This window comes from Apteryx mantelli, chromosome 15, assembly GCF_036417845.1.
Source record: "Apteryx mantelli isolate bAptMan1 chromosome 15, bAptMan1.hap1, whole genome shotgun sequence".
Taxonomy (NCBI): domain Eukaryota; kingdom Metazoa; phylum Chordata; class Aves; order Apterygiformes; family Apterygidae; genus Apteryx; species Apteryx mantelli.
This window is the reverse complement of record NC_089992.1, coordinates 2,920,838-2,982,612: the sequence shown is the minus strand read 5'-3', so window position 1 is coordinate 2,982,612 and position 61,775 is coordinate 2,920,838. Positions and strand designations below refer to the sequence as shown.

The 61,775-nt window shown below is 39.5% G+C and overlaps 3 protein-coding genes and 5 non-coding genes across 8 annotated transcripts; 1 reads left to right on the top strand and 7 right to left on the bottom strand.

Moving 5' to 3' along the window:
- Nucleotides 1-1,733: 1,733 nt before the first annotated feature.
- RPL4 (ribosomal protein L4) lies at nucleotides 1,734-7,500 on the bottom strand. The gene is made up of 10 exons (XM_067305717.1): nucleotides 7,403-7,500; nucleotides 5,973-6,144; nucleotides 5,058-5,164; nucleotides 4,500-4,638; nucleotides 3,804-3,928; nucleotides 3,324-3,453; nucleotides 2,732-2,888; nucleotides 2,442-2,525; nucleotides 1,942-2,062; nucleotides 1,734-1,855 (listed from the first exon to the last, which is right to left on the bottom strand). Exons 1-10 carry the CDS (start codon nucleotides 7,403-7,405, stop codon nucleotides 1,802-1,804), a joined length of 1,092 nt encoding a protein of 363 aa, XP_067161818.1. The 5' UTR covers nucleotides 7,406-7,500; the 3' UTR covers nucleotides 1,734-1,801.
- Nucleotides 3,204-3,274, bottom strand: LOC136993452 (small nucleolar RNA SNORD18). The gene has a single exon (XR_010885777.1). It is a non-coding gene; the product is annotated as a small nucleolar RNA SNORD18 (small nucleolar RNA).
- LOC136993453 (small nucleolar RNA SNORD18) lies at nucleotides 3,524-3,590 on the bottom strand. The gene has a single exon (XR_010885778.1). It is a non-coding gene; the product is annotated as a small nucleolar RNA SNORD18 (small nucleolar RNA).
- LOC136993446 (small nucleolar RNA SNORD16) lies at nucleotides 4,702-4,801 on the bottom strand. The gene has a single exon (XR_010885771.1). It is a non-coding gene; the product is annotated as a small nucleolar RNA SNORD16 (small nucleolar RNA).
- LOC136993451 (small nucleolar RNA SNORD18) lies at nucleotides 5,243-5,314 on the bottom strand. The gene has a single exon (XR_010885776.1). It is a non-coding gene; the product is annotated as a small nucleolar RNA SNORD18 (small nucleolar RNA).
- On the bottom strand, nucleotides 6,217-6,317 carry LOC136993447 (small nucleolar RNA SNORD16). Its single transcript, XR_010885772.1, has one exon. It is a non-coding gene; the product is annotated as a small nucleolar RNA SNORD16 (small nucleolar RNA).
- A 380-nt stretch (nucleotides 7,501-7,880) lies between the features above and the next one.
- ZWILCH (zwilch kinetochore protein) lies at nucleotides 7,881-21,137 on the top strand. Its single transcript, XM_067305708.1, has 18 exons — nucleotides 7,881-7,940; nucleotides 9,846-9,897; nucleotides 10,775-10,870; nucleotides 10,998-11,116; nucleotides 12,243-12,439; nucleotides 12,917-12,996; nucleotides 13,381-13,536; nucleotides 13,778-13,849; nucleotides 14,189-14,282; nucleotides 15,214-15,269; nucleotides 16,030-16,132; nucleotides 17,161-17,240; nucleotides 17,449-17,605; nucleotides 18,626-18,654; nucleotides 19,030-19,166; nucleotides 19,446-19,541; nucleotides 19,632-19,750; nucleotides 20,488-21,137. The coding sequence occupies exons 1-18, from the start codon at nucleotides 7,888-7,890 to the stop codon at nucleotides 20,577-20,579; spliced, it is 1,788 nt and encodes a 595-aa protein (XP_067161809.1). The 5' UTR covers nucleotides 7,881-7,887; the 3' UTR covers nucleotides 20,580-21,137.
- A 77-nt stretch (nucleotides 21,138-21,214) lies between these two features.
- LCTL (lactase like) lies at nucleotides 21,215-33,453 on the bottom strand. Its single transcript, XM_067305785.1, has 13 exons — nucleotides 33,330-33,453; nucleotides 32,029-32,189; nucleotides 29,118-29,205; nucleotides 28,776-28,885; nucleotides 28,359-28,487; nucleotides 27,706-27,801; nucleotides 26,840-26,894; nucleotides 26,585-26,746; nucleotides 25,554-25,828; nucleotides 25,057-25,183; nucleotides 24,392-24,591; nucleotides 23,833-23,896; nucleotides 21,215-22,589 (listed from the first exon to the last, which is right to left on the bottom strand). Exons 1-13 carry the CDS (start codon nucleotides 33,451-33,453, stop codon nucleotides 22,474-22,476), a joined length of 1,707 nt encoding a protein of 568 aa, XP_067161886.1. The 3' UTR covers nucleotides 21,215-22,473.
- Between the last annotated feature and the right edge of the window lie 28,322 nt (nucleotides 33,454-61,775).

The window sequence follows — 61,775 nt, the reverse complement described above, 5'->3', positions numbered from 1 at the left end:
TACTTGTTCTAAAACAAATAAAATGCAAGCTATATTCAAGCTCTCTTTCATACAAGTGACTGATACAGAGCATTTGCCATCTTTAAATACTTTGCAGTCTTCACTGTAACTCGAGTTCTTGAACAAAATGGCTTAGTAGAAACTGGAAAATGCAGTCTATATCATACCTTTCCTCCATTAAAAGTTTAGTTTTATTTCAAAATGGTGAAGGACGGAAAAAAGATAATTTGTAAAAAGCACTCATAGAATTACTGTCAGTCTTGTGTTCTGATGGCTACCAATACATTTGGAAATTTAATAAAAAAACCACAGACCATCCTGCTTCAGTCTTTAGGCATTTTAGTCATTTTCTAATTCTTAGAAGTCAACTTTATACCCGTTCACATGATTATTACCGATAACCCAATTCCCTTTGTTCCTAATTAGCACAACTTCTGAGCAGGAGGATTGTCTTTTCTTGCATTTATGCAGCAAGCTAGCAAAATGGGTGCCCAATTCCTACTGGAGCTGGCTGCGTTATAAGGAGTAACACTGTAATGAAAGCAACTTACAGAAAACAGTAGTTTCATACCTCACTATCTTTCTTCCTGTTCTGATAGTCATAAAAAGAAACTATTAGAGCAGAATCACTGTGAAACCATGAAGATGAAAGGGTTGATTAGGAACACATATCTAGTTAGCAGCTACCACCTTGTGGCTGATTATAGTTTACTGATAATAATCAGTGCTTCCTGCATTATGCAGTTCTTAAACAAAAGTTTCCCTATAAATTTAGAGACAGTGCCTGACCTTTCAAAGTTTAACATAACTCAGAACTCACATATTGTTCATTTAAAGAAAAATCTTATTTCTACCCCCAGGCACACTTGGGTAACTATCTGTCTAGATTTATATTTGCATAAGTGGGCTTCAGAGTCAAAATACTTACATTTAAGAATCACTAATATGACACACATTCAGGCATAAGGTAAATCTGAGATCCAGGCAGTACTTTTTGAAGCAGTTCAACTCTTCTCTGTTAGGACTATTCTGTTGCTCTTAATTTTCCATTTTAAAACCTGCTCAAGATGGAGCAAAATCAGGAAGCTAGTTTTGTATTTTAAGTCACAGAAAAGTTTATGATAACTGGATTAATAAGCGTAAAAAAAAAATCCTCAAGACATTGTTTGCAGGGTACTTCCATCCTATCTTTACAGAGGAGCCTTCTCATTCAAAAATTTAAATATGCCAAGAGACCATGAAAGAAGCAAATGGTTCATATCTACAAAATAACATACTTCTAGCTTTTCCTAAAAGCAAGGTTTTGCATTACTGTTGTTTTAAGGTAGTTAAAAAAACAAGAAAACCCATAAAATGCAAGTTATCATTGTTTCACAGTAAACCAGCACATCATTATTGATCAAAGTGAAAGATGAGAAGCTTTTCCTCTTGCACTGCTTGTGGGAAATAATGTATTGGTATTTTAAGTGAATGGGATTTGGGTGACAGATGTTTTAAAAAATAAAGCAGCCTATATTAAATAATCAGAATACTTTGTTGTGATGGCTACTTTCAAGTACCATTTTCTACATTCCAGTTTTACATTAATGTGAATGTGCTACTTGTGTTTTTCCACATGTGCTCTTATAGTGCTTTTAAGATCCTATTTTATTAGCATCATTAACAACTTCCTAAGGCTGCTGAATTTCATTTTTCTCCCACCAAAATGCATGAGCGTCCAAAATATGAAAACATTTAATTGTTTCAATAGAATTTATTAGCTGTAAATCCACAGTACAGTTTTCTGAAGTTAAGTGGATGTTTATGCTGCCACCTTTGCCTGTGCCTTGGCTTTCTTCTCTTCCTTGAGTTTGCGCTGCAAAAGAAAAAAAAAAAAAGGTTAGTGGCATATACAGAATTGATTTTAATGCTTTAGATTATACTACCTGCTTCCATTCTCACGTTTTGAGCATGGCGCAGAATGGTGTTGCGTCGCATTGTTTTGGCATATGGGTTCAACTTGATCATGATTCTCAGATTCTTCAGTGGATTCTTCTTCAGGACTCTACGGTGAATCTTTTTCCTGTGAAGAGAGACATTTTTAGCATACTACGAATGCAGTTAACTATATTCCCAAACTCTTCACTAAACTTTAGAAGTTTTTAAACAGGCTTATGTTGTTGTCAGAAGGGCAGAGAAAAAGCACAGCCAACTCATAAGGATCTAGTTATGTGAGGCAATTTCCCAAATCTTCAAGGGCTGTAAAACCTTCTCTGAAATTTGATTTAGGGAAAGTAACTCCTGATATTTACACCCAGAAATTGAGAAGTCAGAAGTGCTGCTGATATAAGGGTTTTGTGTTTTTTTTTTTTAAATACTGAGACTTCTGCACTCACTCAAATCTTGCACTTGACAATTAATAAAGAGATTGCACTCAGCATTTGTTAGATAAAAATTATTACTTTGGAGCACGCAGTGCCTTCTGGATTTCCTGGCTTCTCAGGATTCTTCCAAGGTCTGTATTGGTCATCTTATGCATTGGCAGGCTGTGAAACAAACATTCATAGTGTAAGTTGGATAATAAAAAGAAAACATAGCTAATTATATGAAAATAGGAATTTAGAAAAAACTATTCCCTGGTCGGTATTAATTTTCCATACTTAAATTGAACTGAAGAATCTGTGACACTAATAGGTTATTTTCCAAATCTGTTTTTACCCACTTAGTTGCGTGAAATGCTTGCTATGCTTACTTATAGTCACTCTTCAGAGTAGCAGCTTTGCGCCAGGTGCCATATAAATCGTCCAGCTTGCGGAAGGCACTTTCAGTCCAAATGCAGAAACGCCCAACATGACCACCTGGAGCAAGTCTCAGCAGATTCAGCTTGTTTACATCAAGAAGAGTAATTCCTGTAGGAAAAACAAACAAGCAAAACCCCCCCTTAGATTTGTAATTAAATTTACAGACAGTAAGAGATAAACTGAACAGAAAGTACACAGAAACAGATACAAGTTTGTTAGCTTTATAACAACAAAGTTACATACACATTAAAGACAAAAAAAATTACTAAACAACAACAAAAAAATCAGTCTTTTTCCAGGATAAAATTAACAACCTCATTTTTACTGCTCCAAATATAGTTTAATCATTTGTCATTTTGACATAAATATCCTCAACATCACCAAAGCAGATTCCTGAAGACAATGTATCAATTACTTCAATGAGAAGTCAGAACTTCCACAAAATCATGTGTTTCAGAAACACGGACCAATGAAGTGGAATCTCATCATCCTAGGCATATTCTTCCAACAGTAAGAGTAAATATAACCCAAATTTAAAGTTACCTGGAATATTTCTGAAAGCTCTTATGATACCATTGTCTTCATTGTAGATGATGCAGGGTCCCCTGCGCTGGATGCGACGACGATTCCTCATTTTACCCTTTCCAGCCCGCATACGCTGGGAAGCATAAACCTATACAGAAATGAAACCTGTAAGTATCCAAAATAGTCAAAATCCCTATAGTAAGACACAACAAAACCACCTAGTCAGAACTTCACAGTCATCACTGCTTATCTGAAACACGGACCAGTGAAAGTTCATCATTCTGAAGAGATGAAAATTAACCTACTATTGTCAAGCAACAGTGAATTGAAGAGAAGTACAGAGAAAGTAAAGCAGCATAGTAAGGAATTTACTTTGATGGCTTAAACTCCAATTTATAGAGTTTCTTGTAGTTTTGTTATCAAGGAATTTTAGAATTCATAAAATAATAATGGCAAAGTCTAATGACCTGGGTTGAGAATATACTTGTAGCAGCTCACCTTTTTGATGTCATTCCAAGCTTTAAGCTTCTTAAGAAGAAGAACAGCTTCCTTGGTTTTCTTGTAACTCTCAACTTTGTCTTCAACAACCAGAGGAAGTTCTGGAATCTCCTCAATGCGGTGGCCTAATGAGAATTTTACAATACACTAAGTTACCCACTGATCTTGGCCATACAGATTTCAAGGTATTGTCTTGTGTGTTCAGAAATTATACAAAATCAAGAACAGTGGAAATGAAATTCAGTATCTAACATGCAGGCATAGTAATTAAAGTAGCTGAAGTTTCAAAGCAGTTTTATTGGACTGCCTCAAACAATACTTTCTATACCCAGGTAAAGATTAATTCTAATTTACGGCTTGCATGAACAGAAACTGAACTGCATTGTGATTCAAAATTCGATTTCAGTTACCACAAACTGCAAGGCGAGATTCATGTCAGTAATGGACACAAAAGCACTGCAGGATCACCTGACATCCAACTCTACGTAACCTCAAAGTACTTTCCTCAAGCGGTACACAACAAAAATACGCATCTACTAAAGAATGGGACTGCATCCTAAACTCTTTAAATGAGAATTTAGTTATATTTTATGTATTTAGTTATATTTCAAGTAATCCCACAGTTACCGATACTGCTCAGGCAATGCAAAACTGTAAGCAAACATTTCCAGAGAATGAGCACACCGGAATTCCCACCTTTAGACATGACCAGCGCTGGAAGAGCTGATGCTGCCAAAGCAGAACAGATGGCATAACGTTTTTGAGTTGTATTCACTCTACGGTGCCAGCGTCGCCAAGTCTTGGTTGGGGCAAACATGCGGCCTCCACGACACATCTATGAATCTACAGTTAAGAATAACCTTTTCCAAACTTTTTTCCAGTCTGAATCTTTAATACTTGCTCAGCATTAACTGATCGTCAATCATCTGTACCAGTATGCTGACAGCAGGCAACTGTCACTGAGCACAGAGTAAGACGCAAATTACAACATCATGGCAAGACGGTACGCATTTTAAGATCTGAAACATCCATCACTTCTCCAGTGAAAATCAATTAACTCTTCTCCAGTGCTTGCATACTGGAGCTACCGATCACATTACAGTCATCTTAAACTCTGTGTCATCCAAATCACTGTAATGGCAGTCATCTCAAGAAGTAGAAAATTACATTGTGCATTTAGATACTTTAAAATCATTTTTCCTCTTGAAGAACTCAGCTTTACACCTGACTGAAGTGGCAGCTATGAAAGGATACGTTTCCAAAGGCACCTTGGCCAGAGCGATGAGTTCCACCACCTCGTACTCGAGGAATACGAGCAACAGCTCTCCCAGTACCCCAAGATTCAGCACTGGTCTGATGACCTGAAACGCAAGATTTTAATTCAGAGTGTGTAAACAGCGCAATTTTTGCGAATCACAGAAATGCAGAATTGAAGGCCAACAATCAGAACTTCCACTGTTATCATGCAGTTCAAAAACACGGACCAATGAAGTGGAATCTCATCATTTCAGCACAACAAATCCCGATCAGCTAAATGAACTCTTACCATATTAAAGATATGTTTAGGTCAGAATCTCATATCTTAACACACCGATGCCTAAGCTTGATTCCCAATTTGGAGGCCTGAACTGGTACTGCTATTACTAGTGGATTAAAACGGTTATGTGAATTACCATCAGAAGTAAGCTTCAATATCCATGTTGCCAGCACAAGTTTCTCTGAAAGTAGTTACTTCAAAAACTAGCAGCTGCAGATACCTAACAAATGCTCAATTATATATGTTTATTCTTGACAAGCGGCTCAGATAAAAGCCTCATGCAGTCAGAACAGAGCAGTGACCGTAACATGCAGCTTTGCACCATGATTTTCTGCCTGATGTGCTATTTTCACGCATTTTGTGGTTCTTCTTGCAAAGAAAGTAAATTCCATTTGAGAATCTAGGTGCCATAATACCTTCATTAATACACATTTCAGATAAGAGCCCAGAACCCTCCAAAGCTTTTACAGCACTTCGCTGTTTCATAATCAGAATAGTTTTCTTGTTTTCTATACAGAATTCCACTGAATAGAGCTTCTTTTATTTCAGTTCTTTGTTTCTATTTTAGCCCACCTATATTAAAACCAACCACTAATATGACTATTCCCTTATGTTTTACACACAAACCATACCTGCAAGTTCACTGACAGCATAAGGCTGCCTGTTGTTCTTGCGCAAATTAGTGTGAACGAAGTTCACAACATCAGGGCGAATGGGAGCCTTGAATACAGCCGGCAAGGTGACATTTTTGCCCGATGCTTCTCCCTTTTCAGAGTAGATGGATATTAACGGTCGAGCACAAGCCTAAAAAAAGAAAAAGGAAAAAGTCTTAAACACTAATAAAGTAAATTGTTAGTATCCAAAGGAATCAAATATTGCTCAGAATGAAGGTGTCTTCAGTTCAACAGTGCCAGCGTGCTGACAGCAGGCAACTGTCACTGAACACTGGATAAGACGCAAATTACATCATCATAGCAATAATTTTCACTTGAAATAATTTTCATTTAAAAAGTGTTTATTCACCAAAGGCTTGTTATTTAGATTATGCTAAATATCAGAAACACTGCAATCAACTAGTCTATAATACAATATACAGACTCACAATGACTACAAGCAAGCTAAGTTAGTATCAGTGAAGTTTCTGTGAAGTCTGGGCCCTCTGAACAATATCTAGTGCCTCAAAATTTCTAAAGTGAAAAGTTAACTGCCAATATCAGCCTCCTTTCAAAAAAAGCTGATAAAATGTCCCAAAATGCCTTGTTGGGCTCAGTAACAACCTTCTAAAAAGGGCCTCCTAGCATTATAAGGTGTTTGCCTTTAGTAGCTCATGGCATTACCAAAGTATCTTCCCTCCCTTTCCCACTAAAAGGACATAATTCATTTCAAAGATTTTAAGCATACTACAGAATTAACCAGCTAATAGTAATGAAGGTACTATCTATGTAGCTATTACTGGGTACTAGCAAAACACTGACTCCCGGAGTTAGGGTAGAAGCTGCAACACAAGCACGCAACAAGCTCAGTTTTGGCAAAGAAAGTGGATCACAAGCTGAATCACATTAACAAGAAGAGTTGTTCATTTGCCATCCGGTTCCAGACCAAGGCCTTTTAAAGCCTGTTTCAGATTAAAAGAAATAGTAAAGAAAAAAAAAGGCGCCGTAAAAATAGCTTTTCTAACCCAACGTTGCCTCAAAAGCTTGCATACCGTCTCGTGTATTTTCCTTTAAGGAAAACTGAGAGGAAAACACGACAGAGCCCAGGCAGAAGGCTATGCGGGCCCGATCCCCCACCCTGCGCGAGGAGAAGGGCGAGTTCCAGCGGGCGGCGGAGCGAGGCCCCCGGCCGCAGCCGCCCGGCCCGGCCTCCCCGCGCCGGCTCCACGCGGCAGCCACGGCGCTGCCGACTCCAAAATGGCGGCCGGCGCCCCACGCCTCGAGCCCGGGGGCCGCCGGCGGCACAGCTCTGCCCGCCGGGCCCGGCCGCCAGCAGCCCCGCACACCGCCCGCCCGCCCGCCCCGCCCCGGCCCCGCTCGCCCCTCGCGCCCCCGCGGCCGCGCCTCACCATGGTGGCGGCGGCGGAGCCTCTCGCGCTCCCTCCCGTCTCCGCCGCAGCCCCGACCGGAAAAGGAAGGACCGAGCCCTGCCGCGCGGCTTTAAGCAGTGTCCGTCCGCACCCGTCCCGCCGCCTCCCGCCGCGCCGGCCAGGACCGGCCCCAGCCTCGGCCCTCGCCTCCTCCGTGTGCGCCGTGAGCCGCGGGGCGAAACTCTCTCACTTCGGGCGCCTCTTTCGCGCCCCGTCGCCTCCCAAACCGGGGGACTCTTTTCTGGCGGAGGGATTCGGCGCGACGGGTCATTGAGTGTCACAGAAATTATAAAAATTTTTGCGGCGATTTTTTTTTTTTCACGGGCACCCTTCCCTCGAGACTAAAACCGAATAAAATGGGCGCCTGGGCGGGGGCGAGCGGTTTTTTGGCCGCCGCTCACCGCGCGGCGCTGGATGTAGCGCCGGGCGGGCGGGCGAGGCGCGCGGTTCGGTTGCGGCGGGCGATGGCGGAGCGGCGGCGGGCGGCGGCCGCCGAGCTCTACGGCCGCCTGCTCCAGTGAGTCTCGGCCCCGCGGGTGCGGGCCGGGGCTGCCCCGAGGGGCTGGGGGCTTGGCGGGGAGGGCGCTGAGGGGGCGGCGGCGGCGCCCTCGCGGCCGTTGGCGCCGTGTCAGCGCCGGCGCGGGGCAAAACCGGCCTCGTCCCGAGCCGTTTTCATGGCGTTACAGCGCCTGTGAGGGACGCGGGGTCCCGCAACCACTGACCGGCTTTCAGGCCGCGAGCTCCTGAAAAGGAAGGGTTTGCTCTCTTTGGTAGCTTATCCAGGCAGTTGTATTAAGGGAATAGAGGAGGGCACTGAAGACGTTAACATCCATAGCGGGCAGTGCTGAGGCTGGCTTAAAACGCATTTTGAAGGGAAAAAAGAGAGTACTGACAACTGGAGTCACTTGGAAACGGCGTAGGAGTTACAGGGCGAGCTGTGAACGTCGGTCGGACCGACGCGGGTGTAGTTTTGCAGCGCAGCGGGCCGTTAGCTCTGAGGAGGATGGGTGCGAGTGGACCCTGGGTTTGCCTGGAGCCCTGGTGAGGTCGCCGGGCCTTCGGGTGCCTCCGGTTCTGCCCGGGTTTGGCACTGAAGGCTGCAATCTCGCTTGATGTCAAAAACGGTGCCTTTCAGCTGTACCTCTGCCCTGTATCATTGGCGAGGCACTTTTCCCTTAAAATGTGACACAGGATGTCATACCTGAGACTTTTTGCTGCTATCCAGGAAAAAAAACAACAGAAACCTTTTTAAATTCTGTGGTAGAAAATCTTAAACAAGAAGTAATATATGGATGAAATAAAACTTAGTTTAAATTAACGTGTTTTCAGCTTGCAATGAGAATGGGTTAATGGACAATTAAGACACTTCAGCCGATGGGTGACATGTTAAAGGTGCTGTGTCCACCGTTCCAGGGCTTGTCTGCATTCAGAAAGTCTGCTGTTTTAATGGTGCTATGCAAGATTTGCCTTGCTGTGAGCTTTATGTGGATTTTATACTGGTGTGCACCTGTACACTTGTCTAAAAATTATTTCAGAATTTCTGTTAATAAAACAATGTCATGAATCCCAACCCTAATATCTTCTTTTTAAAGAGGAGTTTACTTAAAAGTGCCAGGACACTAACAGTAGTACAAGAAGGCATATGTACGACATAGACTACCGGAAAAATATTGAGATATTGTTGAGGCTGGGGATTTTGGTAGTTGCTTAGTTTAGATGGTTGTTAGTGCAGATATGTAACTACACATATTTGATATACTGATGTCAGTATATGAAATTATGTTGGTCACAGTTAATTGTTTAACTGAAGTTACGTAGGTTCAAAGTCTCAAATCTAGCTGAGGTGGAGAATGTTGCATGCAGGCTTCTGTCAAATTGGAGATTTGTATCCTGTGCCTTTCTCCAGGATGTCAGGGACTGGAGAGCAATGAGCTTCTCTATGTTTGTAACTTACCTGACACCACTTTGTACAAATTCTTTTAACTGTTTTTGCGGCATAACCAGCGAGTCACTTTTCCTGCGTGATTCTCTGGTGTAACAAGGGTACACTAAAGGAAGGGTGTAGTCTTGAGCTTGCAAATTGGAAAGAATTGATCTGAAGCTCCATTCGTTTTGTCTGGAACAAGGGAGAGGGGCTTTGTCCTGTATCAGTCAGCTTGCCTGATCAGCACCCATGAATCTTTAAAAAAATATATATATATTGAAGTGTCAGATGCGAAGTTTTACCAGGAACTAGTTTACTAATTGTTTTGAAATTAACTGGATATAAAAATATGTTCCATCTACTATAAATGCAAATTTATTTAAATATATAGAACTGTGATTTGAGACTGATGTTTTAGTTTTTACAGATAAATTTATTGTTTAATGAGGAATAGAGAAAATCACCTTATATAAGCTCTTTTTTTTTTTCCTCCCCCAGAATTTATGATGAAGGAAAGAAAAGTATCCCTGAACATCCGTATCTCTTTGAGGTAAAGGCATATGTGAAAATACAGCCATGTAATCTAAGTCTACACGTTTGAAAAACAAGCAAACTGTCACTGATGAACAGCTGGGATATGTACCCTTACCACATAAAAAAAGTTTACTTCAGCAATACCTTCTGAGAGCTGTGTCTACCTCAGGACAGAGAAGTACCTGGGGGACAGCTCTCCGGAGGCCGTCGCCTGCCTTCACCTCCTTGGTCGTTCCTGAATTGTCTCCGAAGTTTTGCAGCTGTTAACTGTTAACCTGTTTAAAATAGTTGTAAGGAACAAGTACATGCAAGAGTGTTATGGTGGGGGTGAGGCTAATTGTAGAAGGTGGTGCGACAGTGAGGGAGTGTGTGTGGAGGGGAAAGACCTGCTACAGCAGCTGCCCTTCTGCTCAGGCAGCAGCTGGGTGGCCGCACTGAGCTGATATCTTCATGCTTCTAATCCATACCTTCAAACCTGCACCTTCTGATGGCACGTTTGTTGTCTAAGTGCTTTTATGGGTATATACATGAAAACGGCAATTGCTTCTAATAGTCGCTGGAAAACAGAAATGGTTGGAAAAATCTTTAATGCTATTTATTTGTGTGAATGTCTTCAGAATCTACTTCAGTTTCTTGTAGAATCAGCACGTTAAAGATGAACGGTTCCGTGTTAAAGATGAACAGTTGCAAGCTGTTGCATTTTCACAGTTGATTTAAGATTCAGTTCCTCTTACAGTAGGCAGTAACTGTATTGCCATGAGTAGATTAATGAATGGTTGCAATGGGATTGGAAAGTAGTTTAGGGAAATAGTTAATTTTGAAATCTTCAGGGGAAAATGTTGCTAAAATATAGCATTTATATGTAATGTATTATTTTTTTTTCTTTTTTTCAGACGGATGTCGAGATCCGTTTGATTGGTGGTAATAGCAAAAGTCCTGCTGAAAGATTTTGGAATGGAAACAATATGATATATATTTTGCAGAAAGCAGTAAGTGTGTGCATGTGTATGTTAGTTGTGAAATTTTCAAATATAATCCATGCTTTTGAATTTATTTCCATCAAATATTTTCATACACCCTGAATTTTTTAGACTTATCTGGGCATTTCTCTTAAAGGGACACAATGAAGAAAGTGACCTGATGGAAGAATCAAAAGCAGATGATGCTGTTTATGAATCTGAGCTGTTACAGAAGGAGAGTTCTGGACCAGTTCCTCTTTCTGTTAGAAGAGCAAAGTAAGTTTCCAAGGTCCCATTCATGCTTTAATAACTTCATACCCTCTCAACAAATAGATGTATTATGGTAGAGTGTATTGTTTTCTGCTGATAAGTAAACGAATTGTAAAATTTGAAAAGGAGCTTGAATTTTATACATGGATATTTCCTTCAGACTGCAAGGTCTGGTTTTCTTATTCTTTCTTTCACTTTCACAGTAGCTAGGAGACAGCAAGATTAATAAAATAAATGGAAGGACTCCTAATAAATGTTATCTTTCCAATAATAATAATAATAAAAAAAAGCGTGCTCTTAATTTTGTGCCACAAAACCTGAAGTAAAATTCTCATTAAAAAGCAATTTGTGGTTAGTCTTCGCATTACTAAGAAATTTTGGATGGCTTCCTACAGACCTCTGTATAGGCGTGATATTTGCCTCATACAGACTCAGTGTAATTTTCTTTTGTAAGTTTTGTCTCTCTTCCTAATATTCAGAAACTCTGTTATTTTGATCCCATAAAATTAAATTACTCGTTAGTTTAGTGATGACATGACCATTTTTCATCATGGAAAAGGCCTCCTCTGGTTAGAAGTATTCCTGAGAAAGTGTAGCTAAAGTCCTGGTATCACAAGAGCACTTACGAGCAGTCCCATTAGCGTAATGAAACTGCCTGTGTGTAGGTGTGCAAAGAAATTTTAGTGAGTCTTGAATGCTTGCTTTTGGATGGCTTCAGTTTAAAAAAAAAAAATCTGGTTGGGATTTGATCTTTAGTTGTTATTAGAATACTAAGGCATGGTACCAAAACATGATTACTAGTTTGCTTAAGCATGTTAAAAGGATAAGTTAGTTAAAATGTGAAAATCAATTATAATGTTAGTATTTTAGTCTAAATGAAAATATTGTGTTAAATATATTCTGTTATGATATCTTACTTTCTCCTTTGTGACTTCATTTTTCTGCCTGTAAAATGAGGATTATAATACAGAATTCTTTTTTGGAAAATGTTTTGATGTTTTGATTTATGAAACAGGCCAGATAGGATTTAAGTGTTACTGTCATCTCATTTGAAGTTCTAGTAGGAGACACATTTAGCTGTTCCTAATACTTGCTGGCATCTGACTTTTTTTCCCCCCATTCTTGTCTTTAGGCAGTTGATTTCACTATATACAATGGTACAAAATCCAAACATGACCCATTTGAAGATAAGCAAACCAGTTGCGCTTCCTCCCCTCTGGATAAGGTGTGACAGCTCTGATCCTGAACATACTTGTTGGCTTGGGGCTGAGCCTCTCAAAACTGGAAACAAAATCACAGGGATCTATTTGCATATGGTTACATGTGATGGTAAGGTTCTCTGGTTATAATGTTACACATAAAATTGAATAAAAAAGAAGTAAAAGTGGGAAAATTACTGATGCTACCTTTGTGTGATATCAGCTTGGTACTGCTCCGTATTCCCTCTTTAAAAAAACAAGAGAAAGAAAAGAGATGTTTTTGACCTGTGCAATGTACAAAATAACTTTTTAATATATGCAACATATATAATATCATGTGATAGTATCTGTTCAGGACTGCCTTCAATCAGGCACAACAGAGAATTGAAATTGCTCCCATTCAACTTATGCAAGTAACTGACTCTTACTAAACATTTAAACATTAACACCGTCTTTTATTGTCAATAGGATAAATGCAAGAAGAATGACTGTTTTCTAAAGCACATTAATGGTACTTGATTGAATGGAATATATGAGAATTAATTTTGAGTGCCAAATTCAGGCTGCGTCAAAATTTTTTTGATTCTTACTTTTTTTTCTTTCTCAGGTCCTACAGCTGATAAAACCCGTTTTGCTGATCTAGGAGAGCTCAAAATGGCACACAAAATCAAACATCATTCATCTGTGGTAGGTCTTTACAGTCTGTCATGCCTCAAATCCAAGTTTTAAAGCTCTGTGTTTTTGAATTTGATTCTGGTTTTGGGAAGCTTTATAGATAATATTTAGAAACTAATTTTAGCATGATTCTCTAGTATAAAGTTCTCTTTTGAAGAAACATTTGGGCTTCCCATGTTGTAATGTGTTTGTCTGACATTAGTCATTCTTTGTGTGAACTACTTTTAAAAATATTTTGCATGGGTAGAAAACATCCTTGGTACTATTCTGTTTTGTATTGAGATCTCTTTGGCTGACATCATGAATTAACTAGCAACAATTCTTGCAGAGCTAGATTTTGGAGCCTTAATCCTGTGTTGTTGTTTTTTTAATTGGTTTTAAATATATTGATTCTAGATGATGACAAAAGGCTTTGCTCAGTATGAACTTATTAGAGCTGCTGCAATAGAGGACACGCTTGTAGAGTCTGAAAGCAATATATATATTGATATTACATGGAATACTGTAGATAAGATTCTGCAGACTCCCCCACTCACTTCAGCTGCCACACTGGTAAGTAAAGAAGGAGAAAGCAAACAAACCTAAACTCTTTCCACTGCTTACATCGTGGGTAGTGTAAAGCATAGAAAATGTGTTTGATTTTCTCCAGTTGTGTTTATTATTCCTGATTTAAGCAATACAATATATTCGTAATCTAAATTATAAATTGTGTTAATCTGAATTTCCCTAATGAAAATTTTAGGATACTTGATTTCTAAAGTTTGAATCTGATGTAAACTTCTGGAACTTTCAGAATATTACGCTGGAATCGGGGGACCCCAGAAGTCCTGTATATCAACTGTATAGAGAACTCCAGTTTCTCCTTGTGAGTATAAACAAAATCCAATTGCAGATTTACTTGGAATAGTGATTATATGTCTTAATTTACTCTATTTAAAATTCCATTGGATGTTTCAAAGATAATCTTAAGCATTTAGCTTATTTTGGACTTTGAATTCAGTTTTAAGAATCTTGAATACAAAGAGGATGAATCATGAACACAAAAGTGAGGAAATCCCAGAAGTTTCTGAATTCATGGTTAGCTACGCAGGCAGAGATGTGTCAGTTTTGGAGAAGTTACTACATTTTGAAGTATGATATATGCAGAACCTCAAACAAGAGCTGACCTGTTTTGTTTTTTTTTTGTGTTTGATGCTGTTTTTAGGCTTTGGCAGAAGGTTTGAAGACAGGTGTGACTGAGTGGCCTGAGCCCTTAGAGTCTGAATCAGCTGTTGAAATTGTCCAGGAATTTCTGACTGGTATTTGTTGCCTGTTATGTGGGAAGGGGGGAGAGAGGGATGTCAAATTTCATAAAAGTAGAAGGAAATTCCACATACAATTCTTAAATTATTAGAATTGGAGATGCTAGTTTCTAAGCTATAATAACCTGCACTATGTAGTTAAATTAATTAGACGATACATCTCTGACCCTTTTCTGTGTCCCAGTACTTTGCACAAAAAGAAATAAAAGTAATGTTTTTTCTTTATAAATTGACAGAGTTAGGAAGAAACACAATATAAAGCTGGCTATGCTAAAAGGTGATTTAGCAGGTTCTCGGTGCATCTTTCAAGTTGTCTGAAATGCACATGAACTTGTAAAAGTGCTAAATGTCCCTTTAGTTGGTGATGAAAAACAGTGCCTTGTTGGTATCTTGAAATGAAGCACCCAAAATAACTGATTGCTTCAGAAAACCGCTGTGAAAAAGTGACTTGTCAGAAGTTTAAGATCTTAGAAAATGAGTTTATAAAGAAAATTAGATATAGGAATGAACTAAAAAAGTTTAGAATGCAACTGTAAATTTTTCATAAATTAGTATGTAGATAAAATTTGGAGAAATTGATAAAGATTTTCTTTGACAAATACATTTGAAAGAAAAACAGGGACATTTCTTAGGCCATCTGTTCAGTTGCAGTGATTAGGCAATAAGGGGTGACAAGTTAATGCTTAGATAATAGAATATAATAAAGGTATATGGGGAAAATTTGTCTTAATAATAAAAGTTGATCGGAAATTATCACAGGCTGTATGCCTAACCAATAAGAAAAAGTTAAGTTTTAAAATAGGTATGTTCGTCTGTTAGCCATCCAGGCAATGTATCTGTTGTTAATTATTATGTGCCCAGGGATTAATACAATTGGTTTGACTATGTGTTTCTTCATAGTGCTGAAATCTATTTTCTCCTCTACTAGATTTAAAGACAAAACTGGATGGATTCTGTACATCAGGAAACAAGAATGAAACAGAGGTATGTGCAATTTCCAAACAATTTCCTTGTCATTGTTGTTCCCCTAATAACTCTACTAGTTTGAAATTTTGACTAAGCTTCTTGTATATATTTGTTCATGTAAATATATACACATAAAGATGTAAAGAAAGATGGATCTCCTGCTTTCTGTATCTGCTGAGTAAAAATAGTGGAAGAAGTCTTCAAAGGCAAAAATAGCAGTTTTGTAGCTAGCCTGTAATAGAAAGTCCACTGTAATTTTTACCTTCAGAAAGTCTTCCTGTTTTCTGAATTCTAAATGTTCTAGCAGTGTTTATTATACATATTTTTAACGTAACTTGGTGTTGTTCATAGATCAGATTCTATGTTAGTGCTTTCTGGACTGTTTTTGTGTTTACTGATGCTATATTCATATGGCTGTTGTAAGACAAAGAAGGACCATCTTGAAGAAAGCAGTTGTTTTTACTGGACAGTCTGACAAAAAACAAAAAATACTAGACAAGTTTTACTTAACTATGATCAAAAGTCTTTCCAATAACAGGCTTCTCTTCTTGGACCAAAACTAACAATTATCCAAGGTGCTAAATCTGAAAAGAACTAGTTTCACGTTTAAATAAAAATATGCTTCCTAATTACTGTGCAGTATGCTTGCATGCAGAACTACTGACTGGAAGAAGGAAGAAATTAATGTTGCATCCAATTTTGATCTTTAGAAAGTGATTTTGTAAGGTCTTTGAATGTTAGGCATTCTTTTTACTTAAGACAAACTCATCTCTTTCAGAAAATTAAATGTGACACTGCAGCAGTGGACAGTTCAATAAAATCAATCTTCAGTGAGAGAGGAGACCTGGATTTTGCTGAACAATTGTGGTGCAAAATGAGAAGTGAGTGTCTTGGTTTTTCATCTGTTGTCCTATAATTCTTCTGTTTTCTGAACCTACTATACTGTACTGCTTTTTTGATGGACTGGTGGCTTTTAATGGCTTTAAGGACTGATCAGCCCTTTCACAGTTATGTTGCCAGCAGGCTTTTTCTAAAAGAGCTAATTTTAGGTATGTAAGATGACATACTTTTTTAGAATATAGGAACCTACACCACCATCTAGCAGGATATATTATGTTTCATTTTATTAGTTTGATTGTTAAAGGGTGTTAATCAGTTGTACTTATCTGCTCTAAAATTTGAAAACTGTTTATCTATAAAATTGCTTCTTACTAGATCAGAAGGAAATATTTTAAAAGATGATAAAGCTGCACACAAACTTTGTCACTCTTGTAATCCTACTTGCAGGCAAATACACTTGGTCAAATACTTTTTAAATTTTTTTTTTGCATTACTAATCAACTGTTCCAGAGATCCTGACAACTCTTTTCTGCTTGAGGCAGGGAGTATGTAACCTTTAAATCCCTTTCGTTCCTATTATTGTAATCACTGTCTTGGCAGAATCGAAACAGGATGGCTAAAATGCACTGTGATGACTGCGCTGTGTTCTGCTTTAAGGGCATTATCAGCTGCACAGTGTGGAAGCTTGTTTCTTACTTGAGAAGCAGTTAGGAGGATAAATAGATACCAATAGTTCACTTTAAATTTATGAAATATGTTGTACTGCAATGTATAGAGAGATAATGTGGTCAAAATGCTTTAACTGACAAGCTGCCTCTTGTTATGTACTGTTTTCTAATAGTCGTACGCAGTTCAGCAGTCTCTCTTGATCGTTGCATCTTTAGAGTAACCTTTGTTGAAGTCATGATAGGACAAATGTAACAAAAAGCAGTGCAAGCTGTTATTTCAGCTATCATTCTTTAAATGAGGGGGGTTGTTTTTGCAAGTACCTGTTGTCCTGTATTTATTGACTTAACAGCTAAAGATGTAGTTTAGACTGATAAATAAAATATTGCATCTTTTTCTTAAGGTGTCAGTTCTTATCAAGAGTTGGTAGAATGTTTCACATTGATCCTAAGATCCCTGGAACATGGTGAGATACAGCCATGGGTATGTATTTGCATTTACAATAAATTTTATCCTTTTGAGTTGTGTAAAGTAGGATATAGTTCTTATTATTTAACTGCCCCTTATTTCTGTCTTGCTTTTAAATTACATTTGCATGTCACAGCCTCTGTTTCCATAGTGTCTTACTTCTAAACAATGTTTATGATATTTCATACACCATCACATCACAAGAAAACCTCTTTAATTTTAGATTCATCAAGGGAGTAGCAGTTTGCTAAGTAAATTGATTCAACAGTCTTATCATGGAAAGATAGATGGCATTTCACTCAGTGGTATCACTCCAATTCAAATGCTCTTGGAGATTGGTTTGGATAAGATGAAGAAGGATTATGTCAGTTTTTTTATAGGTAAGCCTGGTATCTATTGATATGATTAAAAACTCAGAGAAAGTTACTTCATCCAGGAAATAACTCATTTTTTTGTTAACCTTGATCTCACTTCTGGTCTCATCTGCTCAAGGGCTGGTCAGTAGCTTCCTTAATATTTGTACTTTTGAGCTGTATATGTTTTCATAATTTAAAAAGTGAATTTGTTTAAAAATAATTATAGTTCACATAGCTGTGTATTTATTTATTTTTTTGTCAATCTGAAAAAATCTTTAGCTTGAACTTGGAGTAAAATAATAGCAGACTTACATAACTGTAGAATGTTTTGTTTTTTCATCTGTTTGCTCTAGGTGAAAAAACAAGACACTCAAGCTCGCTCTTTCTTTTCTGCTATGGTTTACATAGGTTAAAAGGAAATCAGGCAAGGATATTTATATGTAATAGCTGTGTTTGTACAGTGTGTAGTATTTAGAGAGAGATTTTTGATTATTTTATATTTTATACTGGAAACAAAAGCTAGGATGGAAACACTTTTGTAATGTTAATTTGTTTCTTTAAAATGTTGTGGCTTCATTTTCAGTGTTACAGCTTTATGTTTTTCTATTTCTGGGAGGGGAGTTGCCTTTACCAATGTTATTTTCCACTTCCTTTTGCTCCATTTCTTCACTCCTGATTTCTTTCTTGTCAGCCTGCCTTCATTCTTTTCCTTTCATTTGCTTTTTAATTTTTGCTACTTGTAAGCCTCTATGTCCCAAGGGTTTTTTTTGTCTCAAGATATGTGGCACTTACTTAAGTTTCTTCGTTCTGTTTCCATGGATGTGCAGCATTTGCAGTAAATATGCTGATGCTTCTGCCCTGACACTTTACAGAGTTTTTCTTGTTTTGAACAGAGAATCATGTCAGTAAATACAAAAAGAAGTAATCAATGCTAGTGATTTGCACTTTTTTGGTAGAATTCCCTATTTGATTACCTGAATGTAGTTTATATTTCAGCTGTCATTATGTAGTAAATTTTAATTATTTTTCCTGTTCATTTTACAGGCCAGGAACTTGCAACATTAACCTACTTGGTGAGATGCTTGTTTTGTTTTTTTTTTACTCTGAAAGCAGCACAGGGTAGAGCACACTTAGCTGATGGTGGGGTACAAGTCATCTCTTTCCCATAAGCTAAGAAACTGAATTGCAAGTCATGAAGATGGGACAATATTCCATAGAAATGTCATTATATTGCTTCCCTATTTTTACATTATTTCTTTGGTATCTGGTATGGGTCAGTGTCAGGCAGGATACTGAACTTTGTGGGCCTTTGTTCTGACTCTGTTGGGCAATCCTTAATGTTTTGGCTTCTGAAAAGAAGCAGGGAGATGGTTTTGGTATAGAGGGCATGTTCTGTGTCAGTATAAACTGAGTATCCAGTTAATAGCAGAAGCTGTTTGCTGTTTCAGGATTACTTCATTTCCACATCAGTAGATCTACAAGAGCAAGTGCATCGCGTTCAAAAACTTCACCATATGCTGGAAATAATGGTCAGCTGTACAGTCTTACTTCAGTTTAAACATGAGAACCTCTTCCCTTTGACACAGTAATTATTTAATTCTTACTTTTTGCTTGACTAGAATAAATAGATTTGCTTAGATGTAAACTCTCAAAAGAAAAAAGAATAAAAGCCCTCCCTAACGTCAATTATTACATGACTGCAAAAGCGGTAGTGGATCTTCCTGTTCAATTTTGCTTTGTGATTGGAAAAACAAAGGAAATTATAAAACATGAAGATATAGTTCATTTTTGACAAGGTTTATGCAGTACTGCACAAGCATTTCTCCAAAGAACGTTACTAACTAGTTGATTCCTATTATGGTAGAACATGCATTAAGTATTATAAGGAAAACCCTCTAAATGAGAAGCATGCGTTTCAGCTGCCGATCAGACCAGCTCTCGTCAAGAAGTTCTATCAAAAGTAAGATAAACTTCAATGTTTGTAGCAGTAAAATTCAGATTATGACTGAATACATGACCAAATTCTGACATCATTTGATTATTCTATCAGTGACCATCCAGAAATATGGAAGGTGGACATCAGTAGTGGGCACGGACAGAAGGAGGTTAAAACAACGTGGCAAGTTAGTACTAATCCCCCAGCCGAACATATGACATCCAACAATATAGGTAAGGAGTTTTCATATAGAATGGAATAATCAATGTTGACGTTTGTTGCTTTCAAAACAAACTCAGTTTTCATATGGGATTCGGTGAGTCTTAACCTTTTCTTTCTTACAAATATCTTCAGCAAAACCAAAACAATGTTTTGCTTATAAAAAGTAAAAATGTGAGAGGGTATCTATAGCGTGTATAAGACTTTCAGAAAGCAGTGACTTTCCCTGCCTTCTTACTTTCGCTGAACTCTTTTTAGAGTTAAAATTAATCACAGAATAGTTGTAATAATAACATGATTATAACATGATTAATATTGTCAGCAGTATCTTACAATTATTTGAAAAATGTCAGTATAAAAATGCCAGTATACCTCAGAATAGGTTTGAGGAAGAATGTACCTCTTCTTGAGTGTTGGCCTCTACAGAGTCTGAGAAACAAGTGCTAAGAAGAGACGACGTGCCTTGCTTCATAAAATGAGATGTAGGACAAGTGAAAATGCATGAGAATAGGGAAGAATGCAGAATATAGGCTGGTAAAGAAATGATTTGTCTTTTTGTTTGTGGGGCAAGGTTTGATACAGGGTAATGCTTTTAGTAAAGCTTTCCTGTCTTTCTCAATTTTTGTCATAAAGTGTTCCTTTCAGAAAACTTTGATTGTGAACCAGTTCTTAAGCTGTTACATGAACTAATCCCTGCAATTTCTCTTTCTAAGAATACTGCCTAGTCATATCTTTTCTTTTGTCTGTGCAGGTCTTCTATGCGATTCCACAGTTAATGGAGACAGTGAAGAAAGAATGTATTTTATTACAATGGCTAAATGCAGTCAGGTGCAGTTCACATAAATGCATATTGCTCTACAGGCAGGCACTTGCAAGGTACAGTAAAGGGGAAAGCTCAGTATTGTTTGTATCCCAGCAGTATATTTAGAAATGTTCTGTGATTTGAAGAACAGTACATTTTATTATTTGCTTTGGTGTGCTTAGTGTGACATCTGCAGCTATAATTCAACTGTACACATATAGCTTGTTTATAAGGATTGTGCAATTATGAATATACCATATAATTGCTTTGAAAATATATTAGATTTTTGGTTCATAAATTTACGTACATTCAATAAAGTTCTACACTTTGGGATTTTAAATTTCATTGATTAAGAGTGCAGTCAGACACTGTTCAAAGTATGAATTATTTTAACCTGACAAAACAAGCAATGTTGTCATTTTTTTTCTGCTGTTGTGTGACATTTCATCACCCAGATATATTTGGAAAGCTCTTCATCTAGTGCGTTGTGAACTTCTGACATACAGTTTGTTTTTCTCTGTCCTGTATTTATCAAATTTATCAAATTATTTTTCAAATTCAGTTTCTCCTTCCATGGAAAGTAAATTATTTTAACTATGGTTTTGTATATACTTTTGCATTATTTTCTGAAGCAATGTTCAGTGTAATTGGTTGGGCATTATCATTTAAAAATTTTGGGATTAATTAGATGCTGTGTGTAATCTTTTGGTAGTATAACTTTAAACAGTTACACAGTGTAGTATATGCTTATTAATTAATTTGATAAGGAAACTTTTTGCATATAAGAAACAATAACTATTGACATATAAGAAAAATATCAATATCCCTGCTTTTTAAAAGTGTTAAAATCCTACCATTTGTAGTTTCTCCTCAGTAAATCTTAGTTCTTGCCCCTTTCCTATTATTAAATACTAAAAGAACAACTACCAGTTTGTCAAAGCTTTTAAATAGGAGCTAAGAAATAGGTCTTTTTGCATTTGTATATTGTTGCTTTGCATTCGGTATATGCACTTGTGTTGAAACTGTAGTGCAAGCTAAACAAGAAACTTGTTTGTTAGTTTGCTTTAGAGGAATAATTTCAAGCCCAACAAAAAGAGGAAGCTGGCCATATTCTGGAACAAATTTTTTTGTAATCATGTGTTTGACTTGTTTCTGCCTGCAGTAGGACTGAATTTGAGGTGGAATATTGAATTCTGAAGTGCTTGGATTACTTATTGCATCTAGGAATGTGTAAAATATATTATAATAAAGAAAAAGTTGATTGATGTAGACCTAGTCCCCTATAAGCAGAACTAGATACAAGAATTCCTTGCTTTACATCTGACACTGCAGTAGCCATCTTTGATAAACCACTTCAACTATTTCTTCTTCAGACCTCAGTAGTAAGGCATATATTATCCTAACTTTTACACATGAAATAAGGAGTTAATATATAATCAATGCCCGTGGAATTTTTAAACCGTATTTCTTTTGAAAGTTATTTGTTCATGTCTTTTTAAATAATAGTTACATGATAATGAAAGTATATTAATGAACAGACTGAAAACAATTTGCAAAAAACAGCCTTTAATCACTTGAAACTTATCTTGGCAAGATTTGAATCACTTCAGTCTTAGCTAACTGTTGTTCTGGGGAACAAAATGTAAAATAGTTTCCAAAATAATATGCATAAAGTCTGCTACTTAAAATTAATAGAAAATAATACAGAAACCAAATGTACTTTGGGTGTTGATTAAAATCCTCTTAATTATATTTTGGGAAATGAATAGAAAAAGCTATAGTAGTAGCAGTATGTAGACGTAGGTAAAGCAGTATTTCTTTATCATTGTTACAGTGCTACAAAAATAGGCATCTGTGGTAAACTTTAAACATTATAATAAAACTAACATTTTGTTTATTATACAAAATGAAGATACTGTGTGTAAGCATGTAATCTTAGCTATGATTTCGAAGGACAAACATTAGTAGGACAGCACTGATAAGTATGCAGAGTGTGAAAACTGTAGCAACAACAATCTCTGTCACCATTTCCATGCGAGTAATCAAGGGATCTAAAATTTGAGAAATGAGTAATGTAAGAAATTAAATTCTCTGGAATATATTCATTGTTAACTTAAGGCTTTTTGAACATTTAAGAGAAAAAATATTTTGTTAAATATTGATATTAGCATAAACAGCAATCAAAAAAAAACCAAACCATTTTCACAAGTCTGTAAAAGCTGGAGCAAGTCTGTGACAGGTTTTCCTCATTTTCTTTGAGGTACTTTTTTGTGCTTATTACGAATTAGCCTCAGTGCATTAGCAATATTCTGCTGCTCTTTTAGTTTTCAAGGGAAGGGTAGAAAAGAAAATTGTCAAAGGAAAACCCTTGGGAAGCAGTCTAACCCTTTGAGGATTGTACTGAAGCTCTTTGAAAAATAAAATGGGTTTTATTTTGTAGAATTTTGCTCTGCGTATAAGCCTCAAAAAGTTTAGTAAGCCCAGCTCGTTCATATAGAACATCATGTTACTCCTAACTGAGGCTATGTAGGGCAAATGCGGTAGAAAAACTCTAAGCAGTCGTCCTAGGAGGTATTTATCTCATCCTTCTTATGAGATTTTATACCGTTTATCTCATCTTTCTTAAAAGTTTCAGAAATCCACTGCTCTAGACTGTTCTCACGGTTCAGGAATTATGAAAGGTCCTGACCTACATTGGAAGGGTCTTCAGCGAGGCCGAGGAGCCTGGCACTGCGGAAATCCAGGCGAGGTCTGCTGGATTTACGTATCCCGAAGCAGCTGCTGAAGCTGTGCTGTTGTCAGTTTTGTTACCAGGAGTTTGCAAGAGCAGAAAGGTGGCTTAATGCTACGGGGGGCTGGTATTTAACCCCCCTTGGTTATAGTTTTGTTTTATGTGAAGGTCAAACATTTGAGAGCTTTTCTGTCTGAACGGTTGCCTTGAATTGTCTGGTTTTGTTATTTTCATAAGAGCATTTAGCCCTTTTATTATTTTAAGGAAAATACTGTCATCCCTACCCTTACCTAGGGTAACTGTTAGAGTTATAATAGTAACTCTTAGAGTTTGTGAATTCTATTAAAATTCAAATTTGAGCCATTTAGTTGCAGTGATTTTAGCTGGTGAGAATAAGTTAAGACATTTTTCTTTGGAACCTGTTGTATTTGAAAACTGTTGTGCTTTCAAGAGGAAAATTTCTTTTAGGATCCACTAGTAGTAGTATTCACAGATATGGTTAATATCTGGTAGTTACATAATATGCTTTTATAAAGCAGATAAAAAAGAATAACCATAATTACCTGCAGCAAGAAGTTGGTTTGTGATAGAGCAAGTGTCCATTGCCTTCTGATACCAACTTTCCACCTGAGAAGATTGACATGCTATCAGTAGTTGTATTAAATTGTAAAATATTCTGTCTCATTCACAGCACCTTCTTCTCCGTGCCTGAACTCTTGTCTACAACAATTCACTTGAAACTATTTTATTCTATCAATATATGATTTTCTGAAACTTTGTTTATATCTTGGTGATTTTTATTGCAATATATATCTTAGTTGTTTAATAAAATAAAAATAATGAAAAAAGCATGTAATATATTCCATATATGTTGCAATTAAGTAGCATATATGTGTAATTTTCTAATCTGACAGAGTACTGATAACTTACAATTCAAATTTTTTTGATCACATCAGTAAATCCAATTAATGTTTGTACAAAGAGTAATTGAGGTTGTTTCCACTCTCCATCTCTGGAGACATGTATAAAACACATCCCTAAGTTACAGAAATTAAGTTCTTGAAATTCACTGTGATTTTTGCCCATACACTAGAAATAGGAAGATTTAGTGATTGCCATCACCTCTCTTGGATTTGGGAATCCGTTTGCACTGATGATCTTTTTATAATACTCAACAGATGCCTTTGGGTATCGTGGTTTGTTCTTGTTTTTAAAATCAATGTGGTAAAATCCAAACCTTTCAGAGAAACCTTTGTTCCATTCAAATTTATCCAGCAGAGACCAGGCTGTATAACCTTTGACATTAACACCATCATTTATAGCTGTAAATAGAATACAAATTATTCTGTTAAACTTGTTGCTTATGTTTGTCTTCCTTGAAATAGGGTGCTATTTGTGTTTTATTCCATACAAGAAATAGAGGAGGAGAAGGGGGAGGAGGAGGAGTAAAGAAGTAAAGAGTCATTTAGATCCTTTGAAAATGTTATCTTTAGCTTAGAGGTACTAGAGCTCCATAGAAACAGTAATTAGATGCAATTGTCCTTTCTAAGAGTGGAAATTGATGATTACTACAATATTAAATCTCCTGTAGTTATTGTATTTAATAGCATGAATACATTTGGTGAGGCTGTTATTCTTGTGATAGAACTTAGTATTGTAGTTTGCTGTCTAATCTGATACGTGAATATTTCACTATGATGTAAATAGTTAAAAAAAAAGGGGGGGTGAAAAAGTGAAAGTAATAGCACTAGACATTTTATGCACTAAAAAGATGTTTTTAAAGTTACCTTTCAGTATTTCATTAATATATCCTTTCAGATATTCTATCCGCCATTCATCACACAGTTGAGTACACTGTACCTTTTCAGAAACTCCATTCTCTGTCACATAAATGAGAGGGTTCCCATACTGTGTCTGCAAACAAAGGTGTGTTTAGACTGGAATATTCCATATTATAAACAGCAATGATTTGATTTTGACAGAACATGAAATTCCTAGTAAAATGGATTAAAACCAGTTCCCTAGGTCTACTTACAGTACTTAAAAAAAAAAAAAAAAAAAGGCAACTGAATTTAACAGTTAACTAGGATTTTTATTTTAAAATTACAGAAGTCTATAGCTTTTCCAATTAAAATTAAGATTCTTGGCAAAAAGAGGACTTCCAGCATAATGAGAAGAATATATTGGCAAAGCTGTTACAAATCTGTCCCGCTAATGAAGGTGCATTTCCTGTGTGCAACCAGACTTCTGGTTCAATTCTTTGAAAGATTTACTCCATAATCACCTTAATGAAGTTGAGTAATCTTCTGAATCCCCAAGGCGCAGAATATAACCATTCAGATCCTGGAGCTGGCCATTTTGGGTCCACCAGTTCTGCCAAATCACTGTCTGTGTCGTAGCTGGACACATGGAGAGAGGGAAGGCTCTTCTGTATAACATAACGAGTAGTAAAATGACCTATTCCCAGGAAATCCGATGTGCCTTTAATGTAGCTTTTCTCTTGCACTGAGAAAGTTGGTAATCTTGATGTGCCCTGGCCCTGCTGGGCACTCTTCCTACCTATCATAATAAGCACAGGAAACAAAATTTTGTGCTGCTCAGAAATACGTTTTCTTTACCTCACAAATAATAAATACAGTTTTTCTAAACTTAACGTTAATGAACAGGACAGTTTAGTTTGATTGCTTTCTCCTTAAAATGAAAGAAACTTTCATCCTTTAGTTTGGAGAAATATTAGTCAGGTACAATACATGGAGAAGTGAGTTAGAGAAGGATTTCCCCCCAGAGCATGATAAATGTCAACAGAATGCTTGGAAACATAACACGACAAGCCAGAAAGTGCTTTGCTGCTAGGTACATCACTTATTCAATGAAATAGGGATAGTGGAACCCTCTCAAAATGCAAACTTTCAGTGAAGAGAGGTTGTTTATTTTTTAAATAAACCTTTATTATTAAAGGTTATGTTGGTTGTTTGTCCTTAGGCGGAAAATCTAGAAAAATGCTTCGTGACTCCCTGTCTTGAGTAGGCTGCTAAAAACAGACTATTGCTGAAGAGTCAGGTAGTCACCTCCTTTCCGGAGGGTGGCACTCGGGCGTACAGTGCTTGGGTTCAACACCAGTTGAACTTGGTTAGCCCTAGTATGTCCCCTGAAACAGCTCTGAGGGCTGGCTCCAGCCCCTGGAACACTTGTTGCTTTAGCCTTGTCTCTACTCTGCCTTCCCCTTCGGCTAAACTACAGGTTGATCAGGGCTATTCCATTGTGATATGATGGAACTACAGTCTATTCATGTTACAGTCAGTTGCTGTGGCTTACCTACGTAATTCTTCATAACTTCCGGATAGTCTCCTTTGTAAATTGGATTTGCAAACCATCCCAAGTGAAACTGTACATATCTTTCAGCAGCTTCTATATCTGTTTGGCTGTGTACATCAATAGGTTGACCCCAGCCGCTAGTTAAGGAAATTCCAACCATACCTTGAAATACAAAATGACAGTTCTGCAGTTTATGCATAATCTTTAAGTGCTCAATATAAAGAGAAGCATAATTACAGAATGAATACTTATTACCTTGCTGTTCACTACGCCATGTGTGATTATAAGAGTGCCACACCTTTGTGTGAGTCTGTAAGTAAAAAAGCTTATGTACATTTTAATCTCTTACGCTTTAGTCAGTATAGGATGTTGGTGAAGATGGAGGGGAAAGTTATTGCACTGCCTGAAAATATCACATCAATGTGTGTGTGTTTGTATATATGTGTGTATATATATATGTGTGTGTGTATATATATATATATATAAAAAGGAAGCTTTCATTTTATATGAGATGTCAAAAAAGCATTTATGCAAGATTCCTTTCCTAAATTCCATGAGGTCCTAATTAAGGTACTATGGAGCATTCAGTATAGTGTTCTGTCCAGTCTCTTAGTCTTTACCTACTTTATACCTATACTGTATATCTTTACCTACTTTATTCTTTTTAGGCAAGTGAAAGTTTATTTCTATGAGAGCTAGCCTCATTGAAGTCACCTGCAAAATCTGAGTTCATTCCACTAGGTCAGGGTTTTACTCCTTGCTTTTAGAGTCACCTGGACATTTTTTATCTAACCAGTTTTACAGTATGTTTCAAAGAGACATTTACATTTAAGAAAAAAAAACTGAATTGTTGCAATAAAGTTTCATATATCAAGCACCTACTGTTATGTCTACCTATGCGTATATACATGCTATGCCTGAATATGCATCAGTGGTTTATAGTCAGGTTACCTTAGCAGTAGGGGGTAATTTTGGTGTGCCGGTTGGAAAACAACATGATTACAAAACTTTGTATTTCTCTTTAAAAGGAATCAAAAATGTCTTTCTCTTTCAATCTGCCAAAACCACTCAATTTAGTCATAAAATACGAAGTAGAATAGACACCACATTTATAGCTTTACTTTAATTATATGATGCGCTGCTTTGTACGCTCCACATCCACCCAGCTTCAGTCCTGGCGCGTGTTCTCCTGTTTCATAACCCTTTTCAGCAACTGCCTACAAATACACAGAAGAAGTGATTCTTTGAACAGCAGAACTAACTAGTTCACTAGTATCCTATGGATCTGGATCCCGTGCCCTTCTGCATGGTCTCTCTCTCTCTCTTGGTCTCTCAATCCTTTCCAGCCCCCTTTCTCCGTCTCCTCCCATTAGCTCCCATCTGCTCCCCCATCACTTGGCTGACGGAATGTCGTGGCTTGTTTGAAGCAAGGCGTTGCTCTCTCGTGTTCGTGGACTGCCTGCTGGCTGGCTGCTCCCTGTCGAAACATGGGGGCAAGTTGTAACTGCCTTTCTGACTTCTGCGCGTCTCTACTTCCCAGCTGATGATTTTTTCAAAACTTCACACAAATTTAGTATCTTTTGCAACTCTGCCCATGTGTAGTATTTGGCTGGAACTGGCCACTGGGATTTGGGGCACAAAGATTAATCACAGGAGGCTTTTTTTTTTTTTCCTCCTAGAATTTTTAACCTACTTTTTCTTTCATGTTGCTTCCAAAGAGTTTTGAAGCAGCTGCGCAAGTAGAATGATTAGAAGGAAAGCACTGATAACTTACCCAAGGATTACTAAAAGTAATCCAATGTTTCACACGGTCACCAAACTTCTCAAAACACAGATTTGCATAATCATTAAAATAATTTATTATGCTTATATTTTGCCAGCCACCATACCTTTCTTCGAGAACCTTCATAAACAAGAATTGCAGGAATTAATAATGTCCTTTAAAGTTCAGTATTCTGTTCCTTATTAACAAAGATTTTTATTTATATTTCAGGAAGTATCCAGTGGCTCAGAAGGATATACAATAATCTTATAAAATGCAAATAAATAGAGAATAATTATAAGTACACTTTAAAGCATGCAAGCATCTTTAAACTTTTTTCTAATGTACATGTAGTCCTTAAACTTAAAAAAAATTTTACTATCAGAAACATTTAGATTAGACACGTCACTGATTTGAATATTTTCTAACCTGTGGAAGATCCCAATGGTAGAGGCTCACGATAGGGATAATACTGTTTTCCAAAAGACTATTAATTGTATCATTGTAGAACTGTATTCCCTTTTCATTTACTTGTTCTGCTGATGAAACACACACACAAGAAATTACCTGAACAGTTTTTCAGCTAACTGGGAAAATAGAAATCTAAAAAAATCTAAGCCAAGCAACTTCATATTACAGTAATGGATACAATATAAGGGCCCAGACAGAGAAACAGAAACCTAGTTAACAGTTATGTTAAATATCTGTAATATCCTCAGAAGTAAAATTACTTGCCTTCTTCCATTGCAAAGGTGAAATTTTTATGCCTACCTTTGATGCCAGTGGGCATAATCCGAGGCCATGAAATAGAGAGTAGATAGTGATTAACTTTCAGCTCCTTCAGTAACTGAATGTCATCCTACAAAAAGAAGATCCCATTGACATATATCAAATCCAAGCAGAATAACTCTTCAGTTATTCCTTTATCTTAAATAGTACTGAACAGAGAAAAACTGAGGAAAAGTTGCACAAAAGAGGATTACATCACCTATTTTCTGCATTTGCTTTGAGATGATGATGGCTCTTTCTACCTTGTATACTTCTTTTTTCACCATTTTTTTTCTTGATTCTACAAAGAAGTCTTGTAATATGTTGTTTTAGTGACAATGGAAACTGAATGTCAAGTTCAGGATTCACTGTCAAATTGAGGATGGAAAAATGAGTTAAGATATTTGCAGCACAACTGAATTTTTGTCAGCTTTTGTAATGCGTATGTTTAAAAAATAATGACAGAAGAGCGACTGAACTTAAGATACATCCAGAGGTGCCAAATATTTGGCATTTGACTTCTGTTTCTGCACATCTGCTATTGCATACCTGTTTTACTGCTCGTGTCAAAGTTGGTGTGGCTGCATTTTTTTCATAGACGCCTCTCTGCACGAGTAAGGCTTTGGATGGGCCAATAAGGGGTTTGAGTATACCTGATCTTGTGGTTGCAGCCAGCTGTAAGCCTGTAAATCTTGACCGCAGACATTTCAGCTCTTCAGCCCTTTTGCAAGAGTAATTCAGGAAAGATTGTCCAATATACGTGAAATGTTTCATGTAGGGAATTTATACACGTCAGCTATATATAAACATTGCATATCCTGCAAATCTTCTAAACAAAATGTGATTTTGGAACCTATAAAAATCCTTGAGCATTTTTCTAAGTGCCTCAAAGCTTGACGCAGAATCATCAGAACTGCCTGGAGAGCTGCACATTCCATACGTTGTGGGGGGCGGGGGTGGTTTTTAGGTTTAATCTAACTGCATCATGTTGATAAATTGAATAGATTACCAGGACCGCTTACAGTCCCAGGAACCATGATCATTTAGGGTTTCAAACTAAGACAGTAGATACCAACTGAAACTTTGTTTTCAGTGTTTGTTTTCTCTACTGTATTCTGAAAGAGCTGTAACTTACTGTGATCTGCATTTTCTAAAATTCTGTTCTCACTGGACTGGATCTAGTTTCTAGCAATTTGGTCTTTAGTAAATACCCTAGCAGGTGTGTTAAGGATTTCCCATTCCTGCTTGTATAGTTCATTTGAATTTCCCTGTAGCAGGAAATAATATACGCAATAATAGATAGTACTTTCAGTTTTAACTTTGATTCACTTATTCTTTACTATAGGAATTTCCACTGGATATCCTATCTTAACTTCAAATTTTTTTCCACTAAGACAGTATGTTTGACTGCAGACACTTTCAACAAATACCAGAGTCATTAGTAAAATTTATGGGGAATTAAACCTCCATTTGCTTAGTCCCAGGTCTTGACTAGACTTGTTAAGGGAAGACATTTTTCTCTGGAAAAATAATTTATGTTGAATCAAGTGTTTACAGAGAGGCACTGAAACGCTAACATGTGGTTAACTATTCAGTTAAATCTCTTCACAAAGGCTGTACTGTAAAAACCACTCCAGCCACCACGGTATTTAAAACAAAAAAAAAGAAAGGTCACTTAATAATCAGGCACAAAGTCATGTTTACACAGGCTTTCTCATTTACTGTCTCATACTGGAATTAGCTACAAAATTAAATTGAGTATTAATGTTTGTTGTTCTTTTTCTAAGCAAACACATGCTCAGATTTTCAATATTAAATGAAAATAGAAAGTTATGGCATATAAGCCAATACAAAGTGAATTCTGCTTGAGGAAAGCTAATAGAGGAAGAGTGCTTTTCTATAATGACCATGTAGCTAACACATACAACCAAATTTTAGAAAGTAGCTCAAAATACAAGTCTACAGTAGTGAGTAAATTTCAAAATATTATGATTTATGCCTGAATCCTCTCTGAAAGACAGGTCCTGTGCTTGTCATTTCAGTCTCTTCTGACGCAACAGACCTTTGAGCCTAAGAGCTCCAATCTTTCCCGGGGTTTTTAAGCTGTTCTTTCAAACTTAACGGCTTGAGAGAGATCAGATGAAATCTTTCCTCCTTTTTTTCTATTTTAGCATTTTAGGCATAATTGGTTTCTTTCCTCTTAATTCTTCCTGAGACCTCTGGTTCTCCCTTGGATTTCATATATGTGGAAAATCTCAGTGGAATCTAACTTCTAGCTATATTAGTTAGAATTCCAGTTATGTAGTGATGGCGTATCACAATCATCCCTTCTGCTGTGCATCTGTCTTTCCTCTAGAACAGTAGTTTTGAAATTGTTTTTGATAGTTTTAAGCTTGGAGACTTACTGCTAATAGAGCTGCATTAATTTATTTATTCGTTGTCCATTCCAAAAAAATGAAAAACATTCATATAGATTTTCAGAGCATCTGATTAGTTTTAGCTATTTTTTCTGAAGTATACATAGAAAACCTTTCAAGATGCTCAGACAAAAAAAGATGCTCTTCATTTTATTCAAAGCTCAAATGCATTTTTTGTTGTTACAGTTAAGCATTTTGACTTTCCACAAAATTGGAAGTATTGGAGTATTTTGGAATATTTCTTTGCACATAAAAATTCTGGAAAACTGAGACAGATTTGGGAAATATTTTGGTGGCTTTGACTCTATGACATTATCAGGAAAGAAGCTATTGGAAAATATCAGCCCTTGGCTTCTTAAACTAAGTATCTGAGGAATATTGAGGAATCTGTAGAGCAACCAAAGCATGCCACTGTTGCTGTTATTTCAAAATGGGAAATCAGTATTGTAAAATGGCTCCGGAATGTTTCTGGAGGGATAGCTCCTCTTTAACAGTACCTTAACTTTGTAGTAGCCATCACATGCTGAATCTGCTGTTTCATTTCTAAACACTTTTCCTTTCTTGTGAGTAAAAGCATCCCAGATACTTGGTCCTTTCCCATCCTTGTCCCAGGCCCCTTCAGTCTGGTATGCAGAACTTCCAACACCCCATAAAAAGCCTAAGGGTAAAAAGATGGAAGTTATAATTTAAACATATTAATGCACAACTGGTCTTCCGTACTGAATTTTCATATGAGAAGGTAACTGATATGTCTTCACAGCTCTGCAGCTCAGTGTGAAGCCTGCATGACTACATGCCTCCTTAATGCATGAGGCAAATGTTTTCTACATGAAATGTTATAGGTGCATAGACAGGGACTCTCTGAAAATGAGGTACAAACTAAATAAGGGACCTTTTTTCAATATACTAAAAAAGGGATCTAATTCATACATATACTAAAGCTCATTAATATTATCTTATAGTGGACACTATCCCATATGAAGTAGTGCATTGATAAAGTGGCATAAATGGCTTACTGCTAGAAAAAATTAGGTTTCTACATTATTTTTGCATGCTATTCTTTATTTTTTTTTATGATTACAAGTTTAGCTGTTGTTATATAATATATATGTAATATATATAATAATATAAAGACTCTGGATTATTTTCTTGATTTCTTACCAAAGGACATGATTAATCCATTTCATAAGTCACTTAAAAACTAAAGCATGAAGTCATCTTTGTGCCTATATCTTTTTAAGTTTTGTTTTAGGTTGAATAAAACGGTGCGAGTGTGTAGGTGTGTGTGTGGGGGGGTGCTCAACTGTGTTTGGAAGAAAGAACAAGGTTTCATAAAGCAGTACTAAATAGTGAATTAGATAATGCTAACATAAAAGAGGGTATTTTTTTCCATTGTAGTTCTTCATTAATTGCAGATAATTTATCAAAGAGGAGACGAGTTCTCAGATGTGATCTGTTTTACCATTCATCCTATTCAATCACAGACAGACACGAAAGGGAAGTCTGGATATGAAACATTAATCCATTAGCATTTTACTCTGAGTTTACTGTTTTAAATGCCTACAAAAAGTGCAGGCTTATGTGAATCCTTATGCTCCCATGGCTAGCTGCAGTAGACAGTATTAAATACGCATTCTGCAAGGGCCTGGCTTTTTGCTTCAGCCTTTTCCCTGGAAGGAGATGCCTGTTGTGCCAATGCCGTTCTCCAGAAGGAAAACCTTTTGGTAGCTTTCTTGTGAAAACGTACAAGTGGATTAGAGCATTGTAAAAACCAGGAACAACTGTAGATGAAAAGTACCAGTTGGAAAAGTGCCGTAATAGAAGGAGCCTGTATTATTCTTTATCCACTGGAAATCCTCAGCTGTATTTGGACATACGAGTACGAGCGCAAGCATGTACCATATTCTCAAAACGTAAGTCATCATCGCTATTAGTTTCTTCACTGCAAAGTGTTCTCTCCAAGTTCCCACCTGCTAAAACAGAAGCAGAATTGTCAAGTATTGCCCCCCGCTACAAAGTGGGTGTGGGGAAATTTGTTGCCTAGGCTGATGCAAAGGGACAAATCTGGTTTTGCTGCTGAAAAGGTATGACTTGTGCTGAAGGCTAAAAGTGGTGTTTGGGATAAGCGGAAGATGCAGTTCTGCCTCTGATAGTGATGAGAAAAGAATCTGGGGCAGAATCATCACCATTAGAAGCATTCCTTGCATATTTTCAGTACTGCCATGTAGCTTGACTATATTATAAAAGTCTCTTTTTTGACAGCTGTTTTGTTCTGCATTTCAAATTCTCCCACCAGTGTCAATAACCAAAACCTTGCAAAACCTTGCAAACAGTGATTGTGAGGGGGAGCAAGAAATAAAAGTGATTATACTGCTAGCATCTTGCCAGCTAAATATAATGTGTAATGAAAACAAACCTCATGGAAGTTGGAAAGGAAAATTAACACTTGTTGCAGTTTTAATAACTGCAGTGTTTATTTTGATGATGTCCCTTTTAATCAGTTCCAGCACTGATTAAAAATACTAGTATGTATACGTTATGTTTTTAAGTCCTGAATCAGGTTAAACTATAGTGTTGCCCAATTATAACTATTTTAATTAAAGTTGCAGAACAGCTTTGGAGAACAGTGCTATTTTCACAAAATTCCTACATTTCCCAAAGGATCTGTTTTACATTCCTGAGCCTCTGTTGGTGAATTTGAAGACTTGGGGAAGGAAGTCTGAGGAAAAGTAGAAAAAACCATCTAATTAAAAATAATCATATGTTGCATTATAAAGCATTGTATTAAAAGTAAATATATCTGGAGCTTTGAAAAGCAAACTTGAATTACAGGATTAGACATGTACACCAAGCCAATCAATTGGACTGTCTGTGCGAGACAGAGTATTGAATAACCTTAGGGACCCTAAGAGCAGGTAAAGGAAGGTCTGAAAATACCATGTCCTTGCCTGCGTGTATGAAAGCAGCTTGCAGGCTTTCCACCGTGTGGAGGAAGCGGGGCTGGCTTCTGCATAGCATCTCTTCTCATCAGCTCTTCTTGCCCAGCCCCAGGGCAGGTCGCAGAGTCAGGGTGGAAAAGCCACCTTCATCATCGGATGACCCGTGGGGAGCCCACTGTGCGATCCTCACCTTTCATCTTTGTTAAGAGATTTCAGTGCTAGGAGTGACTGGCTCCACAGGATTACTCAGCTAAGCAGCAGTTTACTTCTGATTGGCTTTTTACCCTGATTTTGTAGCACCTGCCTCCTGCATGAAGAATCGAGAGCTTGAGCCCAGCCCCCGGGCTGTGGGTCAAACTTCTAGTGATCTGTTATACCGGATCCAAACAACCTGTGTGATGTCTGTGGTGCTTACAGATAGATTCCTGACAGAAATGAAAAAAAACCCAAGTTTGGCTAAAACCAAAAGGCAAAGAAACCACTTTTCAGAACATGTAAGAGAGATATAACCTCAGAGACCTCCTGCTCCTCTGTGCTCATTAGAAAACCACAGCTGGTTTGGGAAAATGTGTCCGCTTTACATCAAAGGCCTTAAGCCGAGAATTAAAAGAATTTTCACCTTTGCATTTCTAATGTGAAAATTAAAATTGCAGGCAAAAAAAAATAAAGAGATGGTTTTAATGGTTCTACAACCATTAGAAAAGTCTCCAATTTTAAAAGCAACCTGGAGGGTGAAGCCAAATGTTCAAATTTTGAGGGATAATCTTGCTCTGAGAATGGAGAAAGCCAGATGCATAATGAAGTTAATGTCCTCTAATGAAGAGGAAGCTACAAAAGGCCTGGTTCTGTCAGTGAGTCCACATGGGTCTTTTAATATTGCCCTTGAGAAATGGCTTTTAATTACTCTGTGCTGCAGGTCACAGCGTCTAAATACTCTTACGTATTTTTATTTTGGATATAAAAGGTTGCAAATGCATGTGATTTAAATTTAGACATTAATAGTAAAATCTAGCTCTTCAGCCATGTCAATAAATTGGTTGCATTCGCCTTTGTATCCTTGTTAGCAATGACTGACAGTCACTGCACAAGAAGAAGCGTGGAGGACATAAAAAATGGGCTGTTAGGTAGATCGCTGGTTTCTGTAGCTGAGGAGTTAACCCTATGGGAATAGGCACGTGTGCTTTTGCAGGGTGCTGGTATTTCTGTTCTAGAGCTAGATTTTGTAATACTTTGCGTGTTCATTATGGCTTTATACATTTGTAAGTAGCTCATTCTTATTTTGGGTAACTCGCTTGGAGCTAGGAACAAATGCTGAATTAAAATCAGTACTTTTTGTCCTCTTTGGCCTGATAAGTACATTAAAAATAATTTCTGTACTTCAAGAATTTCTCAAGTGCACTACTTACATAATGCATGTTGTACAGGAATTAAACAAACTTAAGATTTTATAGCACCCCGTACTGAAGAAAAGAGCCTTATTTCATGCACAGTTCATTGAGGAATGATGCATCAATTAATTTTCTTTTCAAAGGAATACCTGCTTTTTAGAACTCCTCTTTGCTCTGTTTTTCTGACACATGCCTTTATAAATATAGTAGAGGAAAGAGCTATTTAAAAGGTGAAAAAGGTTCATTCGGTTTAGACTGTAAGGCTGTTACTATAATCCTAAAACACCCTATCAACCCTCTTATTCTCCTACCCTAGCTACAATTCTAGATTGAGTTACATGATTTTGTCCCTCTGCGTGGCTTACCTGGTGTTCTCAGTGCGTGTGTCCTGACTGGGAGATCCCTCGGAACTGCCAGAAATTCACCATGGCACTCAGAATAAATTTACTTTCACTGAATAATTGCATGGAATTAATCCAACTGTCACAAAAACTCAGGAGAAACATCTAGTTGAAAACAGCGTTTTGTTGACTTAGAGCCATAACAAAACAGAACAATCCTTTTGTATTCACAGTCAATGGTGCAGGAAGAGATTTAGCTTAACCGTACAAATCTTTTAGCAATGAGATTTTTTCCTTTGTAAGCAAAGTTAACTTTGTGAGTGATCTATAAGTTCATGCGTAATTCTACTTGCTCTTGAGCAGGGCACCTACAGGCATCTGTCTCTTGGTGCAGGTGTCTGTATCCTAGATGGTGTTTAGCAGATGACTGGAAAATTTTGGAGGTCAGGAGTTTGGTTGTTACGTGGGATAATTTTGAATCAGAAATGCAGAAGCCAGTCTTAAAAAATAATATGCTTTTTCTTGTTACTAGAAGAATTCCTTATGGTGAAGTCTGGCCTTTCCTAAAACACAGCGCTCTCAGTCATGGAGGTCAGCTGTTTAGCTTGAGCTGTAGCTGTTCATTCTTTTAGCTCTGTGGGTTATCATTCAAGCCCCATCATAAATAGCCCCTAGACTGCTGTGCATCACAGAGAAAATCACTTTCTTATGCCTTGCTTTCATCATCAGTGGAAGGATGACCATCCCCCATCTCAGAAGGGCTTTGATTGCTAGAAAGCAAGCCCCGTATAAGACCGAGCTGTATTTTCTATGCCTCTAAATGCCTTTCCATCCTATTCAATTCAATGATGTTCTTGTAAAAATATGCCCTCTGCTGTGATGAGTCTTCTGAAGAGGACTGGAACTGGGGTGCGTTTCAGTTTCTGTTCTCCAGGACTAAGTTCTGGCTGCCCAGTGTAGGTGCATAGCAAAAAGGAGGACCTGGTGTACAAATGATGAGTTCTGAAGTTGTTGCTACCAAGCTTTCAAAATGTATGTAGTGAATCACCAGCTAGGGAAGAACATTTTATTCCTCAGTGTAGTGTTAATAACCTAGTTAACTACAGGAAAGAGTACTTGGCCTGTCAAAGCAGATCAGTGTCTTCAGAGCGAGAGGTAATTTAATGGAAGGAAGAGATCAGCCAATTCCAGCTTGGGAGGAGTTGGGCAATTAGCACTAAGAATTCTATAATCTAATCAAACCCAAAACATAATACAATTTATGTTCCCAGGCAGGTTTCAGCCATGACTTTGAGCGTTTAAGGTTAGTAGACAAACTGCATAATTTCTAATGCTCTCACATGCTTTAACATGTTTGCATAGATTGCTACATGCACCTTGTTGTGCTGTTCATAGCAGATTTCACTTTTGTTCTTCGGTAGTACACAGATACGATAATCACCACATGATTCACTATGATAATCACTATAGCCCCTGAGCTGTCACTGCAAAGGTAATGGTACCTCTTTCAGACACATAATCTGACTACAAATAACAGTAATTAATAAAAACTGTGCAGACGGCACAGAAGTGGAAGCAGTAAATATTCACTTGCAGCTTTCTAGGACACATGAGCAGAGTGTCCTTCCCAATGGAAGCTTTATATACCTGTTTGAGAGCTAATCTTTGCCCTGTTTTTCCAGACCTGTGCAGTGTGGATCATAAATGCAGAATAGGGCTGTCTGCTGTTGGTGGGTTCATACTGCAGCTGCAGAGGATGCATGGTGAGGTTTCATGGTAATGCTATTAGCTTCTCAGGCTGTTACATACTAAAGTCTGTCAGAACTACCATTTGAAAGCTGAAATTCAGCTGATGAAAATAATAGATGTTCACGGATTATCTTTTAAATACATTTTTTTATTTATAATCAGACTTTCTGAGAAGATATAAAACCTGAAATAGAGGAATCTGTTCTGTGCTGTAAGTTTGTACATGTTCAATAGCTTTCAAGAGTTGGGCTTTTAATAAAAAATGCCATTTAAAGTGTATACACTGAATAGACTATGAAATGAGCAGACTCATTGCTTGCTAAGGCTGAAGGCTTGTGCGTTCAGACAAATATTGCTATTCACCTGACATTCAGGAACCAGTTCTCTCTCTCGGACACTAGCAGATCTGATTTCTAAAGAGTCAGGCAAAAGGTGCGCTCCTCAGAGAGGAGGGGATGAGCTTCCCAAGAGCAGCAGTGAAGATACTACTGCTCCTGTAAGGGAGGCCTGAGGTAGGACAAAGACGCTACAGAGGGAGGCTCTGGACAGTGTTGATACAAAAAGCTGTTTGAACATTCGCTCTAAGGAAAGGGGATTCTGGGCCCAAAGAGAGAGTCTGTAGGAGGAGCAGGAAAAGCACTAGTTCTGTTGGCTCTAGAGAGCTAGGTGGTTTTTCCCTCTGCAGTCTACTCCCGTAGCTGCCTAACGCTTGGGCTTTGTGCGTGCGGGTGACTCATGACCGTGGAACCTGCTATCAAACTCCTTTGAAGATACATAGTCTGTAAGCAAATTCCTTTTATTGTTTTTTTTTTTGTCTTTCTGAAGCAGTACTGGTACCCTCTCGTGGCTAATTGCATGAAAGAGAACTAACATTAAAAATCTGTTGCCTGATAACTTACAATAAATAATAATAATGTAGTTTATATACTGCTTCTGATCTAAGAGGCAAAAACGTGCATTGAAACTCTGAGGAAATAGTAGAGGGCTGCTAAAATGCAGTCAGCCTGGAATGGATAGCAGTTATCACCTTGGAATAGGCTGCAAGATACAGAAAGCCAGTCCCACTGTTCTTGTTATTACTGTAGTTATGCATTGTGGTATGATACAGCCTATTAATAATAAGAGCCTATATCATGTTATAAATCACAGAATCAAGAATGGTTGAGGTTGGAAGGGGCCTCTGGAAATTGTCTAGACCAACCCCCCTGCTCAGGACAGGCTCAACTGGAGCTCAGGACTGTGTCCAGTCGGGTTTTGAATATCTCAAGGATGGAGACTCCACAACCTGCCTTGGCAACCTGTTCCAGTGTTTAATCACTCTTGCAGTAAAAAAGTTTTTTCTTATGTTTAAATGTAATTTCCTGTGTTTCAGTTTGGGCTCATTTCCTCTTGTCCTTTCACTGGGCATGACAGAGAACAGTCTGGCTCTGTCTTCTTTACATCCTCCTGTCAGGTATTTATACCAGGCTGAACAATCCCAGCTCTCTCAGCCTCTCCCTGCACGTCAGATGCTACAATCTGTACTGTTTGCCTTCCTAGCCACAAGGGTGCATTGCTGGCTCATATGTAACTTCTTGTCCACCAAGACACCCAGGTCCTTCTTCAAAAAGCTGCCCTCTAGCCTGTCGGTCCCAGCTTGTACTGGTGCATGGGAGAGGACTTTGCTTTTCCCTTTGTTGAACTTCATGAGATACTTGTTTGCCCAGTTCTCCAGCCTGTTGAGGTCTCTCTGAAGGGCAGCACAGTCCATCTGGTGTATCAACCACTCCTCCGAGTTTTATATCATTTGCAACCGTCCTGAGGGTGCGCATCATCCAGGTCACTAATGAAGGTGTTAAAGTATTGCCCTGAGTATTGATGCCTGCGGTACACTGCTAGTGATGGGTCTCCAGCTGGACTCCATGCCACTGATCACAATCCCTTAAGCCCAGCAGTTCAGCCAGTTTCCTGTCCACCTCACTATCCATTTATCCTACTTGTACTTCCTCAGTCTGTCTACAAGGATATGATGGGGTCAAAAGCCTTACTAAAGTCAACATAAACAACATCCACTGCTCTCCCTTCATTTACTGAGCACGTTGTAGAAGGGTATCAGGTTGGTCAAGCGTGATTTCCCCTTCATAAATCCATTCTGACTACTCCCAGTCACTGTCTTGTCCTTGATATGTTTGGAAATGACCTCCAGGAGAATTTACTCCATCACCTTCTGAGGGATCAAGGTGAGGCTAACTAGCCTGCAGCTCCCCAGATCCACCTTCTTTCTCTTTTTGAAGATAGAAGTGACATTTGCTTTCTTCCAGTCCTCAGCAACTTCTCCTGATCACCGTGACCTTTCAAAGATAATTGAGAGTGGCCTTGCAATGACATTGGCCAGCTCCCATAGCACTTGTAGTGCATCCCATCAGCTGCTCTGAACTTGTGCATGTCCAGTTTGTTTAAATGTTCCCTAAACCAGTCCTCCTCCACCAAGGCTGAATTTTCCTTGCTCCAGACTTTCCACTGGTCAAAGGGACCTGGGATTGCTGAAGGCAAGTCTTACCAGTAAAAAACAAGGTGAACAAGGCGTAGAGTGCCTTGGCCTTCTCCTTGTCCTTTGTCACCAGGTCCCCTGCCTTATTCAGTGGCGGTTCACATTTTCCCTACTCCTTTTGCTGCTGCTACTTCTGTAGAAGCCTTTCTTGTTGCCCTTCATGTCCCTTGCTAGATTCAACTCCAGATGGGCTTTGGCTTTCCTAACTCTCCCTACACAGTTGGACAGTGTCTCTGTATTCCTCCTGGGTCACTTGTCCCTGCTTCCATCTCTTGTATGCTTCCTTTTTATGTCTGAGCTTTGTCAGGAGCTCCTTGTTCACCCATACAGACCTCTTGCCACTCTTGCTTACTTCCTGCTCATCAGGATGGACCATTCTTCAGCTTGGAGGAGGTGATCCTTGAAAATCAACCAGCTAATGTACTTTGTGACTTACAATGCACATAAAAGCCAGTGTTGTCTAACTAGGTCAGCCTACGGCAGATGAGTTTGGTGCTTAAGGCACACTTTAAGTACCTGCCATGCATTTGGCACACTTTATATCCTGCAGAGGGTGGGTGGGGCAGCGTACAAGAGTCGTTGCAGCCAGTTTGATGTTGTTTGATTCTAGAGTTGTTTGGATGATTAAAGCTGCACATTAGTCATTCATTGTTATATTACAATATCACCTAAAAACCACACCAAAATGAGGCTTTGCCGTGCCAGAAAATGAGAGACTATGACTATTCTGAGAAGTGTCAGTGGAAGCAGACGAAGACAGATCACCCCTCATTATGGGTGAGTAACTGAGGCCCAGGGAGATTTGACAGAAATTGCACAGGGAGTTTGTATCAAAGCTAGGAACTTAACTCAGATCTATTGGCTCTCTGCCCAGTGCATACGCACAAGCCAGTTTGCTTCTTTTGGAACTAGCTCATGCATCACTGAAGTCGTTTGGAGAATTGTCATTGACTTCAGTGGTCAGAAGGAGCAAGCCCTTGCTGTGCATGAAAACATGATTCTTTCAAACTACGTTTAACATGGACTGCTAGAAACATGATGCTGTTCCACTTTGTGAGTTGTGCAATACATGGGTTTTCTTCTCTTGACACAATCTTATCCTGTGATGCTGTTTCCCAATTTTCTGTATAAAAGTCCTACTTCACAAAATAAAGATATGAGATATTTACATTACCATTAGAGCTTGCTCATTTTTTCCTCTTGTTTCATCTTGGAAAAGTTTTATTAGCAGCAGTTTTTAAAATGTGCCAGAAACACATCAAGGCTATAAAATGTTTTATTTTGTTTTATTAGTGAGTAAAAAGAATGTTAAAAAATGTATGCCATGGACTCCATCCAGAATTGCCCTATGACTGCAGTAAAAAAAACCCTGGAAAGTAGGTTATGCAATTGGCTTACTACAGGGTATTGTAAAGTTAGGGGAAACTCAAGACTGACTCCGAGTTTAGGCTTATCTGCAAGTTATTTGTCTACAGCCTGGAGAGGATATTTGATCCATAAATCATGTGGATACTCAGGTATTGTCTGGCTGCAGATTTACCGTATGACAATATCATGCAAACACTTCTGCACACAAACCACTGTCTTAAGCCAAATGGTATTATTCTTTCACTGTTATTTTCTATCCATGTTACACTTCTTCATGTGCAAAACCTCTAATCTCCAGATAGACACCCAGAGATGAAGTCACCCATAACAAGCAGATACTATAGAACTCATTTATTTGATTTTACTGTTAGCCCTGATGTCTTGCCTAGGCTAATGATAAAGTAGAAGCTGTCATTCCTAATTCCCTGATGGCTGTTCAGACAACTAGACGAAACCATCCTCATACAGCCATGACCTGCCTCCCCAGCTTTCCGGATGCTTCATTCTTGCAAGTGAGTTGCACTCCCTCCCCAGACTTGAATAGGCCTTTTCTGTCCCTGAGAGAGAAATCCTTTTTTATAATACAGTGAGCAGAAAAACATGTAATTTTTCCAATGTGTGGTCTACTGCAACAACCCTGAGATATTGGAGATTTGTCAAAATCAAAACAAAACCCACTTACAATTGTTCTTGGAACAAGAACACTTGAATAACTGTACTTGTATTTTTCTGTGTTACAAAATGACTTTCGTTGCATTATGTTAGCTGTTTTTGGAAACTTTTTACCTAACACTCAACTGTATTAATGGCCTGGAATTGCTTTTCAGAGAAAAATAGAAAACTGGAAGTAATTTAAACGAGGATGTAAGCAATCATTTTACTTTGACTTCAAGCACTTGGACGAATGTAGGTGTTTAATGGAGAAGATATTCCGAGCTATTTCTTATGACTGAATGCATTCTAAAGGCAGAAATGAGTGTTTTGTAAATGTGAGAGATGCATTTTATTGCCTACAGAAAAGAGATCAAGAGCACCAAAAACTCATTCTGCTCTAAAAAGCCTGTTGTTGAACCTCTACATGTCAGGTTTGCCTGGTAACTTGAGAATAGAGATTGCCAACTTTTCCATGCTTAGAGCCGTTTTTATCGCATGCAAGTGCTTTTGGCCAGACTGACATGGTCCCATTTGCACAGCTCTACCCTTTACCCCGTAAACCCTGGTGACCTGACCTTGTTCTGTGCCTTTCCCCCAACTCTTCATGCCACCGGCTGGTCCAGTCCACTGACAAGCGCATGCTCCCGTGGGCTGCCAGGAGGCTCAGCACCCTCCAGGGGACTGGGGAAGGTATACAATGCACTGATAACATTGGCTGGCGCTAGAGCAGGATTGCACCGGGCAACTGCCAGCACCCAGTTTGACAGAGGTACTTTTGCTGGCCTCCCACTATGGTGGATGCCAATCTAGGAAATCTGTGGGCTGCTGCTGAAGATGGTCCCCATCCTAAGAAAAGCTCCAGAAGATTTTGTGTTTGAACTGTGATCCCTGAGATGAGATCAAGATAAGTAACTTTGAAACTTGCACCTTATTTACTTTGCAGGTCCTACACTATCATGAGAGCTAATACTATCATCATGTTTTATGCCCATCAATCACACTGAATAGCTTTTGTGTCTAATTTATCACTGGTTTTACTGGGGTGATTTCTGGAGAAACTAGAATTTGGGAGTCTGCCATCTCTGTTTTGCAGACAAAGATTTTAAGGATTGGAAAAGATAGGGTGAATCTGCAGAATCTATTCCAGGTGTACTTAAAACTCAAGTTTTAAAGGCCTCGTATTCGAATAGACTCCTAAATTGTGTCTTATTAATAATGTTCCTTGGTGCATGCAGAGATGTGCACAAACTTCCCTCTTTTGTGGAGTGCTGGGCTCCCTAATGGTCAAAACTCACGAGACTTTGCACTGATATATTCAGAGGTGCGTATAGGATTTTGAATGCCCAAGCCCACTGGATGGTTTAAAATCCCAACCATAATACATAATAAATGACTAATGTTATAGATATTCCTGGGCACAGTGAAGAAGGTCACTGAAGTTTGCTTCTAAAAATCAGTTTTAATTTATCCTTTCTGCTGACAGCTTCATGCTAAGAGTTGGCCTCCATTTGATGTGAATATTGAGAAGCTGCTGCAGGCCACCACTGATTGGAATTTACTTGTGTTAGTCTAATTGCATGCTCTACCATCATCTGTTTGCAATCACAGAGAGGAAGCTTCTGAAGCTTAGGAATGAGAGAAAATGAAGTGTCTTGACAACTACAAAACACTGCGAATGCTTCTGGAGGTTTTCCCATTGCTATTTGTGAGTATGAAAAAAGACACAGCTATATATTTTTTTCCATATCCGTCTTTACACTGAATCTGTAACAAATATATACAATAACTAGGAATAGAGATAAATAATGAAGGTCCCCAATCACTGTGTAACTGATAATGAGAAATAGTTTATGAATTGTTTTGGAAGTGGTTGAATTATTTTGTTATTGGATTAGTTGGATTAGCTCATTGTTAATATCCTACAATTGTTCTCTCTATGGATATTCAACATACCTTACGAAACATTCAGATTCAGTGCTTCTAGCTGTCCAGTTTAAATACCAATTTTAAATGCACCCTCTGACCATCTTATGCTGCTCTAGCATGTATGACGTTGGTGCATTTCCCATGCAACAGGCTGGCAAAAAACATAGGGAAGTGGGACAGATAACACACCGTAATAATTCAAGGCACCAGACCTCACTGGTTGTGCTCCTGTTCAAGCCCCGAGGTGCAGCAAGGCACGAGCAGCCATGAGCCGTGCAGAGCACATCGCTGTGCTCCCCCGAGGGCTGCGGGAGCCTCTGCCCCAGCCGCCCCCTTAGTGCCTTCACCTGGGAAGCGGCTGCAGAGCACTTCGAAGCTGCTGGTGAAACCTGTTGCTTGTTGATGATCTACTAATGCTAGTTCAGCTGCAGGGGCTTGTCTCCTTCAGCTTGGCCAGTTCGGTGTAGGGAAGAGCAGCGGAGGAGTACAAATGTACAGGCTAGCTGTCGATGGGACTGCAGTGTTCTCAGGTCTGGGAGGGACGAGAAGACTTTACTTGCATGCACATGACCTGCAGGGACTGCCTTCTAAGCTACCGCTCCTTGTTTCCTAGGTAAACTCTTAAACTTCATGGGGAAAGTGTGAAGCTGAACTAGGATAATCCCTATTCTTGGACAGCTGGAGTAAACTCTATAGTGAGAGTTATTTGGTGGCTTGGCCTGATGCTTTCTGTAGCTTATTTAAAAAAAAAAAAAAAAGCACTGTTTTTTGCTTCTGCCTTTTTACTGATAAATTTCAGAGACGTGGCCTAACTTGTCCTCAAAAGCAACTTTGAGGGGAAGTATGTTCTGTAAAGTACGTAAGAACAAGCTTAATTCTTGTCCCTTAAGCAGAGCACTAAGGAACTGAAGCCAACGGAGCTTTAATGTATTCTTGAAGTGAAATATCTGCCCCAATGCTTTGCTGCATCAGAGCCTCCCTTGTTGTTTTGGGGACTGATCCAAAGCTGACTAAGTCAGTGGAAAGTCTCTAGCTAATTACAGTGTAGCTTGGATGAGGCTGTGAGAGCCTTTGTCACTTTGTGATGTGAAGGGTTAAAACTTTGGCAGCCCTTTTTTTTTCTTTTTCTTTTTTTCAATTTTAGGCAGTGAAAAAAGGAAATAATGGAAATAGTTCACTGAAACATTGCTATGAATCAGAGAATGCACTTATTAAAGTAGAAAAAAATCAAGCTGAGATTAATAAAGCTCAGAAAAGCATGAGGAGAGGTAATTAGGAGCTTTATAAGATTCCTGTCTTAAACTTGACCAGATGTTGGCAGTAAGATGATTATACCTTGTAATTTGTACCTTGTATAGTATCCATGAGCTTCTAATTCATGTTTCCCTTTTATTCACGGGTATCTTTGTGAAACTTCTTTACAGCATTATATCTGCTTCCCTGTGTATTAATTAACATGTATGAATTGCTTTGACTGAAGCTTTTCTATACTGAGTGCAGTTTGCTGGGCTCAGCTGAGAGCGTTGGGTGGCTGGTGGGTAGAAGCTGATTCCCAGTTCCCCAGTCAAGCTGGGGAACTTGGTGAGGTTTCAGTCCAGCAGAGTATCATCCGCTTTCAGAGAGAAGGTGTAATTCTACTGAATATGTTCCTCCCCAGGTTTCCCATCTGTAAAACAGGACTGAAAATACAGTCTTTCATCTTGAGAGACTTAAGTGCAAAATGCCCTGTGATCCTTATGCTAGAACAGGAAAATAACTGCGTCAGTGTCTTTGAGGATGGGATCTTCCCCCCACTTACAGAGTGAGTTCGGCGTCAGCGATGGAAGCTCCCCAATGCTGTTACAACGCATTTGCAATGTAGTTGCAGTACTAATGCTGCTGCAGAGAATCATGGTGGGTGGGAGGAAGGACTTACGATCTAGACGGTAGCACCGGCTTCTGTCTACGCAAATTAGAGGCCTTGCTTTATACTAGAGAGTGTCACAGTGGTAAAACTTAGATTATGAATTAAGCATGTCTTAATAAAACCAGGGCAAAAAGGTAGGATGGGGAGCAGTAGTTTTGGTTAGGAATGACTTGTTTGGTTTTCTTAAACTTTTTTTTTTTTTTTTTCTTCCCCAAATAGCCATCAATTAAATACAAAAAATATTCTAACTAACAAAACTATCTTGGCTCAGAAATCAACCCAGGTTGTAGCAGGGCCAGTTTTGCAGGTAGGGATATCCTAGGATATTAATGGTGATGTTTTTAAAAGTGTTGCTAAGTGATACTTGAGATCATGATTGTTAACTTTCTTTTTACTGCATTAAATCAAAAAAGAATGTGAGTTGCAGTCATTGCTGAATTTGAAATAATCAAAACTAACTTAACACTTTTTTTAAAAAAAGATACATTCTTTACAACTAATCTTCAAGTTATGCCAAAAATACAAATTCCAGAATATATTTGTAATAATACTAATGCTAAAGTCTCCACATGTGCCAAATTTCCAGTCTTGTGGATATAAACTGTAAGCAGTATGCATTTTTCTTTCAGCTGTCAGATCTTCTCTGCTGGAAAGAGTATCATTGAAGGACAGCTTGAGACAAGCACTATGGACCAGAGGAAAAACCATAGATCCTGATGGCTGTCAGAACAGTAAGTCGTATCAAGTTTTTCTTAAATATTTCTTACATATGCATCTTCCTTTAAGACCATAATATAAAACAAGCATTGTGACATATGGACTTATAAATTGAATTCTCTGAAGGAGAAATAGTGCAGGTGGGACTCCAAGCTAGCGTCAACCTGATAATTGTATTTCTCAAATGAGTTTCATACTGGTGTAACTTGAGGTAACTTTTTTTTTTTAATGAAGATGATGTTTCAGGAAGAAGAGTTACTTGATTTGTAGCCCGGATCCAAATCAAAATTGTGGATGCAAATTGTCTTGTTTGTGAAAGAATGGTTATGTAGACTTTGAATTTTTAAGTTTATTTAAAACTTTGCTGATGGATGATTAACTGCTGTGAAAGAACATTATGTTCGCAGGATTTTTGTTTGGGCACAAAGCTGCTCAGTACCTTAGTAATCAGATAGCACCGCTCATGGTGGATGTAAACAATCACATGCACGTACACCTTTAAATAAGGGGCACGGAAACGGAGGTAGGGAGTGACTTTTTTTTTTTTTTTTTTTTTTAAACTGCAAATTCAAGTGGGAATCCTCCAAAATCATGTGAGCTAGGAATGACTTTATTCTAACCTTACCGTTCTACATTGCCTGGCTGCAGAATAGGCCTTGCATGCCATTTGTCCAGAGATCTTACAAGGAGGCGCTTTAAACCATGGAAAACAAGGTTTGCAACTGCTATGGATGATCCTGAGAGGAAACAGTTTCCCAGGCACAGAACTCAGGGCAGTGGAAGTTCTGGAGCTCTCTGAGTAAATAAACTTTTTTCTTGTTTCTGTTGAAATCAGAGAAACAGAATTTTGTTACCATTGGTTTGCTAAAAAACAAGAGTATATTATACACTCTGTTGCATTCAGATGACCTCATACTAATCAAAACAATCTTGTGGGACCTCTGATACTGATTAAGCACTTGGGCTGAAGGGACCAGGCTACTATCCTACCTCATTGGCAGGGGTGTTGTCATGAGACATTTGTTATGTTTTTGAAGCAAATATTTCTGTGATAAGTGTTATATTAAAACCCACAAGGATATGAATAATCCTGTATTCAGTGCAGAGTTTAAACTGCATGCTATAAATAAAACCAAGGCCACACTGACTTGAAAAGGTAAAAAAAAAAAAAAGAAAGAAAGAAAAAGAAATACTGAATAACTCTGTTCATCCTACCCACTAAATGGGGTGAGGCCATAGGGAAAAATATCTTTTAATTGTATCACACGAGTACTGAATTAGGACTGCACAAGGCAACCTTAATTCTGGAATTTCCAGCTCTTGAATACTTGACTTTTCAACCCTAATGTAGGTGGTTGGAGAGGTTATTAGTTTGGTTTTGTTTGTCATCATGCAGCTCAATTGCATTTTAAAGTACTTAGTATTTAAAAATTTATTCTGCTAGTACATCTCATATACTAAGTCTCCACTGCTGGTCTTTAAACAGCTAGGAATGACAAATTCTCCCTTAAAAGGATTATTTTACTCCTTGTGAAGAGAAGCTCTTAGCTGCCATCTTCATTTCTTTCTGGTCATAAAACTCCAGCCATCAGACGAAGATCAGCAAGTCTCCTAAGCTGAACAGGCGCCCAAGGAGAACGGAATGGCCTCCAAAGCAATTGTATCGAAGTGACATCAGCATTCAGATATTTTCATCCTGGCTATTCCAACAACATTCAGTCAATAACGAGCGGTAGAGCCAGTACGCTCTGACTCTTTTTATTGCTCCCCCGCAGGGAACGCGTCTCTTTGTAAGAGACCCACTGGAAGCGGTAGGTCTACGAACTAACCAGTGTTTGTCCCATACCAAAGGACTTGCCTTCAAAGCCTATGCAGTGCGGTCAAGTCCTTCAGCCAGTCCTTGCTCAGTGAGCAGTGTAATGCTGAAATGCAGCTTTGTGATCCAGCAAGTTCTCTCTCCTCATTAAGATCTCTGTCTGCTGGGCGATGGACATCAGCTTGTATAGATCTGGAACCTTAGATACCTTTTAAGTGTTCGGAGATGGTTTATTAGGGCGGTATGGCCAATTACCACCTGAAAATCATTCCTGACTTTGCTACTGACCCATTATAAGAAACTGCAAAAGTCATTTCATCTACTGCATTCAGTTTCCCAGTGTGGGATACGATGATGATAATGCTGATCTTCATTTCAAAGTGTTTGAAGGTCTAGAGATGAAAAATGACCTTTATCACTTAAGTGCTCGTGTTTCTGGTCTCTACGGAGTCTAACACTATGCTTATCACTGTAATTTATGAATGAGTATTACTGGTAATTCCCTAAGCTCATTTATTCTTTTGACACCACCTAAAGGAATTCTTGCACTATAATCCCCACTTAGCAGATAGAAAGTGAATGTACAGGGCAGGGTAACAGTTTGTTTAGCGCTTTCTAGTGTAGCAGAGGTAGGATAGGAACTCACGAATACACTGATACTGTTGTGCTGGGATATTTTAGCTATGCCTCTCCTCTCCTGGATTATGCCCTTTGAGGAGAAAGTCATTTCCCTTACTACCCCCCATCTCCTTACTAATTTCTTTCCATGTAGAAATAATATTTAGAATCTGACATCGTGCTTTCTGAAGTGGTTTCAATCTTGCTGTCCTCCTAAGAGAACTTTAACCTTTTTGGAATGATCATGTTCAGTTGCATATAATTTCAAATCCATAAAAAAACAAGTCCCCTTGTTTTGCTGCAGTGTATATAAATACGTATCTTTAAGGAGAAAACATTGCCTCACTGTGACTATCCGGATTTATTGGCTATTAGGAGTCTTATAGCGTGTGGCTTGCATTTTAGAACTCTGATTTCAAGCTTAATGTGGTCAGGAAATATAAAAATACATTTATGTCATCTATTAAAAATCTCAACCTATGTTACTGCTAGTCTAACCCAATCTGTGTTTATGTTGGAGATGAATGATCGGTTTGTAGCTGCCTGTGTTTCTAGCCAGGCTGAATGGAATGATTCTGCAGCAGAACTGTTTTTTTTTTTTTTTCCCCTCTCTCTTTTTTTTTTTTTCTTTTTATTTACTGCATGTGGCAGCTATTTCCTTCCTCCCAGAACCCACTGCCCACATCTCAAGGGCAGTGCAGCTGTCTGACTCCTATCAAGCTGTGTACATGGAGGGATGTGATTTATTGAATTGTTCAAGGTCATCAAAATTTCAAGCAAATATTTCATTCCTACCAGTACCTGTTCACTGTTACAAATGTGGATTTGATTCACTTTTCAAACTCTTTCAAGCCTGCACATCAGCAGCTACTTTGGCTGATATTTGCACAAGCTTTGCTTGTTATTAATCTTTAGGAAAATAGCTTTGTAAATAATTTCTGTTTCTGCCATAATGACTGGTAAGGATCTTACCGAATTCCAGAGAAGCAAAGGATCAGGCCTGAGACACTTTCCTAACAGACGCAGCCTTTTTAGGGTCTGATGTGCAGTGGTCCTGGACAGCCACAACATGTCAGTGAAATGATCCACTGTAAGGTACTTCCCACCTTGAAAAATAATTTCTCGAGTCTTTTCCCAAAGCGTTAGATGAATGTGTATTATATCTATATTCAGGACTGAAGGAGCTGGAAGGAATGAGTTCACCTCTGTTAAACAACACAGAGCACAGGAAAGAACTGCTTTAAATCCGAGTAGGCAGTGAGCCTACCTACGCGGACAGGCCTCACAGCTTTTTGTTTGCAAGCACCTTAGACTTGTGTCTGCTGTTTTCAGTTCGATGGGTATTAAGTCCTGTCCCGATGGCAGGCTGCTTCCTACTGCTAACAACGGTTTGGTAGCTACCCGACACGCACTGAGTCAGACCTACCCAAGCTGACTCCAGCTGCTTCTGCCGAGAAGCAGGAAAGGTGTCATCATCTCCGCAGCTGCTGTGTTCCTCTAGCTTTCCAAAGCACTCCAGTAATTAATTCTGAGGGCTCTTAGGCTAAATTCACCTAAAATGCATCCAGCCCCTCTATCCCTTGTTTCATGCCTCAGGTTAATTTTTGTATTGCGGTTTCAGAGGTCGCAGTCGACATACATATATCGGAGAGTACACCGTCTGTAGCAGGCTCGCCAGGACAGGAGGGCAGTAGCTGGACAGTCTCCAGAGGTCCCTTCCAGCCTTAGCCATTCTGTAAGCTCCTGGTTTCGCTGGTCATGCTTGACAGATTGACGTGCCAGGATAACGAGGTGCTGTTCCTCATCAGAAATCCCTCCCCAAAAAGGGGCTTGAAAATGGACAAGCTTTGCACTTTCAGATCCTGCTCTAAGCAGGAGGACGAGGAGAAAAATGGTTCAGTGGATATAAATGAAGCTAGAGAAAGGCAGTGTGAAAGGATGCAGTGGAGCTCTGGGAAACCTTCTGAAAAGAATTTTGGGGGCTTGGGTCTCTTATAACCAGAGTTAATATCTAAGATTAGAATAAATGTTATAGCAGGAAAAAAGGAAAGAGTTGTGTTTTGTGGGGGTGGGGAGGGCTGGTGACTTTTATAAGACACCTAAACAAGTGACCTGCAATCTTTTTTGATTTGCAGGTCCCTAAAATTTTCCAGTGGAGAAGGTGCCATTTCTGTAGTGATTTGTAGTCTTCTGACAACAGGCTTTTTTGTCTCAATCGTATTTTGCAGACCCTTTAGAAGTAACCCCAGATTCTGTGAACCACAGGCTGGGAAGAACCGTCCGTCATGGTAAAGACCACATACGCCTTTTTGCAACAGGCACAAAGAACTCCTGTATCGTTTTTCCAGTCAAGGGTCCCTTGATAAACACTTTGCAGGAGGACATTTCTCTGTTGATCTGAAGTGACATATTTGAGTAAACCAAGTTGGATGGGCTGCAGCAGCCTCTCTTCTGTTACCTCCTTTCATTCAAGCTTTATTTTTGTTTTTGGTACACTTGGACTGTTCCTGAGATGAAATAATACACACAGTGATCTCAGCTGACCTTTTATGTACTGTAGGAAACAGGTCTGACTCCCCTGAGCCATGGAATTGCAGAGGTTTTCTCGTGTAATTTCCTGGAACAGGTACAGTTGAGACGCTTTCATTGCTGAGACCAGCTCTGCAATGGGCAAGTCCTCTTGGCACCAACACACTTAACCTTTTTGTTCAGCCGACTTCCCATCCTGTGTAGGTGGACAATGAATACTAATATGATGCAAATTATTTCCTTTTAAATGTGAAGGCTCCCTGATTAAAAACATACTGTCCGGGAACTCTGGGTTTGTTGTAGTTCCATTGAACAGAATGCCCTTGTTGCCTTTGACTTCAGTGACTGCGGGATCAAACACTTAGTTTCAAATGAGTTGCAAGTGATTTTTTTTTTTTTTCTTCTTTCAGAAACTGAGGGCAAATTAGCAACTCGGCAAAGGAGGTGTAAAGAATACAGAGCAGAAAAGCCAGGAGGTTTTGAGGGTGGGGTGGGGAGGAAATTGCAAAGAAACAAAAAAATAGTGCAGTCTTGCAGAAGGTTATTGTCTGAGAGTTCAGAAGTATGTCAGAAAATCTGACACTGAGGTTGGTGGAAGGTAGTATGGGACTTCTCGATATAAGCAGGCGGAGAGTTGATGAAAAGCTAAAATATTGATGCTTGGGAGGAAGCTGGAACTTACCTGACTTCTTGGGTTTGATATACTCTGAAAAGCAGTCTGGGCCATGCAGCTACCTTCCTAGCCTCTGGGGAAGTTATACCTTGAGTGAATACTCAGTGAGAAAAAATGTTATAGGTGTCTGTCTTTGGGTTTCCGTGTCTGTTCTGCACTGCTCTTCCCTTCACGTACATGAGAATTTTCAGACTGGGAAGTAACTGAAATCTTTGACTTGCCAACAGCCAGGGGACAGCACAGGAACTGCAGGCATCCTGGATGCTTCCATGTCCCTGCTTCTCTGCCCTGCGCTGGAGGAACCGCTTCAGTGCAGGGTTCATCTGGGGGACTTTACTGAGCTGGATGAAGCTTGATTGCAGGACGACCCTGTTCCGAGCAGGACCAGAGGCACATGCAGGGGTGGCAGATACCGTACATTAGATTAACACGGTCCCTGCTACCCCCTCCCCTGAATGGAGAAGCTGGAGGCAGATGCTGGCATCTCTTAATCTGCCACTCCACACTGTCTGGACCTGCCTCTGGACTCCCATCATGTGCCACATCCCTGTCTGGAGCGTTATGTGAAAGGGGAGTTAATGACAACTGAGTATGTCTGTCCGCACTCAGGTGTGGTTAGAGAAGACGGCTTAGCTGGTTTAACACCTCGCCGGCGCTGAGGGAAGCGGGTCTCTGCTCTGCTGGGGCAAGGTGGAGGTAGATCCCTTGTGGGGATTTCAGGGGAATCTGAGGACACGTGTGTTGTACGGTGGAGGAGCACATGGTCTAGTGTTAGATCTGGTCCACCTTACACAGGACTATGCTTCGGGGAAGGGCCAGGTCTGAAGGCAAAGAGCCTCAATAGCCCAGATCTCTGGTGCACTGTGAAAACAGCACTGCTGTCAGCTCTAGTGTGGTCCGTGCTGGTCCGTGGGGCATCTCTGCTGCGGTCTGGAATCCCCCAAGTGATAGTGCCCCAGTCTAATGGGAGTTAGCTGTCTAACATGCCTGGAGGCTTTGGAAGTCCCCTTAGGAACCTACCTGCCTGTGTCTCAAGCGTGTTGACACCTTTGAAAACTTGGTCCTGTGAACTTAGTCCAAAGTCCACCAAAGTAAAAAGATAAGTCTGTGGGTTAGGACTGTCTGTATGCATGGATAAGGATTCCCTTAGAGACCCTAGGGGGAAAAAATATATATATATATATGTGTATATATGAGTTACAGAGCTGAAAATAATATGGATATACAGAGTTGGGTAGTTATTTCATGAAGTTTTTCTTAATCCTGATTAGCACAATTTTAGTTAAATATCAGACAGGCTATGTATCCAGTATTAGAGCTCTGTAAATACTGTAGCTTTGGCCTATTGTTCTCCTAGTTTGTTTCTTAAAAAAAAAAAACTACAATAATGGGAGAACATTATTTAATAAATATTTTCTAATCAAGATGTTCTAATGTGTGCCATCACCTAGCAAACAATCCTGTCGCTCTAGTGGGACCATAAACGCGTGGAGAGCTACTAGCCCATGCAATCCTGTAGGCAGATTTGGGGCCGAGATGGTTTAAAGGCACTGCTGTGTTTTCCGCAGGAATTCGGCCATCTCTGGGGTGGAGCTTTCAGCTGTGCAGCAGAATGTGTCAGGATTAGTAGCCAAGTCGTGTGTATTCTCGGCCCCTCATGCCTTCCCCTAAATGCATATTGTAAAAATATCAGTATGAATAGGACTAAGCCTTGTTTGTGGGTGTGCTTGAAAGAAAATCAACCAGCAATAACGTCTGCCCAGCAATTCCATTTAGGAAGGTGTGACAGTGCTGTAACACAAGGCTTTACCGCTACCAGATGTGGAGGGTGTGTTGTTCTGAATGGGTTGTTTCTGGAGTATCCACTTTATGAAAGTTCTTTGACTTCTGTAACTATTTCTGTATAGATTAGCTGTAAAGTAACCTAGGTCTCCTGGGCTCCTTTGCCTTGTCCTGCCACAGAAATCTCATCTGAATTGCACTGGTTTGGGAAAGAAGCCATAGAGGGAAAAAAAGAACAGACTCCTTTTGTAGCTAATAACTTCCTTTAATTGGTAATTAAGCTGCCTGCTACTTATAAATGTCAATAAAGGTCAAAATATTTAGAAGCAGAATCATTTTAGCGGCTTCCCATTTCTCATTGCATAAGCTGCTTGCTGAGACCACACACAGGCACATTTGAAGATGGTTAAGATTTCAGAGACCTAGTCTTCCCACCAAATTCTTATATAAACCGGCCCAGAAGGGGACAGAGCAGCTTTAGTCAATAGGAGGGAGGATGTGAACCAAGTCTTCTGGGTGAGCATTCCGCGCATTTTGGAATACCACCGCAGGCACTGGGGCTGAATCAGACAAGGAGCTGGCCAGATGGTGCACTCATTTACTCTTTAATTCAGGGAAATGGAGTTGCATCTGATCCATGTGCAAAATGACTCAAGAAAAAACTGCCTGGTAACAGATTAAATACCAACTGCAACTTCAGAATGAGAACTGGTATAAATCCTGAGTATTTCTACTGAACAGAGAAAAATATGGAGGGATCTCTCAGTTTTGCTTTCAGTCCCTGAGTTAATGTGTATGAATACTTATTTCCATTGCACAAATTTGCCTATTTTGTGAGCAGGTTCTTCCTGAGGAAATTAATCAGTTTACAGGGTGGGCAAGTGAGGGGGGCACTTGTTTTTGAAGGGTGCAGACAGTGTGTTCCCAGAGAGATCTTTGATCTTTTTAAGGTATTTTGGTTTTTTTTCAAGTGTATATATGTGTCTTGTAGGGGCTTGGTGTTTTGCAAATTGGAGGCAAAAAAGACTAGACTTTCATATTATACTTTTAGAATATGACCTCCTCTTCATGCTTTCCTAACATATCTTCAAGCAGCTCAGAGTCTAATTTGCCATTCCATGAACCTGCCGTATAGGATGTGGTGTGTGTGTATGGTCTTACGTATGCATGTATGTATCTTTGTATATTTGAAAATGAGATTTGCGTTGATGTGAGGCGCATCTAATTCCTGCCTCACATCGCACTGCGTCTAGCACCATACATCAGTGATTCTGCCTATGACCTCAAGTCCTGGTAGACCCGAGATCTGTGCTCAAACAAGCCACGTTAGAAAACATGTTCCTCAGCAGGAGTCAAGGTTAGTTGTCCCTTTTCTGACACATGTGCCAGTATGGCCCCTTGTCCTCTCCTCTGAGCCAAAGGTGTTTCACATCACATGATGCACAGGGAAGCAGTGATATGGGTGGCTTTGGAAACGTGTGGATTGTTCTGTTCCCTAGGAAGATGTCAGGCAATTACAGATCTCTCCTTTAGAAGAAAGCAAGAGAGATCTGAGGTCCTCTTCCATATTCCAATCATTCATGGCCAAGGAGTCCGTAATGATTCTACCATTGTCTCCCTCTGGCTAGTGGAGGATGATGCAGTGGAGCACGTTCAGGTGGAGATGAAGCGACTAGTCAGCTTGTTGGGTAGCTCTGGGTGTGGGAGGCCAATGAGCCTCTGCTCTTTCCTTCCTGGCAGGCTAAACTGGGGATACGAATAAGGGTGCAGAATACATGCTCCCAATGCCGGTTTACCTGTGGTAGCATCAGACTAGATAGCTGGGGGGCTGATCCGAAAATTGTCTGAAATGGGCAACATTCTCCTGGCACATTCATCCTGCACAGGAGCTTTGCATTTGATCCACCCACCCAGCCAGGCACAGCTGCAATTAAAAGCAAAGATTCCATGCAGTCTGGTGAGTAAATAATAATGCCAGCCAAGTTAAATCTCCCTTCCGTTATCTGTTTTCTTGGGGTGGATATGTTTGCTGGCTGCACTGCATGATGCATGTTATAGGTTAACTAATAAAGCATTGCTGGCTTTACATATAAATGTGCTTATGCCATAAAAACATCAGAACTGGAAAGCACGAGACAGTCATGCTGATGTGACTCCTGCTTGCTTGTTTGCTCTCTGTTTCAGTCGTGGATGTTTTCTGCAAAGATTTTAAGGAAATGGCTGTGAAGAGCAATATGACAAATCCAAGTGCTAGCTTTCAAAAGTCAAACGTTCTCTAAAGTTGTATGATTGTCTTAAAGGCCATAGGCTTAAAACATATACTTTCAAAATTTGTTTGCTTTGTATTTTTGGCCCATTAGACTGTTCTTACTTAATTTCTTCCAAACTTTTTCTCTGTAACTGTGACAGTGTGAAACTTTTTAATAAGAAAAACAACTGAATCCCCCCCTCAGAACAGAGCACTGTCTAATAATGTTTCAGGACTTCAGAAGCTACTGATTTGCTAAGAGCAAGAAAACTGTTTGACCATCATACTAGAAAAATAATATATATTGATATTAAAGACACAAACATGAATTAAATAGTAATTTGAGACTTGTATTCAAATGATACTTCATGTATCATATGATTTAATCAATGTTTAAATGAACAGTACAATCTTGGTAATGCCCTCTGCCTCTACTTTTGAGAACTTATTTGGAGTTAAAATAATCAGTGTTGAAATAGTTAATAGTATTGATAATTACATTTGTATAATTGCACTGGGGGAGATGTACAAGATAGTGTCTAGGACACCCCTGTGCATCATAAAAGAACCACACAGGTTATGTTCTGTGCAGGCAGAGATTTAACTGTTCATTGGATGATTTTTCACAGCTGGTCTAGATCCCAAGATCTCAGGGTGCGATGTAGAGAGTCCTCCAAAATACTTAGTCTTAACATGCACACTGCCACTCCCTTGGAGAGGTCTGGTTTACAGTGTGGTCCCACAGATGTTGCATCAGCACGGATGAAGGGGTGGGCAGCTTTGACAGTGGAGTGAACAGCGCTTCTGTCGCCCCCCAAAATGCCTCCTGTACCTATGCTGTCCAGACCTGGAGGACTCCGGTGGCTGTTCTTCACTGTTGCTTCATCTTTCATAAATTCACTCATAACTCAGCTGGGGGTGGTAGTTGCAAGTGTGCGTCTTGTTAACAGCCAAATATGTACCCAAGTACTATAAGCTTTCACTTTCATTTTTATCTTACAATTTCTGCAATACAATTAGGATTTGTACTGATGCTTCTGACTTCACAGTAACGGTGCAGCTCTGCAGCACGTAGCCAGTGAGCGCCAGGCTATCTGATGCCACCAGGTAGTCTGGCTGTCTGCGCCTCTCTGTCTGCCTCAATCCATCTCAGTGTCCCACCTCTTTTCAGCTAATAGAATTTGCAGATTATCTGAGGAGGAATAAAGAAATGGGAAGGGTGACATTTCTTATCTCATGATCCTGTGCATCTGATGGAAGAAGCAAGAAGAGGGAAAGGGCATGCAGGGAAGTTTTTTTTTTTTTTTTTTTTTTTTTAAAGAATTCCAAAGTGTAGTTGTAATACTGATTATTAACATTATCACTCAAATATCTATATATGTTGCTGGGGTACATGTAAGAAGCAGTGAGTAGAGAGGAGGGTATGTAGGAACTGCCATATTTACCATATCTATTTTTCCTTTGTCTGGGCCTTCCCAGATGGAACTGTGCCTGGTGTGTAGCGTTGGCACAGAGTATCTAGCCCGTCACCCTCTGGGTGTGTGCTGTAAAACCGATCTGCGTCAGAGACATTGCACATACCTGCAGAGGTGGTCTGTGAATGTCAGTGGTCATTTGTGCAGAGCGGTTGCTCGCCCAGACTGTTGGGTATTTGGAAATCCCAGGCAGCTGGCTAGAGTCTTCAAATTCTGTCTGGACAAAATCTGTGGCCACAAAGGAGGACATGTCCACATTTTTGAAGACCTGTGGGAGCTGTACACCTGCCAAAGTTACATCAGGACTGCTGTTTAGTGGTGTGTAGAGATCTCAGTGGCTGCTCTGGTGTTCATAACTCCGTGTTCAATGAAGTTCTTGTTTCTACGCAGTGTCTGTGCATCTTCTACCTGCACCAGGGCAGTGGAGGATAAAGAAAAAGGAGTTAGAAGAAATGGGGGTGATGGGGGGGGGGTCTTTTTCAGATGCCATCAGCGCTACTTAGCATCACACCCTGTTGTCTGTCCTTTTTTGTTAAGTAGTTCAGGTGGACAGCCCCAAAAGGGCTGGAGCGTCTGGCTGGGAACCACACGGTAGCGATAGCATGAGCTCCCCACTTCGTTGCCTGAGCTCATCTCTGTGTCTTGCTGTAAGTTATTGTTTAGCTGAGGCTGTGGCGGGCTGGGTGGAAATACTTGTGATCACTCATTAGGAATTCTTTCCACAGTTTCTTTCTCTTCTAATTCACATAAATAGTAAATCACTGCTGTCAATTATATAACGCTCTGCATCGGCAGCACAGCTTAGCTCTTACATAACACTGAGCAGTGACAGCTACAGTCAACCAAGAAATGGTGCTGCACTTTTTCCTATACAGCTTCCCAGCACTGAGTGTATGATTTAGATTCCTAGCCTCTAAAGTACTCCACTGGGTGTCCTTTAATATTGCATTATATTACTCATGATGCATAGTCGATTCCATTGCTTCCATTTACTTTAGGAATGATAAATGTCAGAAACTGTATGAGAAGTTTATAAATTTTAAGTGCTTTGCAGGCAACTGTTACCCAGAGAAATTTTCAGACTGTTTGTTACTGGCAAAGTATAAGGGTTGTGGAAAAATAGCTTCCAGAAACTTGCTTAATAAGTTTCAAAATGGAGTAAAATGCATGAATTCTTTATGACTAGAAAATGTTACTAGTGTCAGGATTTTCCTTTCCATACTAAACAATTCTGCATAGTTAATATTTAAAAAGGGTTGCAAGAATTTAGCAGAAAAACCCTGAACCCAAGAAACTTGCAACTCAGCTTTTCTCGCTGTAATGTTTTCATAGTGAAGTGTCAAGTTCCTAAACGCTCCTTCCGTTCGCACACGGGGGCTGGCAGCGCTGCGCTGGTGGGGTCGGAGCATCCTGGCCCAGACGCTGCGTGTACCTGAAGTAGCTATCGGCAGAGTGAACCCCTGCTTTGGGCAGGCTGGTGTTAATACGAGTCTGCGTCATCCTCGTTACTTGTATTCATAGCATCGCAGCGTGGAGCGCGTCGGAGGCTGCGTATTGTGGTTTGGCAGCGCTGTCCTCACCAGGAATGACTTGGCCAGCCTGCGTGTTACGGGTCCCTCTGGCTATTTGCTGGCCTCAGATTAGCCGCACTGCAGGATGTAAACAGGTCTCTTGGCCTGCTGTCTCAGCTGCTGAAAGTGGTAAACAAGAGCTAGTAAAGTGGGAGGACAAAGAAAATCGAGACAGGGGTAAGGAAGCTTTGCAGAAAGGTACTGCTCTCCGTTTCCCGTGAATACCAAGGTAGAGCACTCGGGGAGAGGAATATGAGATGTTGACTTTACTACACAGAAGTGCTAAATCTTTGGGGATGGAATATACTCTACCCATGCTGTCCGTTCTTATTTAGGTATCGCAGGAGGGCTCACTCCTGTCCTGCCTGCCTCAGAGTTCACAGTCGATGAAATTAGTGCTGCAGAAGTAGGCTTTGCCCAAGTACAGGCAGGGCTTGTTCAAAGGGCTCAGCGGTATGTTCAAGCGTGTAGTCTGGGCAATTGGGTTTGTCTTTCCCAGTGACTTTATTGCCTTTAAACCAAATTACTATTGTAGGGTTAATTACTTTATCAGTTGCTCTGAAGTGCCAGACAAATAATTCCAGCTTCTCTGGAAACTGTGGTGACCTTTTGCATATCGCTTTCTGAAGCTTTGATAGTTGCATCTTCTTTGCAGAAATAACTTAAGCTGTCTACACCCCTGTTGAGGGAGCCTTGCTTGAGTGATAGCAGTCAAACAGCAAAACACTGCTGCAGCAGCACAGACTGATTGAATTAGTGACTAACGAGCTTTGCGAGATAGTTCTCCTGATTTGACCCTGCCTGCTCTGATGCACCAGCCACTTGGAGGTAATAGAGCCACTGTAAAAGGCCACCGAGGTGTAGAAACGGGCAGTATCAGTTATAACCCAGGTCCTGCTGGAGTGAAGATGAGTTCTGTGAGGTCCAGAAGTTTATCTCCGTAAAAGCAAAAGGTTTTTATAGGGTTGTGGGCCGCTCAGGAGAGCGAGGCAAGCAGAAGGGTGCCTCCGCATTCAGTGAGCACTGCTCGCTTTGGAGAACGGTTCCGGCGACAGGCGATGCTGAGGTTTGACACGCGCTGCTCTGCAGCTTTCATCACGGTCGCCCGGCCCCGTGCAGAGCAGCAGCCGGAGCGGGTGGCTCAGGGGTGCCAGCAGCTTTCGGGGCGAGCAGCGCGGCCTTGCCGCCTGATGGCAGCCTGGGACCGGCTCTGCGGCCGGGGCGAGCCGCGCTGCCTTCCTGGCTACCGGGCAAAGAGGCTTCGCTACAGCAAAACGCAAAACGCCACTGTGCGAGATAATCCGTAGCCTGGTGCTCTTTTACTGCAGGCAGTCACTGCGGCAGGTCAGGGTTATTTTAAATTAGAATTGACATTTTACTTCCCCGTGTTTTTGTGGTTTCTTGTTTCCCTTCCCCCACAACCCAACCTCTGTCAGGGCGGTGGGAAGAGGTAGAAGCCCAAGTGGTAAAATATGACCTAACAAGAATATAACAGTTTGCAAAGGCTCATTTACTGCAAGACATATTCAGACCGATTGCAAGCTGGTAGGAATCCGTGCAAAGGCTGCATGAGTCTCAGTAGTAAGTATGCAGTCAGGACAAGCTGCATTTGTCCCAGCATTAAAAGCTGTGGCTGTGAAAGCGTATGCATTATAGGCGGTATGGAATATCTTTGAAAGTCTATTGCAAAAACAGTGCATAGCTGCTAATGTCAGATCCATATGGCATCTGGTACAGCTGCACAAAAATATTCATCTAAACTTTCTATTCCATGCAGATCATGCTTAAATTCTATACATTGTCCCTATTGTGCATTGTAGGGGATGGTCTCTTTCATATGCTAGCGTCTTATGGCTTTCATTTGTTCACAGACCTCCCACTAAGTGACTGTTGATTGAAAACCTTTTTACTTTTTTGCCAGGTTTAGCAAAAAGGGGGTGGTGTACTTAGTGCCTTTGATCTATCTAGGATGAACATTTTCATTGAAAGAGGTGGATGAGTCATTCTATATTTG

What these genes read in the sequence shown, in the direction of transcription:
- RPL4 (XM_067305717.1), bottom strand. An exon ending in AGCTTTCAGAAATATTCCAG is followed by an intron (nt 2,889 to 3,323) that starts GTAACTTTAAAT and finishes TTTTTCCTACAG; the next exon opens with GAATTACTCTTCTTGATGTA. An exon ending in TTCTGCGCCATGCTCAAAAC is followed by an intron (nt 1,856 to 1,941) that starts GTGAGAATGGAA and finishes TTTCTTTTGCAG; the next exon opens with CGCAAACTCAAGGAAGAGAA.
- LCTL (XM_067305785.1), bottom strand. Translation starts at nt 33,453, where the DNA reads ATGACTTACGTTTTGAGAATATGGTACATGCTTGCGCTCGTACTCGTA. An exon ending in TTACTTTTAGTAATCCTTGG is followed by an intron (nt 27,802 to 28,358) that starts GTAAGTTATCAG and finishes GTGTATTTGTAG; the next exon opens with GCAGTTGCTGAAAAGGGTTA. An exon ending in CAGCGCATCATATAATTAAA is followed by an intron (nt 26,895 to 27,705) that starts GTAAAGCTATAA and finishes TTTTACTTACAG; the next exon opens with ACTCACACAAAGGTGTGGCA.
- ZWILCH (XM_067305708.1), top strand. Translation starts at nt 7,888, where the DNA reads ATGGCGGAGCGGCGGCGGGCGGCGGCCGCCGAGCTCTACGGCCGCCTG. An exon ending in TTATGTCAGTTTTTTTATAG is followed by an intron (nt 17,606 to 18,625) that starts GTAAGCCTGGTA and finishes TTCATTTTACAG; the next exon opens with GCCAGGAACTTGCAACATTA. An exon ending in TATGACATCCAACAATATAG is followed by an intron (nt 19,751 to 20,487) that starts GTAAGGAGTTTT and finishes TTGTCTGTGCAG; the next exon opens with GTCTTCTATGCGATTCCACA.